Consider the following 56742-nt stretch of genomic DNA (forward strand, 5'->3'; position numbering starts at 1 on the left):
CCAATCATTTTCTATTTAATTTTTTCTACTTTTTAACTGTTTTTCTATTCTGCTTGGTACCTCTGTGGTACCGAGCAGAATAGAAAAACAGTTAAAAAGTAGAAAAAAAAATAGAAACCGATTGGGCGGAGATAGCAGTGACAGGTAGCTCCGCCCAACTTTTAAAACGGTTTCTACTTTTTTAACTGTTCTTCTATTCTGCTCGGTACCACAGAGGTACCAAGCAAAATAGCTCGGCGGCATTCGGCTATTCACTCACTGCTGTTCGGCATCTATGAGAATAGACTGAATAGCAGCGAGTAGCCTGCCGGAGGTTCGGCTTAGCCAATCCAGATGTTGGATCGGCTGAGTCGAACTCCTTCTGCACTTCAGGTCAGCGGAACATGCTGAGCATGTTCTGCCGACCCGAAGCCACACGAAGCCACCCGATGTATGGCTGATTTCAGAAATATACGGCTGGAATCAGCCGTTCAAGCCTGAAGTGAATAGCCAAACAGCGTTCGGCTCACTTCGCTTCGGGTCGCTTGTTCACTCGGCTGCCTACGGCAGCTTAGTGAATGGACCCGTATGTCTATTAGATCCATCTGCCGGCAAAGAAATGTGATAATCATTTTAATTATGACATTATTTAATAAACTGGAACTTTCCTTGCTAAATAATTGCTAATTTGTATGCTCATGAGACAATTAAACATTCCATAACAAAGTCTATTATTTACATAAAAAATAAACAGGTTCCATAGTGGATTAAAAATATTCTATTACTATCACAAACACTCAATATGTTTTTCTCGATTAGCTGATCTCTCTCTCTCTCCCTCTCTCTCTCTCGAATGATTGAAAACATTACAGTACAATGGAGTAAGACTCTGTCTTTTCATTTGCAATTTCAATCTTTTGCATCTTTTTAAGTTTTTTTTAATTTTAACTGTATACACATATTTGTTTCACTTAGAATTAAGTTTGGAATCAAATGTGTATGCCTTTATCTCCTCTTAATGAACCTGTTAACACTGTTGCCTCTGTTCTTATAAAGACCTTATGAACTAACTATGTTTTCAACTTCAAACAGGGAACATTATAAATATGCTGGTGCGATGTACATGGTGCCAGGTTCCTGCTAAAGGATTTGCAGTGACAGTGGAATAGTTGGAAGGTGCCACTAGCAGCGAATGTCCCTTTACCCCCCCACCCCCCTCGCCTCATCTTTCTGAATATTAATGTCTCTTGGCAGATTGCATAATTATGTGACTAGGAGTTGAATGAAGATGGTTATTAGCTTCTACCTCTCTTGTCTAAGTAGAATAAGATCAGAATTTGTGCTGTGGCTAACTTTCTATGATATACTAAATAAAAATATGAAAGGGGCAATGTAAAAAAAAATCTAAACATTTGAGTATTGTCTCAGCAGTTAAGAGTGTTATAACATTGTTAGTGAAATACACAATTGCAGTAAAGTTTAGTATTGTAAGGTATTGTTCATATTAAAATACAAGTATTAGCAGAAGTTGTGGTGACGGGGGTTGACATAGGTTTCAGATGAATATTTGTTCCTTTGATTTCTTTTGGCAAAATGTAGGTTAACGCACAAAACTTTAGCAGACAGCCTTTTTCCCCCCAGTGTATTGAAGTACACTAAGCCGGTGCGAACCTGTTGGAACCAATCTATTGCATTTGCCAACACTGTAATATGTAGCAAAAGGCATGACAACACATCAAGCGTCAGTGAGTCATAGCGTGTTTGTGTGTTGCATGTTTATTTTCTCCTTTAGAATGTTATAGTGAGGGTAGATGTTTGAATATCACTATAGACCATAACATGTGGGAAATCAGCTTTAGATGTGTAAAGGCTTGTTCATACTACATGCGTTGGGCAGCTTGGTTAGCACACTCCCAATGCAAAAAAGTCTTGTTTTCTTTTGAATCAGTTTACTCCAATCTGCTGCATTTAGTGTGCACTAAAATAAATAAATAAATACGCAGGCAGCATTTTATAGCACCACATCATATCTTAATACCGGAATATATGTACATTTTTCACAGGAGTGCAGATGTTCAACAGTGGATGTTATATAAACTCACCAATACTAATCACCCTATTTTAGCACTTGATAATGCAGTAAGGTCTGAACACTGTCAACTGTATTTGGGAATAGCATATTATAATATATCTCTGGTTTAGTTATTGATTAATAGCTCTCCTGTGTACTTAAACCAGTCCAGGTGATGTGTGAAGTCAGTCCATTTTTAATGTAGCTTTAATAAGTATAATAGTTTAAAGCAGTGGTTCTCAACCTGTGTAACCTCAAGACCTATATTTGTCCTCGGTCATTAAGTCGCAACCCAAATTGCGCTGCAATTGAATGCACGGCAGTGTGGGCTGCTGTGATGGAGCCCCATCCATATGCGCATTGCTTGTACAGCTCCCATGCGCATCTGTAGAGGTGTCAGGAGCCAGAATGTGAAGTCACTCTAGTCCAGGCACCTCTACAGGACATGCGAGGGAGCTGTAAGCAATGCATGTATGGCTAAAGCTCCCTGGCGGCCATACCCCCATCCCACAACACCTCAAGTCGACACTCGGCTCTGGGCAGCATATTTTGAATGGCTGCTCGGTGTGAGAATGGTCAGTACTGCTCTAGGGGGAGGCTGAGGAGCCTCTTGCCTAGAAAAATGGAAGGCATGTGGTGACCCACTGAACACAGGGCCGCGGCCCACTTTTGGGTCAACACCCATTTGTTGAGAACCAAGGGTTTAAAGCATATGGGAATAGGGGGTAACGCTGCCCAATTGAAAATCTCTGCCTCCTATTTCAAGTGTATAAGGTTTTAAACGGATGTTTGATAACCTTTTTTTAACTTTCCATTTACAATATTTGGTTTACATATAAACATTTAGGGATGTAATTATCAAACATTCACCAAGCAAAGAGCTCTGCGAATGACTGAGTTTTAGACTCACAGCCCATTTAGGACCACTAGCATAGGTAATTCCTATTGTCGAACAGCAGTGGGGGTGTATTTGGAGGGTGTTGTAAAGTGGGTGAGCCATGAGGGTCACACAACACTTTGAAATTCGAGCAGTGTATGGCCGGCTTCACTTGCTTTGTGACTCCCTTTGTCCGACTCAACAATAAACAAAGGATAAGTTGCTCTTATGACTCACTGGAGTTCTGCAAACAGCACAGATGAAAAATAATAATGCTAATGATGTAAAAAGGACTAGAGCCCCAATTGCTGGTTAGATAATACATATTATTAATAATAATATGCAATATTTCATATGAAGCGGGCTAAAAACATTGTTTTAATTTTTTTTTATTCCGCCTATAATAAACAGAAAAAATATGTACAAAATGTCAATCTCAACCACAAAAATGTACATCTCATGTTTATAATTAGATATGATAAATTAGTTACACATGTTGCACATTATTTTTACAGATTTTGAAAATTATTTGCTAAAGGAGCATTTTATCTCTAGCCTGCAGTTTAAAATGTCAGCTAGAGTCAAGAATTTTTTTTTTCAAACTGATGTTTTCTCTGAGAATTTGAAGTGAACACAAACATGGATGACGTTGCTCCTTGTGTAAATGGAGAGTGAAGTTTTTCCCACAAATTGGGAGAATAGTTATCTCACCGCTACTAAAATATGAAAAGGAATTTAGCGACTTCATTTTTAATTTCTTATTTGATACAAGCATTATTGTCAAAGTAACTCTTTAAAATACGTCTTTATATGAACCCTAATTTAGCTCCATTCAGTTACAGGTGATATACTTGGACTTGGAAGAACAGGCGTGGGCTGAATTTAGCCAATCTGATGAACCCATGCTTATAAGATAACAGAATCATCTATGATCCAAACTGATGCTGGCTCTTCTGTTCTAAGATTCATATCTGTTCTCACAAACTTGTTTTTGATTTAACTATAGTCTCTATGGGACCAGGCAAGGTCTGGGAACCACAATGCATTTGGCAGGTTGAATGTTATAACCAGTCTCCTTCAGTGGTGTATTTAGAAATGCTGCTGCCCTAGGCAAGACAGCAACGCCGCCCCCCGTGCTGACATTACGACCGTGACCATCAGCACCCCATGCTGACATTACGATCGTCACCATCAGCAAGCACCCAACCCCCCTCCCCCCGTGCTGTGACATTACGATCGTCACCATCAGCACACATAACACAGCCCCCCCCGCCGCCAAGTCTCCATAACACCCCCACACCCGGCGATCACTCACCGCTGCCTGGACACCACACCGCCGACCGCTGCAGGGACACCTCCGCAAGCCGCCTTCCTCGTCCCCGCCGGACGGCCGGCCTCGTCCCCGCCGCTAGGATGGCCTCCGGTTCTCTTCTCTTGATGAATAAAATTTATCAAGGGGGAGAACCACAGCCACTGCCGCTCTCAGGGAATCTGCCGCTGCAGGCAAACGCCTTGTTTGCCTCGCGGTAGATACGCCCCTGGTCTCCTTAGCGAAAGTAGGGATATAGTCATCTGATAATGTCTATTCTGGTTAATATTCTATCAGTTTTCTCTAGAGAAAAACAGACACTAAGAAGTAAAGGGCTGCAGTTCTTTGCATGCTGCTTGGTTAGGTGAAAACTGGCATAGAATTTGTAACATGATTGCTTATCCATTGTTATTTTGTTTCCTGAAGCTTTATATCTACTGATACCTGATTGCAAATAAAGAGTATCCATGTGATGCAGTGTATAGCTAGGTTTATACTTTGAGCCATGCTGGGCTAACTGGCTTGCAATGCTTCCCCATCATCTCCCCAAGTCTAACCAAGGCACGATCGGGTTGTTGGATATCAGTTTCAAATACTAAAACATATCATTTTCAGTATGGGATCTGTATACTATACCACCACCAATTTATTAGTGTTTGAGTGTGTGTTGGGGGTGGATTAGCTAGACCAGCTCTTTCCAATTCTTTATCACCAAGAACCTAATAAAGTCTACCTTAAAGCATAAACATGTTAGCAAGGCAGCAAAGCCTGCAGGGAGCTACTACAAGCAATTCTTACAGAAGGACCAGAACACATGACACCCAAGACCGAAGCCTATGTAATAAGATAGGCAGGATCTAGTACCAAATCCTCCTTATCCATTTGCCTGACAGTGACTACACTATATATCGTGAAGCGCTGAGAGGTGTTTTTTAAAGTCTGGTAGGAATTACAGGAAGCTGAAAGCTTGATTATTATGGATAAGTGATGAAAGAAATAAAACAGTGGCGTTTTATCATGTTTACCCATGTTTGACCCATTTAATGTCCCGTTGTCACATATGCAAAAAATGTAAGTAGGAATCTCCACAGTGGAGTCAGAAAATAATAAGAAACGGAGAGAAGCTCTAACCCTTCCTACTCTATTTAAATTTACAGACAATAGTTTGAACAGTTGATTGGCTTTACTGTAAGTCTTCCATAAAAGAGCTAATTCTTCCCTGTCTCCTCTTCTCCCAGATACAAGCATTCACATGTCCAGAAATCCTGACTGGTTGTGCTGATACAGTGTTTGGTGCAGCACATAAAATTAAAGTTTGATGGGATGGGAATTTTAAAGAAACATGGCAGTGATTTGAAAGTTTGGAGAAATACGGCAGTGAATTGAACTAACTGTTCAGTAAATGGAGGGTTTCATAGATCATGGCTGCAAGTTGAATGTTTCCTGTCATAGGGAGTATATTGAAAGCCTGATAGAATCACAAAGTAGACATACAGTACTGATAACAAATATTAGCGCTTGCAAAGCATGACAAGCTAAATTTGGTTAACCTACACACGTAACAATTCGATGGCATCGTTCTCAAAATATCAGAAGCTAGCTGTTGGGTGTGAAGTGTTCCATAAAACACAAACAATTAAATATGCTCATAAGAAACCCTGAGTGGAAGAACATGGATTTTTTGTTGTTGCAGTTTTTAAATGCTTTTTTTGCACCTTATGTTAATATGGAATCCCTTTCTGAGCACATATGTTACACAACAAAAGAAATAAATGGAGCAGGCACATATTAGATCCCTGTTTATGCTGTGAAGTTAACCTGCATAACATTTTTTTAGGCCCAATGGTGCTTTGTAATCCTTCAATTGTATGTTCTGTTGTACTTGCAAATTGTAGTCAGTAACAAACAAGATTGTCTCAGACCAGTTTACCTGATTATAGAATACTATTGAAAAACCTTTAAATGGCTGTGTATGGTTAGAATTAGTTTTGACAAGCAATCCTTCTAGTTCATACATTAGCCAATATCAAGATCTCTATATTTATAATTGTTTTCTTAGGTGTTTCCTTTTTCATTTATTGGCCAATTGTTTCATTTATTTATTGGTCAATTGTTAAGTAAGTACAGACAATCATGATCTATGTGTATTTAGACAGTAGACCACTGTTAGGCTACTGATGCTATAGTAGGGGCAACAGGGGAAGCCCACCATTTAGTGGGCTCATTACTGGGGGTTAAAATTTCCCATTGGGCATGGAAAGGCCCTTTAGGTGAAGATTCCAGTATTTTCCCATAATTCCCTTCCTATACCTGTAAAGTGACATAAGAATTCGGTCAGTTGATAGATCTTCCTACTAATTTCCATATAGTGTTTGCTTGCTCCAAACTCTGCCTTTTAATAATTACTCAATTTAAAAAACGGGTTACAAAAGAGGAAACTTGATTATGAGCTTTAATGGGTAGCAGTAGTTGTGCCTGAATAAAATGTTCTGTATAATATTAATTAGGATCTTTTATAATTAACATGTGCTCTTGTCTCATTGTTTGTTTAACTTGGAAGGTGAAATATTGCAGAATTCAGGTTTCTAGGGTTAGGAAATGTAGCAAGATGTGAATAAGATAGCAGACTGAGATCTAAAGATTATCAAGGAGCCCGTGGAAATGTCTGCTTTCTTTTTTTCCTCAAGTACAACCCTTATCAAAGTTCTAGCCTAGTTCAGTAATAATACTATAGACTTCAGCAGGGCAGTATAAGACTTTTTATACATATAGGACTGACATGATTCATTTATTTTAAGAGCGTATAAAATGTACTGCTTATTTGTTAAATTGTTTTGGCATCATTTTAATTTTCAATTAGTAAATTAAAGCTCTACAATGCTCCTAAAGGGATATTTTATCTCAGATGCGGTTAATATTGTTTAAACATCTTGCAGATTTACTAAAGGAAATACATTTAAATTCCTTTTAAAATCTGGACCACAGCTCATCCGTGAAGCACAGGAAATTGTGCTTGACAGATGCAATCATATGCAAATAGCTGTAGAAGAGGTGAAATTATCATCTGCAAACATTGGGCCAAAATTCCATCTGCCACCTCCTGAGGAAGGGCTCTTAATAAATTCTAAGACAGCAAAGTGACACACATCTTAATCAAGACTTAATCCTAGGAATTAATTCCATGTGAGTTTATGCATAATTCCGGTGGCAATGCTTAAAAAACCATGGCAGTTTCAGCGGCAGATGGACTCTCCGGACTTCATGCAAAGGCATTAAACAGAGACAGAGAGTGGGAAGACCCCTGAAATGTCAGTCCTTGTACACAAATGCTGGGCACTGCACAACCCACAGCGTCTATGGCTGACTTCAAAGGTTGGACTTCCAATTATTACGACATGGGAACTGCATACAAATCAATGCAAATACATCTGCTATTAGGCTGTCTCTTGAAAAAAGTCAGATCTATAAAAAAGAAAAAAATCAAATGCATTCTGGACTTATACAATGTCTGTAAAACAAGGATTTCACTTGTATGGGGGAATGGAGCAAAACTTTGTGATATGAAAGAAGCATTTTGCAAGAAATGTACTGTTACTGCCTTCTATGTGATGACATCACTTTAAATATATAGTTGCCCACACTTATGAATAGGGTTGAGCTCGATGCTCAAGCTGAGCGTGAGTTCGAACATCGGCAGTTCATGTGTTCGTGTCAGGGTGTTCGGCGGGCTGTTCGCCGCTGAGCACCACGCACAAGGCCGAGCACCACAACGCACAAAGAAAACAGTGAGAGCCATGATCGGGCAAAATTATGAAGACTCAATCATGGCTCACCCTGTAACAACTGTAAAGAGTTGGGCGGAGCTAGCTGTCACTGCTAGCTCTGCCCAAATGTTTATATGTTACGGGCATCTGTCAAAATGCCATTATGCGGCGCATATTCGTCGCAAGTGAACGGGATGGCGTTCCTCTTTTTTTTCCATTACTATTTCTAATTATTTTATATTGTTTTATTTTTTTATTTCGTTGAGTCGTCGTCGTCGTGGACAATGCTGGATGTCGTGGTTGACATTGGATTACATCGATGGATCAATTTTTTTTTTAAATAAAGGACTTGTCAAAAACATGTCTGTTTTTTTTTCAAATAAAGGATTTTTTCAAAAGTCTGGACTTTTTATTTACAATTTTATTTAACCCTTTAGTGAATGGGTACCCCCTAATCATTCACAAGGGGGGGGGGGCATCTGGGTGCCCCTTTATTAAATGGGTACCCTAATGTGAATAAGCCCCTTTCCCGCACCACCACAACCAATGCCCCAGGGCTTATGGGGAAGAGGCCCTTGGGGACAAGGTGTTTTTCCATGGGGCAACCCTGGAAAAGTACCCTCCCAGTGCCAAGGACATGTGGCCTGGTATGGGAGGAGGCGCTCGCTTGTCCCCCCCTTTCCGGCCCTGCCAAGCCTATGCTCGGTTTAAGGGTCTGGTATGGAATTTTAGGGGGGACCCCATTCCCCCCCCCTTTTTGGGGCTGGGGCTCCTCCATAAAATTCCTACCAGACCTTAAGGGCCTGGTATGACTTTAAGGGGGAACCCCCACACACTTTTTTTGTTTTTTTTACGCGGGGTCCTTCCTAAATATTCCTACCAGACCTTAAGGGCCTGGTATGACTTTTGGGGGGACCCCCATACTTTTCTTTTTTTAAATGTGGTCCCTCCTAACATTCCTACCAGACCTAAAGGGTCTGGTATTGTTTGGGAGGGGGAACTGCACTCTTTAAGAATTAAAATAATTTTTTTTCTTTAGAAATGTCAGTTTTGCTGCAGCAGGTTCTATACATTAATAATCCGAAAATCACTGCGCTAGGAGTGAGTGACTCAAAAACTAATTGGACCAGCGGCAACTATGTGTGTAGGTGAATCTAATGTGTAGCAAGTAAGTTGCGCTCGGTCAGATTGTGAATAGGTGTTGAAATAAATGTAATAATCTCTCGAAACAAAGGGAAAGATTACCTGCAGATAACATAATAAATATCTCCACTAGTGACAGTGAATGAATGGTTAAAAGCTATGTGAACGTGTCAATCACAGCCCGGTGTTACTCGAGTGTTTGTATATGTATAGTGGGCTTTGACATACTGAACAAATCATTTATATCAAAAACATCCGTATGGGCATTTTTATGAAACAGTGTATATGTGAATGAACAATTAATAAAATCAACTGTGTATGAAGTCCAATATGTGAAAAAATTGTGTATAATCAATAATCATAAGTGAAAAAAAGGGCATATAAAAAACGTATATAATACATAAATCTGTATAATGATTAACCGACAAATAATGAGTGATAGAAAATACAGTGCAACCCAGTGCGCTCTGGTTCCTCTCAAAGCGGGAACTGCGGGGTTCCGAGCGCAACTTACTTGCTACACAGGTTCTATACATTGTACAGATGTGCCACTTTACAGGCAGGTTAAGGGGACCCCCAGGCACGATATTTAAAGGGATTTATTGTTTTTTAATTTTTATTGCAACCCTTTAAGTGATGTTAAAATCACTGCTCCTTTAAAAACTGTATTTTTGTAAAGTTTTTTTTTCATTGATACATCTCCCCCAGGGCAGTACCTGTATCCCCATACACCTTTTATGGCCACTAAATTGTATATAAGGCTTCAAAATGGGGACATTTGATTTTCAATGTTCTACCCCCATAGACTGGCATTGAGTTCGAGTTCAAATATGAACTTTTCCCATGTTCGAATTCGAACTGAACACGGGGATGTTTGGCTCATCACTACTTATGAATATTAAAAAGAAACTTGTCATGACACAAATATGGACACTGCAATGCCTGGACTCTTTCTGAAAATGCTAATTCCTTGTCTGTCACTCACTTTTTAAATCAGTGCAAGAGATGCATGCAGCAAGTCAGAACTCTTGATTTGTATACTTGTTCAGGATCAGAGGCTCAGAAGGTATTGAAAGCAAAAGGTATGATGTTCAGCGACAGTATTGACCTGGCTAGTACAAACATTGTTACTAGGTATATGTAGGGTTCACCGGTTTGCATCCTGTTCTGCAAAAATAGTGAGACTTCTGTGTAGGTTCACCTATAGCAGCTGCCATTTCCTTAAGGCTAGTATGCCTACTTGGATGTTCCTACGACTTAAGGTGCTATGCTATATGTGCAGGTCCAGGACACTCCCCAGCAAACCTCAGAGAAAGAGTTTGAGAACTGTGTGAGATGGCTAGGTTCAAGGCAGGTGCGGTGTGCAGGAGCGACCAGGGTTTGTGACTGGATGGAGCTTTCAGGGGTCTGTGCATGCAGAAGGCAATAATAGAGTCCTTTATCCAAGCTAGAGGAGAGCAGGTAGCAATCAGAAGGATAGTTGTATCCATGCACGAAGTCAGGACAGGCAGCAGTCAAAAGAGTAGACATATACAGGCAAGAGGTCAGTAACAACAGCAATCCAGAAACAAAGCAAGGCTCAGGAATGAAGCCAGGAAGCTAACACTATCACATGCATAGAGTCCTGGGCTTGTGATGTTCAAATAGGGCACCACAGCGCTGTCGCTGCCTAGCAATGAGGCCACCCAGCACCATTGACCTATAAAAGCAGTATGTGTATGGAACTGATTGATTTACTAAAGCCAAATAGGCTGTTCACTATGCAAGGGAATTTTCTCTTAGGTTAGTGAATGAGGTGAAGCTCTGCTGACTTCCATCGTCCAATCATGTATAAGCAGAAAGAGTTTTCGTATTGCTTTTGCTTGTGATTGGGTATTCTCTGCAAAGCGCATTTTCACCACATTCACTAAGCGAAGGGAAAATTAATTTGCCAAGTGAGCAGCCAATTCGCCCCTATATTTCTTTTGAAATAAAAAACCTGCCTGTTGGCAAGTTTAATTTTTTGGCTAAAAATCCAGGTTGGCTCCCCCTTCGCCTGTTGTTTTCTGCCCCATCCTCCTCTATTTTGTGTATTCATACCTTCTTACCAGGGGTCTTTGGTTGGTCATATGATGTCATGCATTCTCTTCTTCCTCTGGCAGTGAGCAAGTTCCAATTGCTACAGAGAACAGCCTCACATAACGACATGCCCTGTTCTCTGCAGCATTCACCTATAAGCCCATGGTGTCTTTATAATGAACCCCCAGGGGTAGGGGTCTTGGCGCACTGGGCTCACAGGAAATGTGTTGAATAGTGCTGGGTCGCAGGGCAGGGAGTCTGTGGGAAAAAGGGCTGAAGCTAGGGTGAGTATTGCATTAAAAGCTGTTTTTTTGTTGTTGAAAGTCATGTGCAATGGATTGTTTTACATTTTATTATAAATGTTGAATGTTAACATTACCTAAGCAATCTATAAGATTAAAGTATTGTGTATTCTCAGTGAGCACAAATTTTGAGGTATTATTGCAATGTTTTTGTTCAGATTATATGTGATTTTCCTATTTTTTACATACTATGTGTCACATGACTGTACCATAATTCCACGCTTTAATTTCACGAAAACATTTTTAAAAAACTCATTATTTGTAACGAGTTTTTGAATTTGTGGTTTGCGGTTCTCTACAAATAAATATAATAATAATCCTCATGATTTTTTTCAGCTGTTCTGTTCCTAGCTATCCCTATGTAGATTCAAGTCATAATGGTACCAAATAGGATTTTTGATAATGGTGATTTGGACAGTCTGGGGACACATTTGGCAGTCTATTGGGAGTCTGTAATTGAAAAAAGGCTAAGAACTCCTGCTTTATGCTATAATGCATTGCTAGTTTTATTATGTCTGTATTAAAGCTAAACTCTGGGATACGAAAATATTTACTAACTACAAGTTGTGTATTCTTACCTGAATCTTGGAGAGCATTGTATATTTATTCCCCATCTATGCAGTAATCCAGTGTGAAACTTTTTTTTGTGTGCAGGCGTTTCCTGTAATAAAGACCAGTCACTACTGCTCTTCTTTCTTGTGCAGGATGACTGGTCTTTTTTTCAGCAGGCAGCTTGTATTTAGTGGGCCGTCTGTGTCCCACCCACAGGTCTGCTCAGGCTATGCACATTGATCATGTCACTGCAACTTCTAAAAGGTAATAACTGGGTTTGCATTTAGTGCACACAAAGTGGATTTACATCCCTCGTGGCTGTTTAAATATATTTAGATAAACGTTTACGTGTTTAGAGCTCCACTTTTAAGTGCACGTTTTCTGCATTTAAAAAAATTACAATTCTGTACAGATACATATATTTTCATTGGTATCAAAAAGATTTTTCATCAGCAGAGAAATTAAGATTTTCCATCTAACATTTTCTCAGTTTGTAGAGGGCATGTTTTTAGATATGACATCCTGGCACAAGCTTCACAATTGGTCCTGGCTGCTCTGTAGAGTAGCTTTGTTGTGGTGAAGGTGGAAAAGTCAGAGCTTGACAAGAAGGATGGGTGAGAAACGAGATCCCAGTGCTTCTGAGAGGTGTTAACTGCCCTTGGATAAAGACATAGCCACATCTTCAGATCTCCATTACGTATTTTGCTCATAATGTTGCTATTTCAGTCTGAATGTCACCTATAAAAGAAGAGGTCTCGCTCTCCAGGGGAGCTCTAAATAGAAGCCTTGCTAGATAATCTTTGATTTATAGGCTAACGAGTCCCAGGGTTTAGAGTGAGTCTGCAAACTGCCAGGGGGGTTTCCAAGCCAAGAAACCATGCACTGCTTTGGCAGTACATTGTGGAATGTGTGTGTCCATTTGCTGGGTGGGGACAGGGACTTAACCCCTTAACCACTTGTGGATGTAGACATCTGACAGCCCCTGATTGAATGATTGAAGGAAGAAAATAGTGTATTTTAACTCAATTAAATAATGTCACCTATACAAAAATAAAATAAAATATATATAAATTTCTTAATCCGCATTGGAAAAATGACAGCCACTTTTCTTTAGCTTTTGTGAATTGTTCCTTAAATAGCATATTTCTATTATAGCATATACATGCATAGGGCTGTTCTACTACAAACAGTCCACCGTTCACAATCATAACAATGTTCCCGTGCACCATATGTAAAAATATACCTATCAGTGTGTGCTGATCAATTAGCATGATCATTTTATTGTTATGTAATAAATGGATATACTCATATTAATATGCATCAATCATGTCAGATATGATGACATAGATAAAGGTAATTAGCACAGAACAGTTGATACATTTTAAAACCGATGGAAATTAGGGACTGTTGGCACAAAGTTAATTTGGAAATGATCTAAGAAGCATGTCATAGGTCAGATGCCACTCTAGACAGATTTTTAGTTAAGTATGAACACTTCAAATATTTGTGGCTTATTCCATAGCTCATTCACAAGGTTCCCATATACTAATGTCCTGTGGAAGCTTTAAAAGTTCCTTGAAGATATATTTTGTGTATGTGTGCAGTCAGAAAATATTTAGATCTCTTTAAATGGGTTTGACCAGCCCTGGTGTTAAATGATAAACACTTGAAAGAAGCAGGGTGTTCCTGACCTGTCACACGTGAATTGCAGCTAAAAAAAAATCTTATGCTATCCGGTTAGGCCCAAAATATTTCAAACATCTCCCTTTGGATCAATATAATTAATTCAGTTTACAAATGCAGTAACTAAACTATCTGAATAGATATCGCATCTACATGGTTTTCCAAATATTGGTGTTTCTGAAATTTGGTGTTCAGGAACATCTAGCATATCTACTTTTGTGCTGAGTGGTTACACGGGTGAGTTCATTGGTTACAGAACCTTATTAATTACAATGCGATATGAAGATCAGCTTTAATTTAGTCGACTAAAACGTTTCCTCATAGTTTGTCAGCTGCATGTTTTCAGGGATGAAAACTAAATAAAAACGAAGTTAATAGGACTAAAACGATGATGAAAATACATTGCAATATTCTCTACTGGAGATTTAGTCAACTAAACTAAAACAATTCAGATGACTAAAATATGACTAAAACTAAAATATGACTAAAACTAAAACGGCATTATGGGGTCTATTCACGAAGCAGCCGAAGGATCTAGCCGTAGCTTCGGCCAATCCTTCGGCTAGCTTCGGCCCCAGGACCCCTTCGGTTCAGTAGAACCGAAGAGAGAGGGTTTTTTTTCCTTTTTTTTGACGGCAGCAGAACCGCTGGACAATAGAAAACTGTTGGGCGGAGCTAGCTGTCATTGCTAGCTCCGCACAATCATTTTCTATTTATTTTTTTGTACTTTTTAAACTATTTTTCTGTTCTGCTCGGTCCCTCTGAGGGACCGAGCAGAACAGATATACGGCTGAAATCAGCCATACCAGTATGAAGTCAATAGCCGAACAGCGTTCGGCTCACTTCACTTCAGGTCGGTCTTTCACTCGGCTGCCTACGGCAGCTTAGTGAATAGACCCCTTAGTTTTAGTCCTATTTTAGTCATCTAAATGGTTTTAGTTTAGTTGACGTAGGGGGTTATTCACAAAAGGGTGAAGAGTTTGGAGAAGACAGGAGAAGTGAGCAATCTAGGACAACATAGCTGAATTGGAAAGTGAGCTGAATTGGAGAATTTTTCCAAATCAGCTATGTTGTCCTAGATTGTTCACTTCTTCTGCCTTCTCCAAACTCTTCACCCTTTTGTGAATAACCCTGTAAATTTCCAGTAGAGAAAATTGCAACGTATGTTTGTCATAGTTTTAGTCTAGGGATGTCTAGATACCAGTTCAGATACCAGTGCAGATACTTGGCACTTTCACAAGAACTACCAGGGTTGCAGCGGTTGCACCTGGGACCGAGCTCTGGCTCTCCACCACTGTCCTGAAATCATTAGTCAGTATTGTTTTAGAAAAACTGTCACATAACAATTAACAAAAACGTATCAGTACTTGTATCTGTAAGTACTTGGGCAAGTATCAGTACTTGGAAAAATTGGTATCGGTGTATCCCTAATATATATTTATTTAAAAAAATAATGCATTAAAAGGGGGATGTACAAATCCCAGGAGCTCCGTATGATCTTTACAAATGACAGCTGCCTCCTAATTTTTGAATTTTTCTCTAGTCTAGTCTTGGAGCTGGAAAAGTATCTGTACATGTACTTGTACAGAGTACGGTACTTTGTATCTGAACATTCCTATTTTAGTCCTATTAACTTCTTTTTTATTTAGTTTTCATTTAGTTTTCGTCACTTAAAACATGCAGCTGATGAAAACTATGAGGGAAAGTTTTAGTCGACTAAATGTAATACTAATGAAGAGCATAAGCACTGCAATGGCTGACCATAGATTAGTAATTTTCCTTTATTTTTTACTTTTAAAGAAAAATGTATGTGAATTTGAGTAGTGGGGGTGCTTGAACCATGTCAGGTTGTTACTGCTGACTGTCCCTGCTAGGTTCATTCACCCCCTCTGTCTGTTCTGGTGACGATTTTCATTAGGACTGAAAGTTAGGCAAAAAACTATTTTTTTGAGGGTTATTCACAAAGCTAGCCGAAGGATCAGCCATAGCCCTGGCTGATGCTTCGGCTAGCTTCGGCCGCCGGAGCCCTTTGGTTCAGTCGAACTGAAGGGCTGCTGTACGGGCTATACACTATAGCCCGTACAGCTCCTGAAGCTGGTCGAACGGCAGCGAGAAGCCTGCCAGAGGTTCGGCTCATGTTGGATCGGCTAAGTACAAGCATGAAGTGAATAGCCGAATAGCGTTCGGCTAACTTCACTTCGGGTCGGTTATTCATTGGGCTGCCTCTGGTTGTCACCAGAATAGGAAGAGATGGAAGATCTTCCAATGGGGACACTACTTCTACATTATGGAGGAATTCTATTTTCCAATATTTTTCTCAAATGTAAGTGTTCTAACTTAATCATTTTTAGTTTAGTAAGTATGCAATATTACATTCCTGACATGTCATAATATATAGCACTAATATATATTTTTCTTAAAGACTGTACCACATATCAGTAAAAGCAGTCCTCGAAACAGTGACTTTACCTAGGCTGAGATGATGCCATCAGTCTGCTCCTCTATCTTAGTGATCAGACTGCAACACTGTAGCTTTGTCACAACGTTAAAGTGTGCAGCATGGGCTGATCTGTGTCAGACATTTCTGAACACAGCCAAAAACTGCACAGACAGTGGGATTTACATGATTGTGTGTTATCCCTGAGCCAGCATCTCAGTCCAGGAAGTAGATGCTGACTCTGGATAATGTCTTAACAAAGATGACTCCATGCTTGTTGAAAGAACAACAGATGAAGAAACTGGCAGGGCAGTACCACGATTTTCAAGAGGTCAACACCTCTAAGTGTTAACGCATGCATTCAAAATGATAAAATATACAGTATCTAATACTATAGCCTCTTTAAATGCATTTGACCACATTTTGGCAGCTTGATGAAACTCATTTAAATGTGTCCTGAAATAAAGAATAGAATATTGTTCTGATAAGTATAGAAATGTCATCAGTCAGGACATTGACAAACATATGTCTAGCTGATCTCCTCAGGAACAATGCCTGCTTGTGTTTACAGAGGTCCCAATTAGTAGTTGTAAAGAATAGTATAGCCAGTATAGCTCATACATGAATGTGTTAGAGGGAACTTCTCTGAATACTAATCAGGATGTACCAGGTAATAGAAACAGTGAAGTATATCTTGATCATTAACCCGAGGATTAGGACTCGTTTTTGCATTATTGTCCAACCTTCCCGATGATCCAACTTCCAGTAACATTGAGGGGTCCCTGGCTTCTTGCCTTACCGTGATTTACATCTCTTGGAAGTCCACCAAATACAGAATTTATGACAGAGACTGTCATTATATCTAAAAAAAAAAGGTGGTTTCCAATAAATACAGCAACTTTAACATATGAAGATGCCTCCATGTCACTACACATAGGGGGTCTTACTCTTCCTCAGTATTGGCCGGTTGTATCCGTAAAAACGGGGTGCTTGCTTCATTGTTGATGCTGGAAAACGAAAGTAGCCTAAATTAGACAAACTATTTTCCATCTCAACTGTAAAAAATAAGTCAGGGCAACTGGGGTATTTTTCTTAAAGGAGAACTATGGGGTCAGTGTTTTTCCCCATAGTTCTCCTTAGGGTAACGGCAGGACACAAACTAGCGTCCTCCCGTCCCCCTAAGCTCAGTATACCGCGAGCTACAGCTCGCGGTATACTGAGCTAAGGGTGACGGGAGGACGCTAGTTTGTGTCCTCCCGTTACCCTAAGGAGAACTATGGGGGCAGTGTTTTTCCCCATAGTTCTCCTTAGGGTAACGGCAGGACACAAACTAGCGTCCTCCCGTCCCCCTAAGCTCAGTATACCGCGAGCTACAGCTCGCGGTATACTGAGCTAAGGGTGACGGGAGGACGCTAGTTTGTGTCCTCCCGTTACCCTAAGGAGAACTATGGGGGCAGTGTTTTTCCCCATAGTTCTCCTTTAAAGACGTTTCACTGGTCATCCAACCAGCTTTCTCAATTCATTCTGATTTGAGAAAGCTGGTTGGATGACCAGTGAAAACTCTTCAAGAAAAATACAGCAAGTCCAGTTGCCTTGACTTTTTTTTTACAGATATACCATGACCTCCTGGATGAATAAGAACCTTCACAGACATCTTTCCCATCTTGTTTTTGGCCACATGTTATTATATAAATAAAGCATGAAGTCCACCTATGAACGTGTGATTAGGAATAAAGGCTCGATAAGTGTAACGTCTAGTAAGTAGCATTGAGGAATTAGGGTGAGTAGGTTAATCTCATTTATTTTTTACTTATTACACCATTGCTCTGTTTCCTTTCAGTTGTCACTTTGTGCCGCCTGATGGATTTCAACCTTCTAACAGATTCAGAGGCTCGCAGTCCTGCCCTCTCCCTGTCTGATTCTGGAACACCTCAACATGATCACAGCTGCAAGGGGCAGGATCACAGTGGTAAGTGAAGACAATGGACAGGGAGACATAAAACATTCTAGCCGGCTGGTAATGCAATAAATCTGTGACCTGATCACATTTTAAATTCCTTTTGCCTAAGCACAAAGGCCTGTCCATGGTACTGGGTAGGGCTAGGATCCCTGCAGCCAGACGATTGGGCAGCCTTTCTGCTATACTGATTCAAAGCCTTTTTTGTTGCCTTCCATTTCAACAGGAAAGGGTCAGAGAAAACAACATGGTCCTCCCTCAGATTACCAACCGGTGCTAGAGTACACTGGCCTTTCTACATTTCCAATGCCAGGAGAAATTGCGGGAATGTGGAGAGGGGTTGAGTCAGGCATGTCAAACTCAAACTGAGTAGAATTAATATTCAATCGACCACATTATATCTACTGAGGGCCACATATACCTAATTCCAGAAATAGACAATAGCACTTCCCTACTTAACATTGTAGTAACAACTGCAGCTTCCAACATTTTACCCTAGAAAAAGGACCCTTTTGTAAGAACTGAACTACATAATAAAATAAGAATGTGTGATTATCAGTTGAAGAACAGATGGGAACTTGTGCCACAAGAAGGGGGAAGAAAGCCACATAAGGCCCCAAAAATTCCAGTTTGATATGTGTGGGTTTGTACCCTTTAACCATTCACTGTGCAGCAAAGTTAAAAAAATATTGAAATAAAAGCCCTCTCTCCTCTGTTCATCAACTAATATGTATTAAAAAAATCCATTTGCAAGAGTCTATTTTTTGTTCTTGGATTCACTATTTGGAAGTAACAAAAAGTGCTTAGAAGAATGTTGCATACATGTATACAGAAATACAGCAATAACAGGAAACATGTAAACGATAAATAAAACATGCATATAGAAAAACTAGCATACAGACCAGCATAGACTAGCTTCGCATCATAGCACCATCTAGTGCTCAAAAGACCATATTACATCTCTAAATGTCAGTAATACAAATCAGCATGCTGTTGTATTTCCAACACTGCTTCTCAATAGCATATGCGTTGCTATATGACGTTTAGCTTCTCTCGAAGGAAACTGTGACGATCCTTTGGCAATCGCTTGGCGAGTGTAACCGCAGTCATTTCTTCTGATGAGCAATAATGCATGTCGATAATAGTTTGCTCTTGAGTGTCCCTTAGCAGATAATACTTCACGTTGATATGCTTGGTTCTAGGGTTGACGCTTTCTGATTGTGTCTTAGCAGTATATGACAGCTAGCAGAGAGGTATTCCTTTTGTTGCTCAAGTGGATCTTCTAATTTCAGGTTGTTTCTGCAGAATTTAACATGGAACTTGACTTATCCATTGAGAGTTCCACCTCTTGTTCTGATTCCTGTGCGGCTTCACTTTGCTCAGCTTCTTTGCTGGTTCACTGGGTGAATTCACTTCACAACTACCTGGGATCATTGTTTCTGGAGATGGGTTCTCATCGAAATAAACACTGCGACTTATTGTCACTTTGTCAGTCTTTGTGTTTAGGATTCTATATCCCTTACTAATGTGCCCTAGGCTAGGCTTAAATCCATGCCACATTTCAAATGTGGTGCCTTAAATGGCTTTTGATGGTAGTCTATTTTGTAGGTATGTTGCAGTCCTGACTGCTTCTCTCCAGTACTTCTTAGGTAGGTTGGTGTCTGACAGCATCCATCTGGCCATTTCTGTAAGAGTGCCCTTCCGCTAAACCATTTTGTTTACGAGTGTACGGTGTGGTGGTCTGGTGTACTATACCATGTTTATTCAGATATGATTCCACTTCCTTACTGATGTATTCCCCTCCATTGTCAATGTATATAATTCCTGATTTTCTTTGGAATTTGTTGCTGGACATGACTACAAACTCGAAGTTTTCCTGATGTTTCATTCTTGTGCTTCATCAGATAAGTTGTTGTGTACCTGGAATAATCATCAATGAAAGTCAGTAGATATCTGTTCCCTCCTGATGTGGGAGTTTTCATTGGTCCGCACACGTCGCTGTGTATGAGCTCCAAGGAGTAGGTGGAGTTGTTTGAGTGGTCTGTGAAAGTGGGGTACACGTGGCCTTTGCTTCCATACAGCATTTGTATGTCATGAGCATTTGCCAGGGCAGTATGGTTATATCTTCTGATAAACCTCTTTTTATAATGTTATTTATGGCTTCTGGGTTTCTGTGCCCTAGTCATCTGTGCCACAGATGGATACATTTGTTGTGTGGATTATGAGTGGCTGTCTTGACTTGTTCGTCTGCGGTGATGAGTCTGTACATGTGTTCATCCATTTTTCCTTTTGTGAGAATTTGCTTATAAGGCTTCCTTCTAGGTCTCGGACATATAGGGGTCTATTCACTAAGCTACCGTAGGCAGCCGAGTGAATGACCGACCTGAAGTATATCGCCTGAAATCAGCTGTACATCGGCTTGCTTTGCATGGCTTCGGCTGACCCGAAGTGCAGAAGGAGTTCGACTCAGCCAATCCAACATCTGGATTGCTGGATCACTGCTGTTCGGCCTTTTCTTATAGATGCCGAACAGCAGTGAGTTCCGTGTCAGAATAAAAAAAAAGAAACAGCAGTGTATCTCTCCTGGGCGGCCGGGAGTCTCCCAGAGCGCCAGGGAGAGTTTGCTGTGTGGAGATCAGTGTCCCTGGTTAGCAGGTAACCAGGGACGCTGATCTCTCTGCAAGTGGCCGGAGCCAGCCGTAAGATCACGGCTGGCTCCGCCCAGCTGTCAGAAGCAGGCTGTCGGCCGGCCAATGGCTTTCAGCGTGGCTCAGCCGAGCCGAGGCATATGCGTTCGGCTCGACTGAGCCGCTCGGCCACGTTCGGGAGCTGTAGGGCTATAGTGAATAGCCCGTACAGCAGCCCTTCGGTTCTACTGAACCGAAGGGGTCCTGGGGCCGAAGCTAGCCGAAGGATCGGCCGAAGCTACAGCTAGATCCTTCGGCTGCTTCGTGAATAGACCCATAGTACATTTTTCATGAGGATACTCTGCTTGTTCCCTGACAGTGTGATTTAGTTTAAGAATCCTTTACTGTTACCTTCTGCAGTAATACTTATCCTGTTTGCTAGGAAAACTTTGTCTTTTGGACTGAAATCAATTTCTGTGAAGAATGTCTCATCACTAGTCATGTGAGTCAATACACCATCTGTGTGATAAAGTGTTCTCAGTCACTTTAAAGGTAGCGGTCCATGATGTGCCTGCACATGTTGGGTATCGCCGCGCACACCGGAGTGAGAGCAATAATTCTAGGGCCAGTATTTTGGGGTATTTCTAAATGGATGACCTGTAGGGGCTTTTAAAGCGTCTTCTGTGGACTTTTTGGGGTACTGCAGTTTTTCGCCGTTTCACGGACGCACGCAATTTGTAAACTGGGCATGTTGGGTATCGTTTTACTCGTTGTATCCTCATCTTTTATATTTAATTTAAAAATTGGTATTTTGTTGTATTTTGGGGCATTTAATTAAATTTATCACTAAATTTTGGGCTTTAATAAGGAGTTGCGCTAATATTGCGCAACATAAAAATTTGCAACTACCACCATTATATTGTATGGGGTCTTGGCATTCAGAAAGTATATAATGTGTGGGGGTTTAAAGTAATTTTCAGGCCTAAAATGTGGAATATAACATGGGTGCAAAAAAAGAAAAAAAGGCCTCAGTCATGAAGGGGTTAATATGACAGCCAGGACACTGGTATTTCCAAAAGTATGTCAGCAATGGCAGCCCGCACGTTTCTCTCATATCGAGTCTCTTTTGAAGGCATGTGGAAAGCATTAGTTATCCGCCAAGGTGGTTTCAACAGTTTGCAGCACCTGACTGAATCTGAGTGCATCCTGCAACATGACCTTTTAGTCATCTTTTTCAGACAGATTTCAGATCTGACAATTGCTCGTATTTTTCAAGGACAAACCCAAGTTTTGTACACAAGCCTATTGAAATAATAGTCCCTGGAAATGTCCCTACTTTTTAGAACTGACCCCCTTGAGGCCTCATTCACACGGGGTGTACACTCACAGTAGCCTGTTCTTCCCTATGGGGGGTTGTGGCTGTACGCTGGCATCTTTGCGGGTATGGGTGTCCGAACTTGGACGCTGACAGGATGGATTCTGTCTGTGTCCAAGTGCACACACCCATACCCGCACGGATGTGCAGTTTTGACAAAATTCACTCTTTTCCTGTGTTAGATTTTTTTATTAACCATTATTTGTTTTTCTGTCTTTTTATGTGGCTAATTTAAAAAAAAAAAGTTTATATATATATAAAATGTATATATATATATATACATACATACATACACACACATTCACACACACGCTAGCTATCATTGTTTTAGCATACAACTGGCATGTATGTGAATGCCACATAAAACATAACGGCCTCATGAACTTAAAGCAAATATTGCCATTTTGGATTGTTAAATAATAATATTTTGCTATTCACACATAACAGCAGTTAAATTATAACAAAAAAATTTACAGAATGTGTAAAAACACTGAAACAACTCAAATAATGTATTTCAAGGAACCAGACTGAGTGTTCATTCTCAGAACTGCTATTATGGGATGAAATGTTTTGAATATGGCATGGTTTTTTTAACTGTTACTGTAGAAGTAAAGTTTGGGTAAAACTGACTTCAAGTGCTTGTACAATATTGGCATGGTTGATATTAAAGTGACTGATGCTGGGAATAATATTACAACATCGCCACCTTGTGGACACAGGACCTCATACACAGCCATAACCACACCAGTGCTGCACTGTGAAAAGTGAGCTGGCCCCTTACAAGCTATTAATCGACTTTTCAGTATGAAGGGCTACGACACACTGTTAAAGTATCAAAGTAAATACATTGCGGTAAGGGTGATGTGTAATACAGTGTAGAGGGCTAAAATGTGGTCAGTTTTTTTCTTTTGTTTGTATGACAAGAAAATTACAGTAAATGGAAAACCTGCCATATTTGATATAACCACAGCCAATGGATACAGCCAAAGTGTAAATTGCTCATATAACAGCTCAGGAATTTCCAGTACAGTTTTCTTCTATAAGGAGTTTCTGAAATCTGCAGGGTATTTCTTCATAATCTCACTTATCTCACTACTACATGGTCGCACTACCGCACATCCACTGGTGTGCACTGTCCAGGAAATGGTGCAATGCACTAATCACAGCTTACCTTTTTCTTATTTTTTCCAACCCAATTAAAATGTTACAAAGTAACATTTAATTCAATTCTATTCACCGTAGCGAGTACATTTTTATAAAATGTTCCTAATTTTTTTCATTGCACACCACCTCAGTAAGGTATTGTGAACTGATGTCATAGGACACAAGGCACACTGCCTTGTCTATGTATTGGGCAACTCATCTGGTGTGAACAGGCCCTTAAACAGGAACTTCAGCCAAAACTTTAGTTTTAGATAATGTGGGAAAGGAAATTTGTATTATTGTGTCCCTGTGTTAGAAAGTATCCTTGGTTCCTGTATCGGTGACCATAAAAGTAAATGATCCTCACTATATAAGGATTGATTCTTGTGTGATTCTCAGTATCATATTCATTCAGAATTGGTGCCAACTGGCCATTAACCCACTGAATATTTTTACTTTAAAAATGATTTCAAATCTTTATTAAATCTCTCAAAATATTTTGCATGCTAAGTTAATTTTAATTTTTTGGTAAATAAACAATTTTTTGAACCCTACACAACAATGAAACCAATAATGGGAGCCATATAGTATTGCTATCAACTAGGAAGGATAGAGTTCAAGGACAATTTATCTATATCTCAAAATCTTTTTCTATTCCTCAGTTTGTTCTTTTCCGATCTCTCTAAATTCTTATTATAGTCTATATATTTACTAGCAACTCTTTCTAGTCCTCAATCTATATTCCTTTTCTAGATGTTGACTAAAATTCTGTTTCCCCAACTTCTATCCATGACTCCCATCAATAGATAAAGTGCTCAGTGTATTAATATCCTACATGTTTTGCCGCCTAAAGTGGCTTCATCAGGGGTTCTCTCATGTTGTGCCCTTGTGCAAAACTCATTATGAATGGCCAGGTACCTGTGACCAGGCAGTGAGGGGATGCAGACAATAATAATCTGACAGAATATCTAGCCCTTCCTCACTTTACTAAGAAAACATGCTTTTATTCTGGTTATGTCCCCAGAGGAGAGCTTTCCCCTTTGCATCATTTCCTTTTGACTACAATGGAAGTAATATTATTAATGGGGACATAGAGAGCAGTATAAACCTTAGAGAAGTTGTAATCCTTCCTCTCACCATGCATAACTAAAAGAAAAGTATTAGCTGGAGTTCTACTTTCATAGCTCCTTGTATTTGTTTGTCCTATGAGCATATATGACCTGCATGTGTGCCCCCTTTGTCTTTGCTTTATCCTGTATAGTGATAAGAAAAATACAAACCACTGTTTTAACCTTCTGTGTCAAGGAAATTAGCATTTTTTAATGAACTGCCTGTATTTGGATGACCAGAGAAACCTGAAGCCTAAGACAGCTGCCCATTCCTTCTTATTATAGGCAAATCCACTGCAAGTAAGACAAGTGACCCAGGGCCTTAATAAACACAACCTCTGACCTTCTCTTTTCATAACAATTCCTAATATCTGCTAGTATGGATCTTCATTGTGTCTATGCATTTTCCGGCATGGTAAAGCTTTTCTTCAATCATCACATCACTTACTTTATTTACTTATTGCTAGCTTGTAAAGTATAGTGAATAGTGAGATACGTTTTTACAAAATAATAATAATGTAAGAATGAATAGATCTGTTGGTAGTATTAGTTGGCATTCAATGAGATATAAGGGCAGTTATGCACAAAGGACAATGTACAATCGATATGCTGTAATTACATCAGCATTAATAGATCATTTTGTTTTGCGTAAACATCCTGCACTTACGCTCATGTACTAAGTTCAGTGCAGATTTTAATCTTTCATTCAGAGGAAAGAAAATTGTGCTAATTCCTCCCAACTCTGTCCCAGCTCTGATACTGGCCACACACATGCAGGATATGTCACCCTTTCAACTGCAAATACAGCTGAACAGATTGAACATAAAGTCCAGGGAAAAGTTTTTTTTTTTAAACAGCACAAGTTAAATGGGTTATCTCTAATAATGACTATACTAGGTACAGATGGCTGCTGGTTCTTGAATAAATCATACCATGATTGAAGAAACAGTGCTATACTTCTGGTGCTTCATGGATGTAGAGCTGCAGCTGCAAGAGTGAAGGGCTCCAGTCATATACCCACTCCCTCCTCTACCCTCCTCCATTCACAAAACGTTGTGTATTTTTTTTCATGGAAGGCAAGGTGTTCTGTGAACGGAGAAGGTGATATTTAGTCGTATACCTGCCCCTCCTCTCTCCTCATACATTTACAGGACACCTTGCATTTCGTGAAAATAATACAAGGCTTTTGGTGAATGACTGAGGGAAACGGGGGGAAGGTTATATGACTGGTTATTTGAAGAATGGGGGGTGGGGGTGGCGGATACAGCTGGCTCTGCCTCTAGATAGGCAGAGCCAGCTGTCAATCAGGCAACTGGGTGGATCTTGACAGTAATCCCACTGCGGCTTCTCAGTATACCGCGAGCTGTAGCTTGGAGCTGGCTTCCCGGCTATTCAGGAAGCCGGGTGGCTGGTAATGACTCACCGCCTGGCTTCCTGATTGGCCAGGAAGCTGTCTCCATGCTGTTTGGACGGCTCGATGCTGATTTGCACGGCCAATCAGGAAGCCGAGTGGCGGGTAATGACCTGATTGACCGGTAAGCTGGCTCCATGCAGATTGGCTGGGAAGCCGGCTTCCCAGACATGACCCAGAGCCAGAATCTACTTTCTGGACTGTGACACTGGCTCAAGGATGGCACAGTCATGTAAATCTGGTGCCTGCGCAGTCCTTTGTTGTGTTCAGGATTGCATGACATAGATCAGTTCCTAGTGCAGCCTCTCACAGTGTGACTTGCTGCAAAGATAAAATGTTGCAGTCTGATCATTGGAGGAGACGTATCTAAAAATAGCTATCTCCTCCCTGCAGCAGAATCCATATCTGCTTAAGCAAAGTCACTAAGTGGAGCTCAAGGACAGCTTTTCCGTGAAACAATCTGTACTGTTTTTTTGAAAATTGGTACTGTAGATAGATATTGTGCCAAACCAGGAACTTATTCATGTGGATGTAGCCCTGACTGGCGGCCTCTTAAAGCTGGTTGAGCCACTGGAAAACCCCAGAGACAGTGCTGTGTGCAGAGCAGAGAGAAAAACTGCTGACAGAGGTAACAGGGCAGTGGTCCTTAACATACTGGGTGGTAAGCAGTGCAGAACTTGAGCTGCCCAGGGAGCCTGGAAAGAGAGCCAGAGGCAGAGGTCTGCAGCACCATATGCCAAGTCGGAAGGGGGAGCAGTGCTGAGAGCTGTAAAGAATCAGGATTGAGAGGTTGCTGCTGTGTAAAGAGCTGCAGTAAGTGTCATGAGGGGGGTGCAGCTGTGTTCTACAAAGAAAGACAAACCTGCTCACTGTGCTGCTGAACAAATGAGCATTTTGCTGCAGAGTGGGACTTCTCACTGTGGACAAATTCTTCCTTTCCATTGAGCCAGAGGATCCAAGTGGGCAAGAGTCACAGTCGCAGGCTTGAGAGGGGAGTCCAAGATGTGGCGTGACATCAAGCCTGGTCTTCTACTAACTGATTGCTGATCCTAGAACACCTAGACAGCAGGCGATGAGACCCCTTTTGGGAAATTGTATTTGCGTTAACCTTGCTTGCTGGCTGCCTTGGGACTTTATTGCCAATAGTAGAATCCGACTATGACCCTTTGGCGTGTTCTCTTTGGATTATAAATACTTTTACATTGAGAGTGAGCGCTCCCTCACATATTTAAGGGCCCCACCACCGTCAGACTGCATATTTTATTCTCAACTGGCCATTGGTTTATTGCATTTCCTGGTGTTCCCTTTTTCTCTATTCTCTACTGTGTTCTATTACATTGTTGTCAGCTATGTCATTCTGCTCTTATTCACCTAAAAGGCCTTTTACAAGCGATAAGAGGAAATGGTTGTCTCTTCCTGTGTTTAATGTTAAGGTAACACGATTGTTGCTATAGCTGCTTATACAGATCTTTCCTTCCAGAACAGAGGTTTCAACACATCTACTAATTCAAAAGTAAAGAAATAATTTAGATATACTTTAAATGGCAGAAAATATGAGATGATCTAAGGCTCTGTGTCTTGATGAAGGAAGATATGTAATAGGTAGTAGCTGTGTTCTATGATGGTGGATAGAGAAGACGAGTAAAATGGTGCCATCTATGGTGCCACTACAGCACGCTGCTTCACTAATTATGTGGCTTTGAACTTTTAGGTGTGTGACTGTCTTATACATTTCCTTCAATGGGAGTAAAAGACACAGAAGCACAGGAGAAAATCTTTGGTGTCCTATATTGTTACATGACAATTATGACTGGCCTTCATCAACAGCTTATTTTATACTGTTTTCTTTTTCAGGTAGCTTAATTGTGTTATTTTGTAATCTCCTGTCAGATGAAAATATCTTTTATTTCTGTCTGAGCTTTCCTCTTTAACAGAAGCCAAATGCTAATAACACCACAGTAAATCTATGACAGTGCCAGGCACACGGGCCAAGTATTTTTATTTTATCCCCAGTGCTTACAGAGGATATTTCATCAAAATGTTTTCCATTCGTTTTTTTTAAAAGCGCATGCATTGAAAGGCTGATGACTCTGAAAAACATTTCTAATACGACGCTGACCATTAGATTGAAAGCAGGGCAGCAACCCTGAACTATGTATTATCATTCACTTTTAGGCAAAATATATACCAAGGGAGAAGATCTCTGAATTACTTTCATGCTATCTTTTAATATAAAGGAAAAAGGTTGGATATATACCAGGTAGTCTGATTATCTCTTCCTCCTCTTATTTTGTGGAGGCAGTGGTGGGTAAAGAAGTGCTGTGAAGGAAACTATACAGTAACTGGGTCAGGGGGTGGGCTTTAAAGAGACCCTGTCACTTTAAAGCCCAGCTCTAAGATTTTCCCATTGCTCAACAGAGAGAAATTATTTATTACTTAATCAGATTGGACATTAAAGAATATATATTGTTTTTTGTAATATATTTAATTTCTTACTTCGTTATGTCTAGGAGAAAGGGAGTAATTTACTTCTATGCTCTAAATAGCCTATGTAATTTGATCTTCTGCTAGTCAGATCTATTCACAAGACACACACAGCTAAGGAGGGATATCTCCAGGAGCTTCTTGGAGCTTCTTGGAGATAGGGGCTTACTGTATTCCGCTAACACTGGTATTCAACCACTAGAGCAAGACATGTTATGGGCCATTTCACACTTTTGCATATGCCGTAGCGTGTATTTTTGATGTGTGATACTCAGTGTATTTATGCACATTTGTGTATGTTTGGTACTCTATTTTTGTTATTTTATTATGATGTCAATGAGGAAGATACAGAATAGGGATCTTCTATGCGACCACTAGTTCTCGCCAACCGGTGGTCCGCGAGAAAATTATGGTGGTCCCCGGGCCCCTCTGATGCCGTGCAGGCTGGGCCGTCATTGAAGTGGCACGGAGGCTCCGGGGCTGCCTCTCACTGACTCAAGCAGCGGCTGTCACAAGGAATGCGCAGCTCTCAGTACAGTGCAGGCTCTACAGGAAGCTGGGCATCTCGTCAGTACCCGACTGAGCAGGCTGCGAGACATAGAAAAAGGGGGGAGAAGCTAGGTAATAGTGGCTCAGCGTGGGAGAAGGGGAGGCACGGGGGTGGCTGGGGGCAGTGCTAATGTTAGGGAGGGCATGTGTCCCGGGCGGCGCCGGCAGGGCCAGTGGCAGATTTGATAGGGGGGAAACAAAAATAAATATAACCGAACTTTGATAGAACTTTTCTGGACACATGACCTGGAAATCTACCTTCAGATAGTGCATGTTCCACGCCAAGTAACCCTCCCAGGCACCGCTATCCGCCACTTCCCTCACCCTCCCCCCCTAACTTCTCATCTTATTTACTTTTCCCCCTTCCTGCCTTTTTATGACTGTCCCCCTCCACTAAGACTGTACAACAGTCCTCCCTACCATAATCTTCCGCCTCTTTCTTTATACTTTCCTGCTAAACCTCTCCAAAACCTTGGTTAAAGCCAGTATGCTCTGCTAGACTGGCTCATATATCCACCAGGTGGTGGATGCCAACTATTGATCGCAAATGTTAACAAATGCACGCTGCAATGGATATAGCGGCTATGTTGTGCTACAGTATTAAACACCATGTGCTAACATCACTGATTGTCTGTACTCCGGGAACCACCACCTGTAATGGATGTACCTGGTTTACTTTTTTTATTTTTATATACCAATAAAAATGTATTGAACAAAAAAAAAAAAAGTACACAAAACTGAAGAGCACATGTGTATTTTGTGCATTTACTGATTATTTTATGGCCCTGCTTGACGTGCATGAATGCATAAAAATGCATCTTCTACTATAGTTAAAAATTCAATAGGCTTTAGTCTATAGATGTAAAGCATTCGTATTGGCATAAATCAGATTTCTATTGACATACTGTACAATTTCCTGCATGTGTTAAACTGCAGGAATCCGGACAAGTGTCAAGTACATAATAAGCCCTAAATTTAAGGATACAGTATCGTATCATTTATGGCAACAGTTTCTAGTTCAGGATAGACCTCTGAAATAACTATGATAATTTAAAATATTATCTGAATATACACATAATATGCATATTTTTATATGTTGCAGTTGAATGTGTTTTGTCAAAAGGGAGGATTATGTTTGTTTGATTTTGAATTTTAAAAAAATATATAATTTTTTTGTTTACCCTTGGTATTGTTACATGTCTCATGAAAAGGCATTTGTGTTAGCAAGACACTGGAGGTATAATTCTCTAAAGCATACAGCATTAAATATTTATAACGTAGAGAGTGTGTGTGCATGTCTGTAAAGAGGCAGATCAAGAATATTAACTTTTGATGGCTTTTAAACTACTTTACTCCAGTGTCAGGCAGAACTTGATCTCAGGGTGCTTGTAATTTAACAATATTTACTATTTTATATCAATTATTATATAGGTATCCTTTATACAGTATACATTTTATACCTAAGGAAAGGCACTTAGAAGGGAAACCTGGAGCAAAGTAACCTATCAGACTAAAGCTACTCTTTATGTAGTGCATATTTCTTTTACTTTCATTGTCTTTATATATATAGATAAAAATCTCCAACATACATCCTACTTAAAAACAAATCTATATTTTTCTTATTACATTATAAATATAAAAGTTGAGAAAACAGAGTTGCAAAACTGCAGCTACAGAATATTTTTAAGGCTTGTATGGTGCCTCTGGAAGTATCTTTGTTTCTGGAGTCCACTGGTGTTCATTTCAAGCTGAGCTCTGGGAATTTTTTTTTTTTACACACAGTAACAGGTGTGTAACATATATTCAATAAGATGTATTTTATGTTTAGATGGCTGTTGCATTGTATAAAAAATCATACCTTGCAGCATGCCAGCTCTGACACAGCGCTCAAGGGCTCAAGTCGCATCTTTCTTACAAAAGGTGTTCTGTGATTGATGGATGATGATCCTCTTATCATCCAATCACAGAGCGCCTTGTATTCTGTGAGAAAAATACTTGGCCTTTTTTGAATGGGCAAGGAGTGAGGATGGGCCAGGGATGCAACTTATGTGTCAGAGCCACCCAGCTGTGAGGTATGAATTTTATATTCTGCGGCAGCACTCCACACATAGCATTTACCTTATTAGACACTTCGCGCTTTGTGTAAGAAAACTCTTCCTACACAATTCAGTTTTCAGTTCAGGAGTTCTGGCACTGAGAAGAATTTATAATAGCAGCACTCCCCTCACAAACCTGAAACCCTTTGCCTACCCTAAAGCACTGCTTCTGACAGCCTGAACCCTAAACACTTTATCCATTCTTCAAGACAAGTCCTTAAGCCAAACACTTAATATGTAACCCCTTAACTTAGGTCACTACACCTAACCCTTAACCTGATGCTAACACCAAAACCTCTTTTACCAACTCTAGCATTAAAACAAAACTCTAAAGGGAGCCACTAATAGCATAGTGAATGTGATTAATTCACTGTGCAGTGAAAAGCCAAGCATTTGCAATAAAGATTTAAAACACCTCAACATGATTAGATGAGAGAGGTCAGCAGAGCATCAATTAATTTACTAAGCTAAGGGAAAATTTCCTTGCAAAGTGAACAGCCTATTTGCCTTTAGTAAATCAAACCCCACTGCCCTTGAGGAGGGAGGGGGACCACTTGTGTACCTAAATTTAAGCTTGAACTTTTGAGCTTTGTGAACAACAGGTTTTTTACAACTGCTCACACATAATCCAAACCTCCTAATGCCTGAGCCTGAAACCTAATTTAACACCAGTTCACTAACCTTTTCTCCATACTCATTTTATGCCATGCCATGATAGGAAAGTCTTCTCTTGTCCTTAGATTACACTATTAACTGAGAAATCATTTAACTTTTTCTTTCAGCTGTCATCAGTAGGGCAGAACCAAAAGGTACAACCTAAGAGTCACAGTTATAGTTATGAGAATTTATTTGAAAGTGCAGACAGTCAGATTCACTTTTGTTTTAAAGTCTGCCTGCAGTCATGGAAAAGTAATAATGATTGTTGGTCACCTAATAGAGGGTATAAGAACCCTACATATTCACATGAACAAGCCTGATGTAGCAGATGTGTCTCATGTAGCAAATTGTTTAACAGCAGTCTTAATACATTATTATTTTCTAGACACGGAGAAGTCTCAACAAAACCAAACAGATGACTCTAATCCTGAAGATGGCTCACTAAAGAAGAAACAAAGGAGGCAGAGGACACATTTTACCAGTCAACAACTCCAAGAACTTGAGGCCACCTTCCAGAGGAATCGTTACCCAGACATGAGCACCAGGGAGGAAATCGCCGTGTGGACCAACCTCACAGAGGCCAGAGTTAGGGTGAGATTATAGTAAAACTATTACTAATTGTTATTGAAAATGAGGTAATTGAGATAATTTCTGCAAAATGCTGTCACGGGGCAAAGTCTTGCTGAAATTTACGCAGGCTGTTAAAGAATAATAATGAACAAAATGTAGCTTTGGCCTCATGTATTTATTTTCTAATAGACAAAAGGACACAACTATTTTGGTAACTTCAAAAAAACCATGAAACTACTAAAGGAATAGCAGCAATTTCAATTGTTTTTTAGTTGTTCAGTCGATGTAGAGGTCTATGGGTTCAGTCAATGAAATAGAGCCAAGACAAAATGTAATGCCCACAACAACCAATTCTAATTTATGTAATGATTTGAGTTCAGTAACGGCAAACCTGATTTGTTATAGTGACCTGCATGTTTATTGAATAAGCCTACTAGTCTAGTGCCGTGGTTCACAGTCTGTGGGAAACTTACCCAAAAAGCACAAAGCATAGTATAGTGAGATGAACATAAATATTTTTGAGATTCTGAGTAAATGTCTAAAGTTGCATGGCTGCTTAAACCTATAACCATGAAAATATTACTATACAAAATTGATTGGATGATGTTTAGATATGATCAGTACATTGCATTACAGAGATACTATGTGGATTGGTATTGCCAACATCGCCGCATAGATTTTCTTTAATATTTTCAAATGTCTCACCTAATAGTAACTGCATATTGATGAGTAATGGTGGAATTAATTTTTTTTTTTGGTATGATGAGACAATAATATATTTTCTTTCAGGTATGGTTCAAGAACCGGAGAGCCAAATGGAGAAAACGAGAGCGAAATCAGCAAGCTGAACTTTGCAAGAATAGTTTTGGAGCTCAGTTCAATGGACTCATGCAGCCCTATGATGACATGTACTCTGGATACTCCTATAACAACTGGGCTACTAAAAGTCTTGCAACTAGTCCCCTCTCTGCTAAAAGCTTTCCATTTTTTAACTCCATGAATGTAAGTCCTTTGTCATCCCAACCAATGTTTTCTCCACCCAACTCGATAGCCTCTATGACCATGCCTTCTTCTATGGTTCCATCAGCAGTGACTGGAGTTCCAGGCTCTAGCCTTAACAATTTGGGGAATATCAACAACCTTAACAGCCCCAGTCTCAATTCTGCTGTCTCAGCCAGTGCCTGCCCCTATGCCTCTTCAGCAAGTCCCTACATGTACAGGGACACATGCAACTCAAGCCTTGCAAGTTTAAGGCTGAAAGCTAAGCAACATGCCAACTTTACGTACCCAGCAGTACAGACTCCGGCTTCAAATCTAAGCCCATGTCAGTATGCTGTGGACCGGCCAGTATGAACGACCACATACCAAAGACTTGATGGTAGCCATAATACAGAAGACCTTATTGTCCTGCAGTGGATGCCTTTTTAAAAGTCAAAAACAAATGGCATGACATTCTATCTGAGGAACCATTTCAATTTTGAAAATGACAAAACTGCAGACTTCATTATATTTTGGGTTCAAGAGGACATTCTATATGAATTGCTCAAAGGAAGACAGTGTTTCCAATCCAAAGAAAAAACTGAATTCCAAGATCTAGAGTACTCTTGGTTCACAAGGCAAGCTGTTTCATTGTTGTGCAGTTTTGATTGAACAGAAAGTTGTCAGGCTCCCCCTATTTTGTACAGTTTACCTAAACTAGAGACATAAAATATGTAATAGGTTATTTCAATGCAAAAAAAGTCACCAAGCCTACTTATTTATCATAAGGATAATCCAAACCGCCAACAGTAAAGAGCAACAAATGCTGCAAATATATGCATGACTGTGGCAATTGTCCAATGGGGAGCCACAAATGTAATCTAAGGAAATAGGATGTATATATATTATATAAAGTATAAGATGAACCTTTTTTTTTCTTGTTTTTGTATGTGGATTTATCTATAAAATAGAATTTAAACATAAGGCAATGCATGTCCCAGTTGAAGCAGACTCCCACAGCATTTTTGGCAACGATGTTTTGCAAGCCTGCTTCGGATTCTTTGAAAGTGTAACTTTTAATAATGGTCATTTTTCTTTCAACAAGCTTCAGTGCCGCTCTGTCTTTTCTCCCCAAGTTCCATTTGAAACACAAAAAAAAATAAAATAATGTTGCAGAAATCAGTTTCTGATTTGTTATTACTATAAACATGTTTATAGGGTTTCATTTTCAGATTCTTCTAACACTTATTCTTTATGCAATAGAAGCATATGTATAAGAATTATACCAGTTAGGACTTGTATGTGTCCACCTCCACTCCTTTTTGTTTCATAGCTGAGCAGGTCTGAACCTGGAAACAAAACTCCTCCTTATATTTAATAGGAGTTTTCACTCTGTTGGCTTATGCTTTCCAGCTATCATGATGTGGTGTCACCATTTTTAAAAAAATATTTCAGACACTTGATATTACCTGCTCTCCTACTGTAAGGAAAACAAGGTGTTAATTTATTTTATCTAGCTTAAAAACTCAGGATTTAAAAAACTATCATTTTACATTACATGTAGCTTTATCACTGAACATTTAGCCTGAACTGTCCTTGTAGCCATTATACAGTATATTTAGTTCTAAGTATATTTACGTATAACTTATATTTAGTGCAACACTCATTTTTTCATAGTTTAGTTTCCTATATAAAACAACTGGCAGATGGACACAAACATTTATGGACACCCATATATTTGACCCTCCTGTAGAATTTAGGTTTTATAAAAAAGAGCATATATACTTGCCTATTCTTGCACTGCTCAATGCTGCAGCATTGGTTATAGGATCACACAGGGTGATGCTATTTGCACAATTCTGCCTAGGGGCAATGGCAAATTAAAATCCTGAAAAAAATTGATGCTTCTAGGTACATTTGCACACAGTTTTGAAGGAATTTGGCGGGTAGGTTGTTCCAAATATCTTGGAGAACTAAGCACAGATCTTCTGTGGATGTAGGCTGCCTCAAATCCTTCTATCTCTTCATGTAATCCCTCATGTAATCCCTCAATGATGTTGAGATCAGGGTTCTGTGGGTGCCAAACCATCACTACCAGGACTACTTGCTCTTCTTTATGCTGAAGATACAGTAGTTCTTAATGGCATTGGCTGTATGTTTGGGGTCGATGCCCTGCTGTAGAATAAATTTGGGGCCAATCACACACCTCCCTGATGATATGCCATGATAGATAAGTATCTGATTGTATTTCGCAGCTTTGAGGACACCATTAATCCTGAAATGCCACACCAGACTTGCATGGAACCTCCACCATGCTTCATTGTTGCTGCAAAGACTCATTATTCTACCACTCTCCAGCCCTTCGGTGAACAAACCTACTACAGCCAAATACTTCAAATTTAGACTGATCAGTCCAGAGCACCTGCTGTCATGTGGATTCGGGAAGCTACTGTATATGTACAGTTATTTTCCTCAGTCTGGTTATTCAGCTTGATAGTTAGGGGTCAGATCTAATTGCCTGACCTTACACTAAAGCTACACAATTATATTTTCTTCCGTCTACCTGCGGAGTGAACAAAGGAAATATAACAGATTGCTTCCACAATGCTTACGAGCGTGGATGGAGCAATCACCTGCTGTTTTGCATTGTATTCTAAAAGTGGTTGTCAGTCGCTGTTAGAATACCCGAATGAAGCTTGCAGCTGATTCAGCCGAAGATTTTCTGACCTGCTCCTTCGATCAGCAGGTCGAGGGATGCCTGGCAGAAGGGTGCCGACAGGCAGTGGCATCACAAGGCGGGTGTGGCCCGAACAGGGTGACATTACCATAGAGGGCGACACCAAAATGGCTGACAGTCGGGCATTTGGTCATGGACTAAGAGCCTGACAGCGACACGAGAGGGGGGACCTGGTGGCATACCTAATCCCGCTGGGTCAATATCCCCTCCTCTCTTTGCTGGAGTCAAAGAGATGGTCGCCGGCAGTGAAGTACATAACTACACATGCGGGTGACAACCTCCCCGGTGCCGCTGCTGCTGCTGACAGGGGCACCCACTGTGCGAATTTTGGCCGGTTCATCGAAAACCGGCTGACATTTGCAAAGTGTAAATCCTACTTTACGCTGTCTCCCAACATTACAATGCCAAACAACAAAGTCCCAATGTTCAGAAAATTTGAACAGTTATATTGTTCTGGTATTTATTCTGTTATGCCCCCTCGGGAACTTGGGAGACAATTGAATTCATTTACTAAAGTAGCAGAGGCTGTTCACTTTGCAAAGTGAATATTAGTGAATAAGGTGAAGCTGTGTTTATTTTGAATACCCAATCACATGCTAGAAACAAATGCCGTTTACCCTAAAGGTGCCCATACACCTTACAATTATCTATTTTTTCGATTATGCAGCGCCAACACAATAGTAAATAAGTGATAAATTAAACCATATAATGTGAACAAACACCATTAATTATATAATGTGAATATGTGTTATTCAGTGAAACAAAAACAAATAAATGTGAAACTGTGCCCACTTTTGAAAAAATTGAAGAAATTAAACGAAATAAAATACAAAGTGAAAAAGTCCGTGTGTTGTGTATTTCTTTTTTTCCACAACACACGGACTTTTTCACTTTGTATTTTATTTCATTGAATTTCTTCAATTTTTTCAAAAGTGGACAGTTTCACATGTATTTGTTTTTGTTTCACTGAATAACACATATTCACATTATATAATTAATGGTGTTTGTTCACATTATATGGTTTAATTTATCACTTATTTACTATTGTGTTGGCGCTGCATAATCGAAAAAATATTTATGCTTTGACCCGTGTGGTCTTGTTTTGCTGCAGCCTTCATATTCAATAATTTATCACGATACACATTACAATGTACAGTCACTGATATTTGTTCACATTATTTTCTGTGTTGGCGCTGCATAATCGTAAATCTCTCACCTTACAATTATCTGCAGATTTTCTGTGGTCAGATGGAAAAAGTGCAACAGATTGGCCCAGGTGGAGATTACTCCATCCACACAGTTAAGTGTAGATGTTGGAATCTGTTGCACCTTTTCCATCTGACCACAGAAAATCTGCAGATAATTGTAAGGTGTATGGCCAGCTTTATACTCAAGCACAGCTTCACTTGATCTACTAACGTACACTTTGCAAACTGAACAGCCTCTGCTCCTTTAGTAAATCAGCTCCAGTTTGTGAGGTCAGGTAGTTAACTGAGACAAAGTTAGTAAAGGTGAATAAGGAGGTAAATATAACTTTTTCATGAATAGGCTAGCACATGTATATTAACTTAAGATGGAATTCAGCTTAAAAAATAAATAAATGCACACATATTCATAAAAGAAAACATGTGCATTTATTATTTTTTTGCACAGGAGCCAGTACAGCATTGCAACCGTCATCAGGGGATCGCAGGTTCAATGCTTTGGCTCCTGCAGATTCTTCCTCCTGTCCATGACTGTACCATGACATCAGTGCACTTGTATTCCATTAAGTACTATAAGTCCCTCTGCGGCGGTGGCTGATAGGACGTGTAGTTTCTCCATTCACAGATCTAGCTGTGTGGACGGTGCCACGCACAGTTGGGCTGGAATAAAAAATATAAACAAGCCTGCGGTGAGAAGAAACTTGCGTTTCAGGTAGGTGGGTGGGGGTGGCTGGGTGGGGGTGGGGGCTTTCATGTTACACGCTAAATATGGGTATATGAATCAAGGCTGTTTTTTTTTTTAGTGTAAAACTCTACTACTCCATTTTAAATATTTAAAAGAAAAAGCTGTCTCTACAAGTAGATGCCACAAGATGACTGTTATTACCTTTATTAGCAGGAAAAACCTCTGTGCCACTGTCTGATTAAGTTTCACATTGGCGCTTGTGGTCAACTTTTCCTGGCTTTATGGCGAAGTTCAACCCCCTTTCCAAAGAGAGTGCCCTTTCAGTCTCACAAGGCTGTCTCATTGGACAACAGAATGGCAACTGACGGAGCTTACCTATGATGTCCAGGAACACCCCGTGTTGATACAAAGTGATATTAAATCCGAGACGGGTACATTTAGGGATTTTCTGTTTCATAAAAGTAGCAGGTGGACAGAACTTTTAACAACAAAGACTCTGAAGTCAGGTTTTAGTGGATTTCTAACCACTGAGAAACATGAGTTGTATGTGTACATTAGAGAGCTGACAGGCTGCCAAGATTCTGACACAAAAGAAAGTAATAGGGGAAAAAAAGATCTCTATGCCTTTGTTGTGAACTATGAAGATTAATTTCTCCACAATGACTATAGTTAAATAGGTAAGTGATAGCTTGTTTTCAATTGCTTTTACTGCTTTTTCAGAATATTAAAGGATTATTTTTAATAAAATCAATACGGTCCAATTTAATTCTTGACACTAATGTATCATAATTGTAGGAATAGAGTACAGGAGTAGAACTTGTAAAAAAAATTCCCAACTTTTCCTAGGTATTTTATGTTTGGGGAACATCAAGTATAAAGGAACTTTTTTTGAAATGTCAACTAATTAATTTTGTTGTAAGATATAAAGCTAAACAAATGAAGTGTTTTCTGTATTTGGGGCAAGGAAAGAGTCGAGTTCTGTGACTAGAAGTATTTTGTAATCTGCAAATAAGCTGATATGATGGGTATAATTGTATAAGTTTACCTTTAATCGTTGGATTATTTCTATTGCTTTCAATGAGTGATTCTATAATAAGAGCTAATGTTATAGGGGAAAAGCGGCACCCCTGCCTTGTGGCATTTGTTATGGGAAATTGTTGTGACAGTATGTCTAAGTTATATATCTTAGCTGATGGATTAGTAAATAAAGTCGTTATGGCAGAAAGAATTGTGCCTGTCATACCAAATTTTTTGAAGGACTTGTTCCATGTAGCCTAGTAAAGTCTATCAAACATCATCTTGACATCTAACAACAAAAGCAAAGAAGGGCGTTGTTCTAATTCATAAGGGTAGATTATATGGGCTTGTCTGCCTATTACAAAGCCTACTGGGCCAGATTTAATAAATTGTGGAATTACATGGAGAAGTCTATTAGGCATTTCTTTGGAATACAGTTTCAAATTAGTATTTGATAATGATATTGGTCTAAAATGTTTTTGTGGTAAACTGGCTGTTTAACTGGTTTAGGTAATGTAATAATAATGCCTTTGAGAATTTCCAGTGGGAAAGTTTCATAGGTGTGTTAAACAAGTGAGCAAGGTAAAGGCATAATATGCCTTTAAATTGTTTGTAGGATTCCACCAACCCTTATTTCTTGGTGCTTTGGTATTGGACATAATGTCTATCAATTTGTCAATTTTAGGAATTGTGAAGGGTAAGTTGAGTATTGATATATGAGTGGGTGTCAGTCTGGGAAGTTCTAGTGATAGTAAGAATTTAGATATTGTTTCTGTAATGCATTGTTGAGTAGAGTTGTCTGATCTTAGATTGAAAAGCTTCTCACAGTATTCCCTGAAATGTGTCTGAAATTAGTTGTGGGTTAAGGATTTTTATATTTTTTGGATTAAGTAGATAAGATTAGAAGGAGAACTATGAGGTGAGTGATTTTCACTAGCCGACCTGTGACAATTAAACAGGTCACAGGTCGGCTCAGTAGATCGGGAAGTGAGCGAACACACTTCTCGATCCTGTCACGGCAGAGAGCCGTGAGAGGGGAGGGACTGGATTCCCCCCTTCCCGGTTCGATCCTCTAGCACTGACTGGTGGAACGGACGGGGCGTGTACAGCTGACTCTGCCTCTAAATAGGCAGAGCCAGCTGTCACTCACGCAGCTGGGCGGATCCAGACATAATTGTCGGGATCCGTTTCAACTGCAGCGTCTCAGTATAGGTATACTGAGCTTAGGGTGACGGGAGGACGCTAGTGTGTGTCCTCCCATTACCCTTAGGAGAACTATGGGGAAAAGCCCTGACCCCATAGTTCTCCTTTAAGTAGTAGTTTCACATGGGATTGTGTGTGTTTAACTTTCTTCATATGTAATTTTTCCTGCCCTGCCACTGTAGTCCTTTTGGATGGAATGTGAAAGGACTAAAGCTCCTGTCAAATTTTCACTGCTAGAAGAGTCAGTGGTGTTCCAGGAGAGCAAGAGGAAACAGAGACAATGAGAAACATAGGGGGATAAAAAGCCACAAACGAGCTACCTATCTATATCCATATCTGTTTAGTATTACATGTATAAAAAGTATAGCAAAAGGTGTGGTAAATGTATACTCAAAATCATAAAGTTGCTAGATACCTGTCCTGGGGGTCCTGGGGTCCAGCGACCTAATTCAGTGCATGTGGAGAATATGACTATGTCTCCACGCAGTATGTGGGTGGTCACACTCTTTTCTTGGTGGGGGTTTTCCAGACATTCCTGCACTGCATTAGACTGCAATCAGGTTCCGGTGAACAATGACAGACGGGATCAGGTCCCAAAATAGAAACCAATCTGCGGTCAATAGAGGCACCCATTAAATAAAAAGATACTTCCAAACAGATTTTTCTGAAAGGTCAATGTTTATTCGTCACAGGAACATTAAAGGAGAACTATGGGGTTAAGGCTTTTCCCCACAGTTCTCCTTAGGGTAACGGGAGGCCATAAACTAGCGTCCTCCCATCACCCTAGGCTCAGTATAGTGTGAGCTGTAGATCGCGCTATACTGGGACTCCGCAGTATACCGCGAGCTGCTGCTGAAGCGCATCCCGACAATTATGTCTGGATCCGCCCAGCTGCGTGACTGACAGCTGGCTCTGCCTATCTAGAGGCAGAGCCAGCTATACCCGCCCCCTCTCCCGTCCGTTCCGCCAGTCAGCGCTGGCGGATCGGAGCAGGGAGGGGGGAATCCAGCCCCTCCCCTGTCCAGCCGTGACAGGATCGAGAGGTGAGTGAACGCCGGTATGTGTTCGCTCACCTCCCGATCTACTAAGCCGACCTGTGACAGTCTCATTGTCACAGGTCGGCTAGAACTATGAGGTGAGTGAAAAGCACTCACCTCATAGTTCTCCTTTAATGGCTGGGATCTGTGTGCATACCTTCAGCCTAGGGTATACTCTAGTAAAAGGCGGGCAGAAGGAATGCACACAGATGCATGCACATTAAAATCTACCCTTTTCCTGATAAAGTGGCCACCAAAGAGCCACAAGAGCGTTAATGGTGTGTTTTAACTTGTTCGTGTGACCAATAAACATCGACCTTCCTGAATTATCTATGTGGAAGTACCTTTTTATTTAATGCATGTTTCTTTTGGCAATATGTTGGTTCTATTGTGGATCTTATCCCTTCTATCAAGTTTTTATTGCTGTTTGTGTCCCTGTTAGTGGGATTCTCCCTCTCTATTTGTCCTGGTGATCATTGTTACCAAAGCAGAAAGTGATGGGCAATCCAAAATGTTATAGTTGTCATCAGAACAAGAGGTAGGGGACATCTTCCAATGTGGACACCTGTCCAGAAAACAATTGTCTAACAGGGGAATTGTCTTAGTGTGTAGATGTTCCTTTATTTCCTGTTCCATGTTCATGAAAGGAAGTGAAGGAAACTCTTGCCAACAGGAAAACATTATCTGACAAGGGTTTTAACCCTTCCTTACGCTATTCAAAAGTAATGCTCTTTGTAAGAGCCATTTGTCTATAATAAACAAGTCTGTTTTAGAATATGTTCTGTGGACGGAAGAAAAAAAAAAGGTGTAGTCCAGGGCCGTAACTACAGATCACGGAGCCCCATAGCAAAAATGTGATGGGGCCCCCCTGATGACCTCTCTCTGAGCTGTGAGTAACGATGCCAAGATCCCAAAGACTAGATCCCAAAGACTCCTCTTGTGTATCTGAAGTTGTCTATACGCTGTAGACTTTACAGGGGATTAGAGTTGTCATCAACTGCAACCACTCCAACCCTAAATCATACAGTACTGTGTTATCTTCTCATGTTCTTAATTTGCCTCAACGACCTAATGGGGCCCCCTTCAGCTCCCAGGCCCCATAGCAGCCGCCTGGTATAGTCCATCGGTGTGAACAAAGAGATCCAGAAGATGTATAACAAGACTGACATTAACAGGTAATAAAAGGTAAAAAATTAGAACCTTTTGGGGGTTCTGAGGGTAGCTAGATTCTGCATTTTCTCAGGTGGGTAAAATACATTACAGTGCAGCTAAACCAAGTGCCTGATGTATATTGCATCAAGTAAATGTAAATCACTTCTTGTAGATCAGTGTGTTTGCTGCAGGAAGCTAGGTCTTCTGGCGCCATCTCTGGGCCTGCACTGCTCACCTGGAGTGAAGAACTCCAGAACTGTTAGTTTGCAGGGCCCCTTCCGTGGTCTCCATTTCCACACCATGTTTCCTAGTTTGTGGGATGTCTCGGGAACATATGGCACAAGGCGGTCCCCTGTGTTGCTGCTTCTACACTTAGATAGGTTGCCATATGATGAGCTCCAGTTTTATGCAGACATCTTGGGCAGCTACTGACCATGCCCCTAGCAGACTCCTCTTTTAATGTGGTCTGGTTTTCAGCAGATTACCATGCTGAATGAAATCACCATTAAATTATGATATAGATACTACAGGGCAAGTTTAGAATAGTGTCCTTGCCAAATCCAATGATAGTTCACCTATCCACAGTAACCGAATGCCACCATAGTAATAGTGTTTTGTGTAAATGTAAGTAATATATAGGTAACCTTATGAGATTTTTCTTATGTATTCACAATAGTTATAAAAAAAAAACAAACAACATGTATTTTGTGTTCCTTAAACATTGTCACATTTTTCCTGTATGATACAAAAACGTTACTATTTCATACACTTACTGCTCTACACTGTGTAAAAAGTTACTGAGAAAAATCATAATAGATAAACAACGTTTTTATTGTAGAAACATCTCAGGCTTTTGCTTTTAGTGTCAAAAATGCTACATGTCAGAGTAAGGCAATTATATGTGTCTTAACACATGATGAAATTGTACTCATTTGGTAGAATATAAGCATGATTGTACATTTGAGATTAATCAGTGAATTACAGATCCCAGCACTGATGTCAATTGTCTTACATAGACTGAATAATAAATGCCGTAGTATTAGGAAATGACAACCCTGGTGTCCCAAGTATTGGTTTTGTAGTAGGAGGTAGTTGAGATTTTGTAGCTACAGCCTCAAAGGAATTTAAAAAAAAAATTCTGTTCTTATATAATATTCATTTCAAATCACATCAGCTGAACTGTGAGACAGAAACCACAGAGATTTGTGTCCTAAACAAAAAAAGGAAGTCCCCATAATGAGGTGCCTCTGGGGACAGAAAGCAAGGTGAAATTTTCCCAAAGGCGACAGGAATAGAACCTGACAAAGGTTCTAATCCTTTCCACTCTGTCCAAAACCTAAAGTATTTTGGCTGCCATAAGACATAATGTATGTAGCTTACTCTCTTGTTCAGACATGGGGGTTAATTTACTAAAGGTAAATAGGCTATTCATGTTGCACGTAAATTTGCACTTTGTAGGGAATGTTTTCCTTAGCTTGATGAATGTGGTGAAATTTCAATTTACAAAGAGCACCCAAAAATACCAAATCATGTGCAATCATGTACAAAGAATACCCAATCCTATTTTCCTTTAGTAAATCAACCCCAAGGAATCCGGGTTCCTGCATATTGTAATATACGTTAAGAAAGCTAAACTGATTCAAAGTGATCCCATCACTTATTGGTCCCTGCAGTCCATTAGTTTCCAACATGAAATATTCACTAGACAGATGTCTATCTCTTAAGCCTCTATTCAGTAAAACTTTCCAGGGATCTGGGAAGAACTAAATGGCACAAGCCTTAACAGGCACAGCCTATTTTAGGTAATCCAAGACAACACTGTGCATGAATACCTCTGGCATCCGGATGTCTATAGCATGTTGTCCTATAAACTTTTTTTGTACATTCCTTGAACATTCAGTAAGCTCATTTCCAGTGGTAGATACTTGTGACTCACATAATTATGTTTTTTTCTTTCAGTAATTCCTCATAACACAGATAATATACAATGTATATTATATTGTACACATCTATGACTACTTGTCAAGATAAATACAGATTCTGGGTTACAGAATAAACAATTTCACTCTGTATCTTTCATAAAAACAACATAATAAGAGTAAAAGAAATGCATAAATAACAGAACAGTGATTGATTAATACAAATAGTTAATTGAAACAGTTTAATGCTCAAAATGGCAACTGAATGTGTCATATGGCTTGGCCGGAAGGCTTTTTGGATTCAGAATAAAAATAAATATATATTTTTATTCATATAAAAAAAAATTTGTAAGTGTAAACATCTGCAGGATACCTTTTAAACATGATTTGGAGTTACCTATATCTGCTTTTATGGGACGGAAGCATTTGAGTTAAAGTGTAAAGGACTTTGCTGAGGAACAAGAAAAGTGAACAGACGTCTAACCAAAACTGAACTTCTGTCAAAGTGGGGGAGACCTGATGGACTAAGGCCAAACTAAAAAAGAGAAATTACTATTTGAGAAGATGTTAAAAAGAAACACCAGTTAAGTCAGAGAGGGTGGAAATGATAGACTAGAAATGGAAATAGAATAATACATATTTGGTGAATTGTCCATTTGCATGCAAGATCTTCTCTTACATTCCTTGCATATATCCTGATTTTAATGCAAACCCAACATATATAAAGTACCAAATGGTAAGCAAGCAATTGTCTTAAGGTGCCCATACACTGCTCGATTCTCGTACGAGAATCGCGGGATTTCTCGTACGGGAATCGAACACTGTGAACGAAGACGTGCGACTGTTTCTAATGTACGGTCGCACGTCTTTTGTCTAAGGAGCATGTTAGAAAACCAGCCGAGAATCGTACGATTTTTTCGGCTGGTTTGAACAGTGCTCGGGAGACAAATGCTGAACGCGCACACTGCCTGTTCAGCATTGCGGTCATCGGAAGCCCGCCCCCTCATGGGGGGCGGGTTTGCGATGATCGAGAGTGCGATCTGCCTGTCCAAGATGGGCAGATTGTACGTTTTTTTAATCACTTTACAACCATCGCAAGACTAAGGTCTTGCGATGGTTGTAAAGTGTATGGCCACCTTTAGAGTCCAGATTAGCTGGTGCTTTGTTCCAGGTAATTAGTGAGGAAATCAGTGATGTAAGGTAAACTTGTGCCGTCAATTACACTTCAATAGAGCTGGAAGTGGACAAACAAGCTGAAGGATTTTAATCTTCAGGGGTGGCCTCACCGTGTAAGTTGTCTAGACATAAAGCATTCTTCTTCAGGAAGGTATAGTGTCAAACATACAATAATGAATGTCACTCAGAACAGAGTGTTGTCGCTGAGCTCAAAGATCATTGTCATGTTTAATCCCAAGTACATCAGGGGCAAGAACAATTTAGGTGAAACTGTGACATATAAGGAAACTTGGAAATCCGGTTCTGAAGTCTGGGTTTCAAAGACAAAACACAAAAACAATCCAAGGAGCCTATAAGTGGCAGTATGCTGCATTTCTTCAGCTCCAAAGTGCCTGTCTGTAGACATGCATTACTCAAAGTGGCCATACAGAAGTGCCAAGGTTGTTTATTTCAGAACAATCAGACCTCCAGGATTTACCTAATTCAGCCAACTTGTACTTATATAGATACACTTTACATAGACATATATGTGTGCATAAAATAATGATGTATTTTAAACATGGCTGGACATTACTGGAGATAGCAATTCTAACTGTAATCATTTTGCATTGATACAGTAAGTTTATTGCATAATCCTGCCAACATAGTGCTTTGCATCTTACTTATCAAAGAGCAAATTCAATTTTAATACGATATATTTGTACTTGTCCCTGCAGCCCATAAAATTGAAAATACAGTATAATGGATTGCCTTTTCTGAAGATCAATCCTGTTTCCAGCTGCTTGACCTGGGTTCAGTGTTCACATCTATCTTTAGCCATTCATGGCCAATGCTACAGAGTTCTATTTGTAGACAGGAGACCTGCTCTGCATTGAGCTGAATGAGCAAGGAGCATTTAGGTTGTACTCAATGCAAGCAAACGGCAGGCAGTATTGCTGGAAACAGGAGTTATCTTCTGTAAAACCATTGTACCGGCATTGTTTTCAGATGCTCTAAAACAAGTACGAATTTATAATTTTAGTCAAAGTATAGGTATACTTAAATATAGAATACTAAAGTGATGGAGTTCTACATTCCCTTTCACCACCGAGGTAAAGGCCTATGCACTTTGTATAGCAGTAGAGCATTTACTTATGCTATATAAATTAATAAAAACATGAAACACAAGTGCATCATGCTCCATGTCTTAACAATCTGTCTCAATTTTAATATGTTTTATTAGGTTTTCCAAATAAAGTACATTCAAATTGCAACAATTAGTAAAATCAATAAGTTGCCAAAGTCACAGTCAACTATCAACATCAAAAAAGGAAGGGGGGGAGGGAAGTATACGGTTTACACTAATTTAACAATAATCCGCGCTTAAGGAAAGGTCCTCAATCCAAAAAAAATGAAAACTACTACTAAGCCGCTATGTAAAGGAGCTGAAAGCTTCTAAAAATCTGGATAAATCAACACAGCGCTGAAGATAAATTAAATAATAACTAAAATGTAATATAACAAATAATTAATAGAACAATTCAATATATATAGAGAGAAGGTGTGAAGTGGATGAGCTTTTCACTGTTGAGGATTCACACTTTCTCTATATATATTGAATTGTTCTATGTGTTTGTATTAGTGCCCATGTGCCGGTTTAAGATTTACCCTCACTACCTGTTCTGCTAAAAAACTGATTTTCCCTTGAAATCCTTTAGAAATCTTCTAATCTAGGACAAAAGCAGCGATAGAATTAGCAGCACCCTCTATCCAAAATTAAGCAAAAAGTTAGGCGCTTACATATAAAAAGTATCAAAACAGATTTCAATATAATACATTATCTTAAATGAAAAAGGATTCCATAACTTGTGAAGGACTATAGAAATAAACTTTCTATTTTTTTAGTTTTAGATGGAGTAGGAAAGAGTTAGAGCACCTGTTAAGTTTTTATGGATGTATGTGTCCCTGCTAGGTAGTGTCACCCATCTTTGTCCTGATATCTTTTGTTACTAAAATAGAAAAGGATTGGAAACGCAAAATGTTACACTTGTCACCAGAAAAAGAGATAAAGGGAAATCCTTCAATGGGAACATCTATTCTGGGGATAGCTGTCCAAAGGGGAACTCCACTTTCTTGTAGACATTTCCTATTACTTCCTGTTGCATGACTGGGACAAGAAGGCAAGGGAAATATCCCCAGCAGGACCCAGACACCTCTACTTTAGCTAAAATAATGTGGTGTGGCAGTGCAAGGCAATACCATGGTGTAGTTTGGCAACCATGGCACCCAGGACTCTCAGCCAGAGGGGCTGAGAGAGTCCAGAGGGTAAACCATTTTATAACTAACAACCTGGCCTTTTAGATTCTTCCAGGTTTTCAGAATTGTAGCTAGGTTCTGGAGCTCTGGAGATTTCTTAGAGCTCTGGGAGGGATGAAATCTCCAGTCCTGGGACCAGGCCTGGGCTGATCAGGTGGCTGAGAGCAGCCTCATTAAGAAGCCAACCCAGAGCTCAGGGGAGAGTTATGTGTGTGCAGGAGGCACAGGGTCGTAAGCAGACTCCGGTGCGTGTTGGACACACGTGGAACAGCCAGGGGAGGCTGGGAGAGGTTGTGACCCAAGGAACCTGTTGGACACACTGCTGAGAGCAGTGTGAGTGCTCACGAGGGGTATCAGGTGCGTCCACGGGCGAGCAGCACAGAGGGAACCCGCTGGCAGGAAGCAGCCGGAAGGGTCCGAAGGCAAGGTAACAAGGGGACAATCCAAAGAGGTAGTCGAGGGTAATCCGAGGTCGAGGCAGGCAGCAGAGGGTCAGAGACGATAGGCGGTCCAAGGTCAGTACACGGGAGGTCAGCAGAGGGTTCAGGAAACAAGCAACAAGGCACACTATGAGGTGGAATAACTCAGCAATAAGCACAGGTGACCAGCACAGGAGACACTGACACCTGCCTTCCTCTGCCAACCCTCCCACCCCAGTGCAATGGACGCTGTTTAGTGTTGGCACGACTGCTGTCCTCTGCGCTACCCCTCCCCCTGCGTCGGGCCACCAGTCCGCCTCAGACACCAGTCTTTCCCCTGCAAAGGCCCCCCCCCCATCCACCCCAGCGTTGGGCCCCTATTCTACCTTGGGCACTGTCTGCTGTCATCTGCACATGTTCCCTCCCCCAGTTACCTTTCTACTATAGCAGCTCTGCTCCTGCCTTTCTTCAGTGCTTCGATCGGCTAAAACATAAGCTCCGCCCCTGAAAAACCTTCCTGCACGTACAGGAAGGTACCAATTGTACAGGGATTGGGAGGGGGACGGGGACGGTAACAATTGGACTGTACATAATATTTTATAGCATAAACATCTTCGTTGGAGCCCAGGCCCCCCAAGCTGCTGGGGCCCCTTACTTGAGTGCTGGCCATACACCCCTGATGGCAGCCCTGCCTACACCGGTTTGGTTATACTTCAGTGTATTGAAAGGCAAAAAAAATGTTTTGTTATGGATACGTAAGGAAAGGTTTAAAACCCTCTCAGTTTATTTTGTGCTTTCTGGGACTGTCTGGGAGTGATCTTCCTTCAACCTCTGTCCTAGGGAAGCAACAGGAAATGAAAGAATATCTCCCAAAAGTGAGGAGAATTCACATCTTAGACAGATGTCCCATGAACATTTTTCCCCATTGGATGACTTACCCTTACCTCTTGTTTTGGGGACAACGCAAAATTTTGCATTTCCCCTCACTTTCTTCCTCAGTGACAATGGTCTCTAGGACAAATAGAGGGGTGGATCACCCCAATGGGGATACAGAGAGCAATAAAAACCTTTTCTATCAATACCCTTCCTATTCTATCTGAATTAAAAAAAAAAAGGTTTTGCCTTTATATACTTTGCCTTTTATTAACTGTAGTATTTGACTGGAGTTGGTGTTTAATATATTCTATTTTTAATACTGAGAACTGACCATGGATCTATAATATACAGCAACTGATGGGATACATAATTAGAAAATAATATCCTAAAATATTAACATATACTCTATGCTTCCTCTGTGGCCCTGGTCTTGATTACCCTCTGAAGCACCTCACAGCAGTATGAATTTATTTATAACTGTTTTTAAAGCTTTGGCAAGATTCAATCTTTAATCTTCACAAAGCTTTGAAAACAGTGATAAATTCATGCAGATGTAAGGCTGCTGATCCTGCTAGCAGGAGCTGGAACTCTAAAACTGACAGCTGATACCAGGGTCTACATGATGAGTGAATTACAAGGAGACAACGAGAGACAACAGTCAGCAAAAATTCAGACTGTGCAGTAAAGCACTGGACATAAATCCAAAAACATTAATGCTCATTTCACAGTTTGAGTCAAAATGAGCCATCTATTCATGCCTGTAAAGGGATCTAAAGGGAAATAGCACATGAACTGCGTATGTGTCATAGCGGTAGATCAGGATTATTTCTTTCAAGGCTGATGATGGTGCAAACATTGGTTCACCTAATGCATAGCTAACTGTACATGGTCATGTTTATTAGAATGCCCTCCTCATTTACCATGCTCTTCCTGTGTGTGTGTGTGGAGACACACACACAGCTCACTAGCACCCACAAGGGTGGTTCCATAGGACCCTGTAAGGCAAAGGAGCCCCCCAAAACATGGTATCATGATCAGTGTTCAGGGGACCAGCTGATTCTACAGGAAGCTAAAATTTTATCAAGGAGCAGCATCCATTGTAAGTGAATAGCATTTGGCATAGCTTAAAAACCATTTGACTTTAATATCACTTTAACCCATTGAAAAGAAAACAGGCAACACAGTGGCGTAGTGATTAGCACTTCTGCCATGCAGCACTGGGGGTCCCCAGTTTGAATCCTGGCCAGGTCACTATCTGCAAGGAGTTTGCATGTTCTCCCTGTGCTTGTGTGGGTTTCCTCCAGGTACTCTAGTTTCCTCCCACACTCCAAAGACATGCTGGTAGGTTAATTAGCTCCTCTCTAGTTGGCTCTCTATGTATGCATGTGCAAAATATCTCCTCAGAATTCTGTGCTCCATGTGAGGTTAAGAGCCAACTTAACCAAATAAACAGAGAAATCTCTGTACTTGGGAGCAACTTCAAAGAAAAACTTGGTAAAGATGTGGAGACAACAGAACTTGGTAAGACTGAGTTTGAGGTTTCTGCTTATGCCAAGGCAATAAAAAGGTTCAAAAGGGAGAAGCTCAAACTGGTTTGCCAGGATTACCAAGCAGGTACGGTATATCCTTAGCTTACTGGCATCAGCTAGATTAGACACCTCCAAAGAAGGACGTCTGTGCAATGCTCCTCCAGGCATCAGTACACTAGACAACAGACCAGTTCAGGCAACAGTGACCATCCCACTGAAAATCCCTCCATGGACAGTGGTGGTCCAGTACCAGCCAATCTAAGAAGTTTGGCAACACCCAACATACGTCTCCTTTTCAGAGAGGAACCTAGAGAAGGAATTCATGACTTTGTCTGTTTTTTAATTATATCACAGATGGCATGACTTTTAAACTGGAAACATTAAGTACAGAGATCCCCTTTTTTGGATGTCAGGGTGTTGGTCAGAGATGGTTATCTGTTCATTACATTGTAGCCAAATCCAAAGACTGAAATTCCTTACTGACATATCATAGTGCACACCTCAAGAACCTAATGGACAGCTCACCCATTTCACAGTTCCTCAGGATTACACGTATTTGGAAATGAGTTATCCAAGAACAATCCTTGATCACATAATACAATTTGCCAACGAAAGATCCTCCACACCCAAACCAGAGATTGAAAATATTGAAAAGATCACTTTCATAATTAGATATACCTCCTTTTCTGAACACCAAACCATTCAACGCGGTACTGATATCCTTGAGGTTAATAACATGCTAGCGCTACTGATCAAACAACCCCCACAGGTGGAGCATTCTACAAACAGATCAATATGGGATACCCCTGAGGTAAATACAACATTCCTAGGTTTTGCTTCTCTGACAACAGTGAAGCTGGCCATACACCTATAGATTATCTGCAGATTTTCGATGGTCAGATGGTCAGATGGTCAGATGGAAAAAGTGCAACAGATTCCTCCATCTATGCTAAACTGTGTGGATGGAGAAATCCCCGCTGGGCCAAGCTTCAGTATCTTGCTAGTCGGCCTCGCTGGCTCTCAAAACACCTGAACAATGCATCCAATCAGATTGTTTAGGTATTTTGAGAGCCAGTGGGGTCGACCAGCAAGATACTGAAGCTTGGTCCAGTTGGAGATTCCTCCGTCCACACAGTTTAGCGTAGATGGAGGAATCTGTTGCACTTTTTCCATCTGACCATAGAAAATATGCAGATAATCTACAGGTGTATGGCTAGCTTTAAGCACTTCAAAAGAGGTAGCAGAAGCACTGTAGCAACATTAAAGAATATAGAACCTAAAACTCAAGGCAAGAACCTGGACCATAATAAATTGCTTGCTATCCACTTTGTGATGTACAAAGTTCATGAGCTTAGAGTTATCATCTCCTGTGTGGGTCTTTTTTATTTGTGTTGCTGGTTTTGGAGCCACATGAGCTGCCTTTTTTCTGTGATGTATCATAATTATACTTTATTATTGTTATGCAATAATCAGTCATTATTACCTGGAGAATGTGTGGACGTGTGCGGGGTGATGTATATAGACCCTGTTGTCCTGGAATGTGGGCGGGGATTAGGCAATTTGTCACACCTCCATGTTGCTGGGCAACGGTACACTGCTGCTACCTCTGGATCGTAGGGCATGAGCATTCCATTTTTCTAGTTCCCTGTGCAGGTATCATACTCTATGTAAAGCATTAGGGCATAATTTATTATGCAATTATGATTATTATTTGCACATTGGGTTGCTATGGGTTACGATAAGGTATTTATGTCTGTTTGATCTGCATATTGATTGTCAATGTGTCGCCTTGAGAAAGGGACTTTGTGTCCCTAGGTTGTATTTGACCTACGTGATGGTTTACAAATATGTACATGTAAATCTTTAATCTTCAGCTGAGTGCAGTTGACTCTTCATTCTTTTACTATATTGCCATCCATTGCATTCACTATGAGTATCATTCAGCTACTTTGGCTGCAACACTGCAAGGAGTGAAGCCCAGAACTGCATTACTCCTTCTTTTTAAAAAATTGCCCTTACCTGTCCACTGATACAAACATAGGTCATGAGAACTGATAATGGAGTGGAGCAAAACAGCAGGATATTTGCTATCTGTTTTTTACCTAAAGAACAATACTTCTTGTAACTATGGATTGTACAAAAATACATGGACCCCATCTGCCATCGATATTAGAAATTAAGTTTAGATGGACTGATATGCACTGAAAGGGGTTGTTTCTCTTTCTCATTGATTCATGGACTATGTAATGGAAACATAATGTACATTCATCTCTTCATTTTCCTTAACATGTCTTTTCCTAAAATTGGAAACAGCAATACTTGTAAGACTTACCTCTGGGAGAACCTCTATTCATTGTTTGGCCTGATGTCCTCTACCCAGACAATGCGTGCTGTCGACATTAGCAATTGCTTTCATTAGCCTTTTTCTTGAACCTTGGGGCTAAAGCAAAACCTTATGATGTGAAACTTTTATTAAAGGATTTGCAGTCAAATCGCCATGATTTAAATCAGATGGGCTGCCACCAAAATATTTTCCCTGTGAATGCCTGCAAAAGAAAACACAATAAAATTCTTGGTCAGACAGCCAGAACAACATTGTACTTTTCCGCCTGGTGCCTACAATAGGGAATTTATATAATTAGTTTCTTTCAGCACGAGCTATACATGTCAAATCTGCAAAAAAATATTCTCCTTGTAAGGGACAGATACTCTTGTGTTCTATTTATCTTTTAGATGAATATTGATGGCGAAAACTTTCCATTGTCACAAACACATAGCAATAATTGTTAGTCTAATAGAGGAAGGGTTTGGAAGCCAGCAGCCTTGAATCTACAGTATAACCATGTATGTGATGTAAAAACCTTTTTACAGATGGTGGTCTCAAAGAAAGCTTATCAGTGGAGGTACAGTATATATCAAAGGACTGACAATGCACATTTTAAATGCCTAGCTTTTTACTTTGGCTTTCTCCTTTTACTAAGGTTAAAGAGTTTTTCCTAAAGCAACATTCAGGACTTCTACCACACTGAATGGATAGTATAAACACAGAAAGCTAAGTATACTTTAAGGCCAGATGTTTGTAGACACCTGACCATCACACATATATGAGCTTGTTGGCCATCATATACCAAAACCATGACATTAATAAGGAGCTGTTGTGCACATTCAGCCAAAGCAGTATTTGTGCGTTCAAGTACTCATGTTGGACAAGAAGAGCCGGCTCACAATCGGCCTTCCAAATAATTGCAGAAGTGCATGGCTTTGTGCAGACTACCTGAGTTCTTCCACACCAAACTCATCATTCTGTGTCTGTTTGCACCTGGCTTTGTACACAGGGGCACAGTCATGCTGGAATGGATAAGGGCCCTTCACAAACAGTTGAAAGAGCACATTTGCCTTTCTACTGTATACTGTGGCATTAGCATTATTGTTTAGTGGAAACACCTGAACCTAATGATTTGGAAGGGTGTTTTTTAAAAACCCTTCTGAGTTTCTCAGACACCCCAGCTACATATGGGATGACCAAATTCTTCGGTTTGTCATGCTTTTCATCCTCACTGGTACTCTTGGCATTCTTTCCTCTCCTTTTTTCTGTTTTGACAAAAGCCCAGTCTGGATACCCGCAGGTTTTAAGGGCCCCCCTTATTTTTTACAGATATACCATGACCTGGATGAATGAGAACCTTCACAGACAACTTAAGTATGGAACCCAAAAGGGGGTAAGCTTGGGAACCTAAATCAGTAAGGACATTTTATTCTAGTAGGTAATTGTTAAATGAAGCAGGTTTATTGTTAAACAGGCACTAAGTATATAGCCTAAATTATACAAATGCAAAAACCAATACGAATAAAAGCAACTTATGGAACAAAACAGATACATAAATAAAATAAAATGTTAAAATATGCGATAAGCACTAAAGTATATGACTTGTACATAATGGAAGACTTGACAGCTTTCTCTTCTACATGGGACTCCTGGATTTATTTTAAACACTCTGATCGCTTCACAGCCCTCATGACTTGAAGAGTTTTTGCTGCCATTCCTCGTACCAGCTCCTGATTGCACATTTGTCCTACAATAATTAGTTTGCGCTCTGCTCTGGAATCAGGCATAGTCCTGTATGTTCCCAGTGGTCCCTCTCTGGGTGGATGGCAGAGGGATCGGCCCGGGCCTCTTTCTTCTCCTTTTGTTTTTCCTCAATGACCATTTTCTGTACCTCTCCATACTGGCTCTTGTCTTTCCTCTGTGTTCTTCCTGCTTCCCCTCTCTATATTTTTTATCTTTGTCCCTTATGACTGTGTTTCATTGATATTGCACTACTATTCTTACCCCAATTCAGGAGAATGTTGTTGGTACATTTGGATTTGCGCTATGTTTACGAACAATTACTCGCCTACATTTCCTGGTAATGATCTTAGAAAAAATTGTACCTGATATGTATTACATGACCGTTTTTTCTTACTGACACCTGATATCATTCGCCTAATGCACTCTTTGTCCCAATGCTGTACTCTCAACTTCTCACTGTATGAGCGTTTATGTGTTTTCTTTTCTTTTTTTTTGAATTGCCTCAGGTCAATAAAGAAATTGAAAAAAATGCAATAAGCAGACTTTATTGTAATACCTATTCAAGGCATGTCCCGCCATCTTTGGGTTTTCAGGAGTGGCATGTCGCTATGGAATACCCTTTTTATGTGTCCATTAGCCAATTTTCTCCTGGCATTTTATTCTCTCAAGAGGATCCTCTAATGAAAGAAGCGAAAATTTCTGCAAAACAGTCAAATACACCGACTTGCTAATGGAACTGCAAACCTGATCCTACCTTCCAAGTAATTGTGTTCAGTGTAACTGAAGTTTATTTGTACAGATTAAGCAGGCAGGCTGAGAGGCAAAATCGCCTTGAATGAATTTGTCACTATGGGTGGTCCCCTTAAACCTCCCTCCTCCCCAGCCTGTCAGTAAGGGTGAGGCAAGGATTAGGGTGCAATTACATGCAATGCACACACTCTGCCTTAGGGAGAAGTCAGAGCATCACAAATCTACTTCAAACACATTTCCAGGAATCAAACAGAAAGAATTCAGTTCTATCATTGTCGAGATGTGCCATCTGACTTAACTGTGTATTTCTGTTACTTTCAATGGTACCCAAGGCCACCTCAACCATAGACAGATCTGGCATCCATTTAATTAAAAGGGGAAACATCTGTCTGTCAGTTTGTGTATGTCTGTGCATCTGAACTTAACTAACTACTTTCCCCGTCTTATGCCATTTTTATTAATTTCCACGAGCGGTAAAATAAGAACAGTCCACATTAGGTTACTGCAATCTCTATAGCAGGTATCATATTTAATTCCTTGCTATCCCTGTTTAGTTAGAACTATCTCATGCCACTGCCGCTACTTAAAGCCAAACTTAAGGAATAATATAATTTTAAAGTTTTTATTGGGCCAGCTTGGTTCCTTGTAATTATCGATTTGCCACATCTGGAGGGCAGCAGGGGGAGTCTAAAAAACACCACAGTGGTCTGTTTCACATACAGGCAGCACTTTCCTGTTCCAGCGGTGCTATTTGCCTTCCCCTCTGGTACACTGAAGTGCTCGCTCAGCACTTCCTCCATCCAGAAAATATGTTGTATTCTTTTCAGTGAGTAAAAGACATTCACTCATTGGATGGTGGTAGATGGTGATGTCATTGGCCCCTGCTTTCCACCTCTTCAAATCAGAGAAGACCTTGCTCCAGCACCACCGGAACAGGAAAGCACTTTCTGTTTGTGGCACAGACTAGCATGGTGATTTTGAGACTCCCTTGAATCGATGGGATATATCAATAAAAACAGGTAACAAAGCTGTCCCAGAGCTCAGCTTTAAGTCTTATTCCATTAATTATTTGGAATTAACATAAAATAGAACAGTATTTTATTTCTTTCATAACGGAGCCACAGCCCACAGCCGTTCCTTAACCACTTGTTGTCCGCCCGTTGTAAAAAAACGGACGGACGGCACTGCAGCATTGACATATAGACGATCGGCGGCTCCATAGCCCGCCGATCGTCTATATGTGCTCGTTTTTCCCCCGGTGGTTTTTTGCCCCCTCCCCTGACCCCTCACCTTCAATCCCGGGATCCGCTGCCCCATCTGCAGCCCGGTACCGGCTCGGAGGGCGTCAGGAGGAAGAGGAAGGGAGATCAACTCCTTGCTGATCTCCCTCCGGGCTGTGAATGCGGAAGTGATGTGTATTACATCACTTCCGCATTCACCTGTCAGTCATCTGGCTGCTATAGCCAGAGAAAAGAAGCTGATAAGGCAGATCTTTGCTTCATCAGCTTCTTTTGGGGTCCACAGGTGACATTAGGGGTCCTA

The 56742-nt window shown here is 40.3% G+C and overlaps 1 protein-coding gene across 1 annotated transcript; it reads left to right on the forward strand.

The window, feature by feature from the left end:
• Positions 1 to 10156: 10156 nt before the first annotated feature.
• LOC108785500 (pituitary homeobox 3) lies at positions 10157 to 33694 on the forward strand. Its single transcript, XM_018554582.1, has 5 exons — positions 10157 to 10161; positions 16161 to 16163; positions 18016 to 18144; positions 31969 to 32174; positions 32943 to 33694. Exons 3-5 carry the CDS (start codon positions 18036 to 18038, stop codon positions 33504 to 33506), a joined length of 879 nt encoding a protein of 292 aa, XP_018410084.1. The 5' UTR covers positions 10157 to 10161; positions 16161 to 16163; positions 18016 to 18035; the 3' UTR covers positions 33507 to 33694.
• Positions 33695 to 56742: the final 23048 nt, after the last annotated feature.

The sequence above is a fragment of the Nanorana parkeri genome, unplaced genomic scaffold, assembly GCF_000935625.1.
Source record: "Nanorana parkeri isolate BGI_ZX_2015 unplaced genomic scaffold, ASM93562v1 scaffold165, whole genome shotgun sequence".
NCBI classification, from domain to species: Eukaryota; Metazoa; Chordata; class Amphibia; order Anura; family Dicroglossidae; genus Nanorana; species Nanorana parkeri.

Coding starts and splice junctions, on each gene's coding strand:
- LOC108785500 (XM_018554582.1), top strand. CDS start 18,036: ATGGATTTCAACCTTCTAACAGATTCAGAGGCTCGCAGTCCTGCCCTC. Junction 18,145..31,968: donor CAAGGGGCAGGATCACAGTG/GTAAGTGAAGAC, acceptor ATTATTTTCTAG/ACACGGAGAAGTCTCAACAA. Junction 32,175..32,942: donor TCACAGAGGCCAGAGTTAGG/GTGAGATTATAG, acceptor ATTTTCTTTCAG/GTATGGTTCAAGAACCGGAG.